Source organism: Adiantum capillus-veneris, chromosome 26 (assembly GCF_014529385.1).
Source record: "Adiantum capillus-veneris isolate H3 chromosome 26, ASM1452938v2, whole genome shotgun sequence".
Taxonomy (NCBI): domain Eukaryota; kingdom Viridiplantae; phylum Streptophyta; class Polypodiopsida; order Polypodiales; family Pteridaceae; genus Adiantum; species Adiantum capillus-veneris.
Genome location: NC_140956.1, coordinates 38956697 through 39028785, shown reverse-complemented (window position 1 = coordinate 39028785; position 72089 = coordinate 38956697). Strand labels below are relative to the sequence as shown.

At 39.8% G+C, this 72089-nt stretch overlaps 2 protein-coding genes and 1 pseudogene across 2 annotated transcripts in view; all 3 read right to left on the bottom strand.

The window, feature by feature from the left end:
• Positions 1-54449: 54449 nt before the first annotated feature.
• LOC147423288 (aspartyl protease family protein 2-like) lies at positions 54450-56553 on the bottom strand (annotated as a pseudogene).
• A 792-nt stretch (positions 56554-57345) lies between these two features.
• On the bottom strand, positions 57346-59129 carry LOC147423287 (aspartyl protease family protein 2-like). Its single transcript, XM_086501710.1, has one exon. It carries the CDS (start codon positions 59028-59030, stop codon positions 57633-57635), a length of 1398 nt encoding a protein of 465 aa, XP_086357836.1. The 5' UTR covers positions 59031-59129; the 3' UTR covers positions 57346-57632.
• A 9882-nt stretch (positions 59130-69011) lies between these two features.
• LOC147423286 (uncharacterized) overlaps positions 69012-72089 on the bottom strand; it is a 7405-nt gene continuing 4327 nt past the window's right edge. Inside the window, exons 7-11 of the mRNA XM_086501469.1 lie at positions 70448-70678; positions 70020-70381; positions 69735-69935; positions 69442-69669; positions 69012-69374 (exon numbers count right to left, since the gene is read on the bottom strand). Coding sequence (XP_086357595.1) covers positions 69012-69374; positions 69442-69669; positions 69735-69935; positions 70020-70381; positions 70448-70678 — 1385 coding nt within the window. The remainder of the gene's footprint in view (positions 69375-69441; positions 69670-69734; positions 69936-70019; positions 70382-70447; positions 70679-72089) is intronic.

The window sequence follows — 72089 nt, the reverse complement described above, 5'->3', positions numbered from 1 at the left end:
TTTGCTTCTTTCTCTTGATGATGTCGATAATTTCTTCATGGAATTCATGCTTGGCTATGCCAAGCACCTCACCCAAGGTAAACTCAACTTTGCTCTCCTCTAGAACTTTCTTCAAGTCTGTAGCAAGCTCAATGTTAGATTGTAATTGTAAACTGATCCTTTTGGCTTGCCTTTTGTTGGCTCCTTTTTCTTTCTTGTTGTAGATTCCTCCATGGTCACATCTAGTGAAGGTGCCTCCTGTGTTGGTGGTACTCACAAAGGTGTTGCATCATTCCTCCCTCCACTTCTTGCATCTATTTTTGAAGGCCCTTCATCACCATTTTCACGCCTATGCTTTTCTTCTACAATGGCTTCATGGATTTGGCAGTTTGTAATGTAGGCATGCACAAACATTGAATCCACTAGATCACTCCACCCTATTTCTAAACATATGCAATCATCTGCTTCATGTAGAATCTCTTTTGTAAACTTTCAGTTTTTAACTAATTCCATGACATTTGGCCAAAGTCGACCATGATGATCACTCACCTCTTCATCACTAAGATGCTCAATTTTTACTCCATAAGTAGCTGCCTCAACTGAAAGTGGCATGGTTAGCTTCCATATCTTCAACTAAGGTTTGCATTCCCCCCTTCCCAAAGTTACTTCTCAAGGGTAGACCTATCTCTCTTAAGTGGATTTTACCATCCTTAAAAAAGAAAACATATTTGGTCAAAGCATCACTAAAACGATCACAATCCCTTCCTACATTGTCTGTACTGTCACACCAAATACATCTATTAACAAATCCTTCTTTGGGCTATTGTCTTTGCCTAGGAAGTGGCCCTGATGGTTGGCCTTTTTCTTCAAGGTTTTCAAGCTTCACTTTCAAGTCACACATTCCCTTCACAAGCTCATCTAGCATGGACTCATCAAACTTAGGAGAAATAAAAGTAGGCTTTACCATTTTGTCATAAATTGAGGTGGAAAGACTTGTAGTGCTTACTACCATCTTGTCCCTTCTTCTTTGTTGAGGAGTGAGACAGCACCTTCAATCTCATTCCAGTCAATCTTTGGTCCTTGCTCAACATCTTTATCTTGAAGAAGAAGCTCCAAATTTTCTTGAAACTCTTTACTTATAGCTTGTAAGAAAATATATAATTATTTGCATCTAATGTGGCCTTTTCTGTCCTGGTGAGTTGTGCATAGCGCCACTAAAATTCCCTGAGTACCTCTATTATTGATAGTCCTTGCTTTGTCTTGACTACCCATTCTAAGAATGTCTTTTGGTCACTCTCTCAGATTCCTCCATGAAATATTCCTCCTTTAAAGATACTTTGAGTTCTTCCTAGTTTCTCCCATGCCCATCTTTAATTGCCCTAACATGTTCCCTAATTTTTGGAGGAACAACTAGCTCAAAGCTTTGAATCATCTCACCTTCTGACACGCGATGCAGCTCCATCTCCTTCACATACTCGTGCAAGTACTTGGTTACATCTTTGCCATTGAAATGATCCATTCTATTGAAGACTGCTTGTATGGCTTTGGTTGTTGAAATCTCTCTTCTTTTGTTGCTGGGTCAAAATGCATACCATGTGGCTCCACATGATCATCCATGGTTACCACGAACTCTCACCCTAGCAGATTTGCATCGGGTTTACCAAAAATATGTCAAGAAGTTTGCAGTTTTGTCAGGAAAGCACCGGGCTTTTGACTGTGAGAGTTTGTGAGAGAACTCCAAAAAATATATGAAAGAGTTATACCATAGATTCCATGAAGTCTAGTGTTTGGAAGGAAGTACAATCAAAGAAGCACCACTCTTTCTCTCTTGCACTCACACACACAAAGAAATAACACAAAAGAGAATATCAAAACAACACAAAGATGAAAACATCAAAGCTATGGTCATATCATTTCATGGGTAATATGAAAGGGTTAATAGATGAGTTGTTGGCATTCAATATTTGCCGACCAAATAGGCTACGAACTGGTCTTTGGAATTGTAATTTTGTGCTTACCATAATATATATGTTTTGTCTAGTGATTGGGATTAATTGTGTGTACAAATCCTCTTGGTTCATAGCAAGATAGCCACACTTATGTCAAAAGAATAGAAATTCACATTATGTGGATTATTCATTTAGGATATTTCTAGTATGTGCAAAATGTAGATGTGAGAGAAGTGAATAAAAGATAATTTTCCCTCCCAAGCCCTATTCTTGCCCGTAGGCAATAAGGATAGAGATATACCTATAGCAAGGAGAACCTAGAATTTGTAGAGACAATGACTTTCTAAGAGTTGGTTAGATAGATTTGGTTAGGGAGGGAGATGAAATTAGAGATATATGCTGGATTAGAGATGAAAAATAAGACAACAAGAAACCAGCAAAATATCAAAGTAAAACACATTTTAATTGACAGACTCTTCGAGAGTTATTCACCATTTTGATGGAGGGAGAAGAGGAGAGAAGACTTCAAGCCTTGATTGATGCACCAAGTTCAAGACCTTCTTTGATTAGAGTTGATCTTCCAAGGATAGCTTACAAGATTGGCTAGTCTTCCTCTAGGATCAAGTGTAGACTTAGGCTTATGTTTATGGCTAAGTAAAATAAGGCATCGATCCTCTCACTCCCTCATAATTTTTCTTCAAGGAATAAGAGGTCCCCTGTTATAGGTGAAGAGAAACCCCAAGGATTACACAAGAAAGAGAAGAGCCAGTGTTGACAAGAACTGGCAAAGTTTGAAATGAGTTGTCCCTACATGACATGGACAGGCTAGGTTCCACTATTTTGATCATATCTCCTCAATCGTGGCTCCAAATAAAGAAATAAAATAGGGATAAAAAATTAAGCTCATGAGCTACAAATCCCATTTTATATACGTTTTCCAATTCAGATTGGAGCCTCGTGTAAAAAATTCACCAAAATAGGGTAGGTTTTTGGCAGCAAAAGTCTTCTTGTGGTCCCCTTAGCTTAGACTTCCACTTGATTCCAATGGACACCTCATGCAATACGAAAGCATGACATTGCTCCTTCACAAAGGTTTGTAAGCATACTCTTAATAATGCATTAAAATGAGTGCATCTTTGAAAATCATGAAAGCTAGTGTCCCACTAGGATTTGATTCTTTCCTAGTAGCTATTAACACTAGGTTGGTAACCTAACATGACATAAAAGTGTCCTTTCAGGGTTTTGAAAAAAACCTCCAAAACCATAGTAGATCCACTCATTTTGTAAAATCCTTTCATGAGGTTATAGTTCAAGGCCTACTACACATGGAAAAAATAAGAAACTTGTAAAATTTCTCATCTTTTGGTCACACCAAGCCTCCAAAGTTGATGGACCAGTACATTTTCATCAAAACAGTCATTTCTTACGTTTTGTTGCATAAAAATAAGATTAGGGATTTTTGTAGGACTTGAGATAAATTCCCTAGTTAACTTCAATGGGTTGGTGATTAGAACATATGATTGCTTCTCAGTCACTATTTTTTGTTTTTCCAAAAGAAATAGGTACAAAAAGTTAAATTTTTACCATTCTGCAAACCTATCATCAAAGTTTCTATAGCCACGCTCAATACAAATAACATATGCATGTTTTCTTAGTTCCCTATTGTCCTTTAGGTTCATAAGGAGCCATGGAGCATGTCAAAAGAATAATACATCTCTTACCAAGGGGAATCTTGGGGACAAAGATGAAGTGCTAAATACAACAAACATGAAAAAATTGGGTTCAACATTATGAGTTGTAGAATCCCATAGAAACTATTCAATATCTAGCCGAATTTGATCCTTATGACTATATATGGTTACTACCTACAAAATGCATGTAGTTGTCACAAGAAACTAACAATATTGAAAAAGCTATACTTGTTATACTAGAATGTTTTGTTTTCTTCTATAATTGAAAAAATCAACCATCGTTATCTACTATGCAAAATAGGGTATTAGGTGCCCCAAAACTCAAGGAATATTAGCTTTATGTTACAATATGCGACATAGAAAATCAAAACTGCATTTGGATATCATGAAAGCCACCAAAAAAATCATAGAAGAGCTAAAATTGGCTAAAAAACAGGATTTGACAATTTTTGTAATTTGGTCATAACTTACAACTTTAACATTTATTTCTCCCTAGAAGCATCAGGACATGTTGAGGACTACTAAAGATAGTTCTCTAGCATTAGAGACCTCACAAACATGAATTCTAGAGTGGTATAGTTGCAAAAAGTTGAAAAAGCCAAAAACAGGACTCATTTTTTCACACAGTTTAGGTTGTGAAATGTTGTCCAAGGACAAGGTTAAAGATGGAATAATATTCCAAAAAAATGTCGAGTTTTTTTTAGCTCATGAGACAACTTTATAGACAGATAGCACCTCAAAATCCATTTTGAAACTCTTGACATAATTCAAGGAAAATGGTCACTTAACAGGACATAAAAGTGTCCCAGGACATAAAAGTGTCCCATTACCAACCTAGTGCTAAAAAGAAAAATAAGAAATATATGAAAAATACATAGAATATATATATATTGAAAGCTACCCTAGATATAGGATCTAGCTAGGATATGAGATGATAATGAGATAGTAGAAATAAAGAACCAATGCTTTTTGTCCCAAGTTAAAGAGACAGAGCTATTGATGCTTTTTTCCATAGTAATTTCCAATGGTAAAGTAAGAATATGTTACCCTTGAGATAAATGATAGGATGAGATAGAAAGCATATTAATTATACTTAGAGATGCATATGTATATTATAGAAAATATACTTATGTATCTAAAAAGTTGCAAGATAAATCTTGTAACATTTGTTCCTGCTATGTACGTATCGTAGCACGACAGTGGAATATCTCCTTTTGCACTTGCCCTTTAGGGGTGCACTATGTAATCATGTTAATGTATAACGTGAGTTCAAAAGGAGGGTTTTTAAAATGCAAAAATTTTAGAAAATTTAATAAAGATACATTATAATAAGGGGTTTTTTTATATTCAATTTTGGAAAAATTTCCTAAAATAAGGGGTCATTTTATTCATTCAGACATGTTAAAAGAGGGGTTTTCTTAAGACCCCACAAATGCATGTTATATAGGGGGGTACTGAATGGTGAACCCCCCGAGCACTTGCCCTCAACCGGCATTTTTGAAATTGAAAACAGCACGATATTAAGCTGACACACATTTTTCTCGGACATTGACACTAAGGGGCTATTATGTAGATTTTCAAAATTTTCTCTATTTTGGGATGGAATATCTCCTTTTGCGCTTGCCCTCAACCAGCATTTTTGGGATAAAAATGACATGATATTAAGGTGAGACACATTTTCCCGGACACTGGCACTCATGGGCTATTATGTAGATTTCCAAAAAATTTACACTATTTTCTCTAATTTGGGATGTATCTACTTACAACCTAAAATTATTGTTCATGTCTTTCAAAGATGCATATATGTGCCTCATGTTCTAAGAGACCTCTAAGCTCTATGCATCTTCGACTTGCAATGATGAGTTTCTTCCCTCCCTCCCTCCCTCTCTCTCTCTCTCTCTCTTTCTCTCTCTCTCTCTCTCTCTCTCTCTCTCTCTCTATCTATCTATCTTTCTATCTCCCTCTCTGTATATATCCATGCTATACTCATCTCATAACTTAGATCTAGGTTATTCTACTTCATCATAATCAACTTATACTTAATCATAATTTGTTAATATATTATTTATAATCTGTTTCTACTTAACACTAGGTTGGTAACCTAACAGGACATAAAAGTGTCCTTTCAGGGTTTTGAAAAAAACCTCCAAAACCATAGTAGATCCACTCATTTTGTAAAATCCTTTCATGAGGTTATAGTTCAAGGCCTACTAAACATGGAAAAAATAAGAAACTTGTAAAGTTTCTCATCTTTTGGTCACACCAAGCCTCCAAAGTTGATGGACCAGTGAATTTTCATCAAAACAGTCATTTCTTGTGTTTTGTTGCATAAAAATAAGACTAGGGATTTTTGTAGGACTTGAGATAAATTCCCTAGTTAACTTCAATGGGTTGGTGATCAGAACATATGATTGCTTCTCACTCACTATTTTTTGTTTTGCCAAAATAAATAGGTACAAAAAAGTTAAATTTTTACCATTCTGCAAACCTATCATCAAAGTTTCTATAGCCATGCTCAATACAAATAATATATGCATGTTTTCTTAGTTCCCTATTGTTCTTTATGTTCATAAGGAGCCATGGAGCATGTCAAAAGAATAATACATCTCTTACCAAGGGGAATCTTGGGGACAAAGATGAAGTGTTAAATACAGCAAACATGAAAAAACTGGGTTGAACATTATGAGTTGTAGAATCCCATAGAAACTATTCAATATCTAGCCAAATTTGATCCTTATGATTAGATATGGTTACTACCTACAAAATGCATGTAGTTGTCACAAGAAACTAACAATATTAAAAAGGCTATACTTGATATACTAGAATGTTTCGTTTTCTTCCATAATTGAAAAAATCAACCATCGTTGTGTACTATGCAAAATAGGGTATTAGGTGCCCCAAAACTCAAGGAATGTTAGATTTATGTTACAATATGCGACATAGAAAATCAAAAATGAATTTGGATATCATGAAATCCACCAAAAAAATCATAGAAGAGCTAAAATTGGCTAAAAAACAGGATTTGACAATTTTTGTAATTTGGTCATAACTTACAACTTTAATATTTATTTCTCCCTAGAAGCATCAGGACATGTTGAGGACTACTAAAGATAGTTCTCTAGCATTATAGACCTCACAAACATGAATTCTAGAGTGGTATAGTTGCAAAAAGTTGAAAAAAGCCAAAAACAGGACCCGTTTTTTCACACAGTTTAGGTTGTGAAATGTTGTGCAAGGACAATGTTAAAGATGGAATTGATATTCCAAAAAAATGTCGAGTTTTTTACAGCTCATGAGACAACTTTCTAGATAGATATCACCTTAAAATTCATTTTGAAACTCTTGACATAATTCAAGGAAAATGGTCACTTCACAGGACATAAAAGTGTCCTATTACCAACCTAGTGTTAACCATCCATTTTGGTACCGGCGGTCATAATATAAATGGTTGATACTTAACCTTAATTTGTTTATAATTTGTGTCTACTGAACCATCCATGTTGGTACAAATGTACATTCTCTGTTGCATCTAAAGGCTTGCAATGACGAGTTTGTCCCTCCCTCTCTTTCTCTCCTCTCTCTATTTATTCATTTTATATGCACTAGAAAATCTCTTTCTCTTTTTAGACCTAGATGTCCCACTTCATCATAGTTCATTTATACTTATACATGTCAAAATTCCATAAATGGCCTTGAGATGGGGACCTATTAAGTTTAGTAAACAATCAAGGAGAGTGAGCTTATATATTTTCTCCTTCATTTTCTCTTCCCTTCCTACTACATCTACACTGAGTTGCTCTTGCTTACTTTGGTTGCCCATCTTTTTCTCTCACCCTCCCTTTCTTGATCACCCAAGAAACAATATTGCACCCATGATCTATAATGTATCTACCTACAACCTAAAATTATTGTTCATGTCTTTCAAAGATTCCCTACGTGACTCATGTTCTAAGCTCTATGCACCTTAATTTATTTAACCATCCATGTTGGTACGAATGTACATTCTCATTATCCCTTGCAATTAATTGATGCATCTATTCTCTTTCAATGATGTATAGCCCTTCTTCTCACTTTGGAAATGTATCTCAAGGAGATCATGACGTTGTCAGGAGTTTTTTGGAGCAAGGGATTGCGCATATGTACATACACATGCATGGTGCATCGAATAAAGGATTGCCCATTTTCCAAAGCCAGGTGGCTACGTGGGGCCCACATGTGTACAGGTAGGACAACATGTACATAGTGCATCGATTTTCACTATTACCAGTACCAGTGTGTTTTTTCTACAATAATGAGGAGTTGGTAGCGCGTAAAACTTCTCGAGGAAGCTATCCGCGGGCCGACGACATGAGGTAAGTAGGTGCGTCAGATGGCATCTAGTGGCGTCAAGCGGTCGAATGGGTCAATATTTGCACGCGGAGAAGTACTGACACAACGTGGGTGTTTTCTTGTGAGAGTTATGTAGAAAGGTCATCATTAGGACCACTTTTTGAGGCCACTTCACGTGGTGGCAGGATGCATTATTGAAAAAAGCTGAGTGCCAGGTGTGCGGATGGATGCAGCAGGGTGACAGCTATGCACTGCGAGGTCAGTTTTTGGCCTGTTCGGGGTCCGTTTGAGGTCAACTAAAAGGCCAAGGGTGCCCAACTAATAAAGCTATGTGTGGGAACTGAAAAAATAGAGAGAAGACTAGAAAAAAAGTGGAGAAGAGAGGAGGAACAACCGCAGGTGTGTTGGAGCCTGTTTTGGCCGTAAACTGCTCATCCAATGTTGGATTTGAGCACTTTGACATTGTAGACAGGGGTTTTGGGCCGTTCCGGACGCGATGGAGATTTCCATTTTTCCAAATTCCTCACTCTTTTTCTGTTGTTTTTCTGTGTAAGTTTCTCCTATGAGCGAAGGTTCTGCTCTAGTTTGTGATTGTATCTCGCTTATTTTACCCATATTGTGTGAGCTATTTGCCCCATTGGTGTTGGCCCAAGCTCTATTGTATCTAAACATAAAAAATTATCCTCTTTTGAGCTGAGTTTTTTGGGTGTGTGTGTGTGTGTGTGTGTGTCTCTGTGTGGAGTGGGCAAGTGGATAGTCTCTCTCTTCTCACTCCATAGGTGTGTTCCCTGTCTCGGCCAGGTGTGTTGTGTAAGCCGAGTGGTGCCCCATAGTGTGTGTGTGTGTGTATCCTTCCAAGAGTGTGTGTCGGGTCATTATAGAGGCGTTCTGTGTGGTTCCATCCCGCTCACATTCTTTTGGCGCCCCCACAGAGGATCTTCTTCGAGTACCTTTCGCGTCGAGCTTCAAGCTTCGAGATTCGGGATTACAGATTGCAGACTACAGGTTATAGGTTACAGGGACAGGTACATGTACAGGTGATTCACACAGGTACAGGTAGCTGGAGTACAGTGATATACTACCAGTGGTGTCACTTGCAGTTGTTGTGGGTATGCATCATTTGGCGCCTGTTTCAGCGCATTGTCTCCTGGATTGTACGTTACTTGTGGAAAATTCCATTGTACGCCTTTGTGGAGCAATATTTGGTTTTATTTGGGAGTAGCAGCCATTTCTGGGACTTGGTCTGGAAGATAGTCATTTTTGAGACTTGACTATACGCGATTTGCATTAGCCTTCGTGTGAGGGTCGATAGCGTGAGGTTTTTATTGAGCTGGGGGATTCTCAAATGTGGAGATCCTTTCGGTGATACAGGTAGCTGGAGAACCTTTTCGTGACCTAGCCATAGGCTATGTAATAGTGAGTCCTATTTGATGCTCGGGTCTATTGTTGACAGTTTATGCATACATATACAGTCTATATTTTGGGTTCCTACTGCTCTACTTCTGGGAAAACTCTGTCAAAATTTTTTCAAGTTATGATGGCTGGTTTCTTGGTCTTTTGAGCCATTTATGCTGTTATGCCGCTGAAATTTTGGCAAAATCAAAGGATAAGTCAGGTGTGCCTTCTTGGGAGCTGCATGGTTGGCTTTAATGGATGATCAAAATGGCCTTCAATTCACTCCATTTCATTTCACTCAAAGAAACCAGATAAAGGTTCATGTGTCCAGGAAGATTTTTTTCCAGCAGCGCATAGTCTTTATGTTTGGGCCAAGAAGATTAAGAGAGATCCTGGAATGTCCTTTGCCTGTTGTAATTCCGATGATTAACTATGAAAACTCATTTGATGTGCACGTGTTTGTCCTTATCTAAAGTTGAGCTCCATTGAAGTTTCTGGGAATTGAGTCAGTAAAAGTTTTGGGTTCTTGCACGAGTGTTCAAAGGGGTTCTGAAAGCATTGTAACTTGGGTAGCCATGGATTTCTCTTATCCGGAGTTTCATGGAAGAAGTGATGAAGATGTGGAAGACTATTTGGAAAGGATGAAGGTTGCATGCATTAGCAACTAGATTCATGACCCTGCGTAGATGTTACGTCTTCTCCAAATTTGTTTGAAGAGTGATGCACGAGTTTGGTCCAAAACATTTGAAGAGGAGTTGCGTGTGGCTGATCCACCTATAAGATTGAGTTGGGACAATCTAAGGCGTGGATTGGAAGTGGAGTTTGTGAAGATAGAAGATCCTGACGAAGTGTGGCAAGAAGTACAAGGTTTGGTGCAAAAGGAAGGTGAGCCAGTAGATGCGTACATACGTAAGTTCTCATTGGCATGGGAGCGGATGTGCAAGGCCTTAGCACCATAGGTACCCCCGCCAGACATGATGAAGAAGGACAGGTTCTTGGCTGGTCTTTGGGATAATATACGTTGGAGAGTGGAGGTAAAGAAGCCTAGGACATATGAAGATGCATTAGAGGTAGCAAGGAACAAAGAGTGGAAGCTCAGAAAAATGAGCCAGTTAGGGGTGGAGTCTTTGCCCATGAGGTCTGAATTTCAGTCTATGTACTCTTTACAAGGTCGCATGCCAGGGGTTCATCATGAACCAGTGGTGGTTCTTGTTACTACTCAGGTTATGCTAGCAGTGGTCACTACATCGATGCAAGATGATGGGCTAAGGCAAGACATGAGGCAAGTGGTAGATTTGATGAAGAATCTCAGCCTAAACATGCTAAGTCAAGTGGGAAATAATCGAGGTCGAGGGAGGTTTGCAAATCAGCCAGGAGGTGAAGAAAGGCCTAGGAATGGTGTTGGACAAAGAAATGGTAGGTTTTGGAGGCAGACGCCCACATGTTACAATTGTGGAGAGTTGGGTCACATTAGCCCGCAATGTGATAAGCCACCAAGGATGGGGGGAGACATGTATCCATTGCCAAGACAGGTGTTAACTAGGTCAAATGATTATGGCATCGAAATTAAGGGAGATGAAGGAACCAGTGGATTAACCCAGGAGGAAAAGGGAAAGACAAAAGTGCTAAGTGTAGTCACCTTGGAGAAGGCATCAAAGCTAGAGGATACATTAGTGATGCCTATTGGGAAGAGGAGCACAAAGGAAAAGGAAGGAAGAAGTGCCCCAGGTCCTAGCAAGAAGAAGGGAAAGAGCCATGAAGGTGAAGATGTCAAGGCCAAGAGGAAAAGGAGTGCTCGTCGAAAGTTTCATGTTTCAGATTTTCCACTAGGGGATGGGCAATTAAGCTATGAGTTGAAGGAGGATCTGACAAGCAGGGAAGCCGATGTTACTTTTGGGCAACTTATAGAGATGGTGCCTAAACTAAAGCGACAGTGGAAGAGGATGGTTAACCCAATGGAGAAAGAGCCAGAGAGAGGTTCAGTAAAGGTGTTGGCAATGGATGAGCTACCAGACATTTGTCCAATAGTAGATCTGTGACATAAAAGAAAAAATTTGGGACAAGGTTATGTGGATGGCGGAGCCCAAATATGTGTCATAACACACTCATGTGTTGAGAAGATGGGTCTCACAGTGGCTGGGGTGTCAGGTTTCCGGATCAGATTGGCAAACCATCAGAAAGTAAAATGTTTGGGTGTTGTAAAGAGCTTAGAAGTGGAAGCATTTGATGCAAAGGCAGTGGTTGATTTTCATGTGATGCCAGCAGGGTTGGGAGCATATCCTATTATACTGGGCAGACCATGGTTACGTGCAATGGGAGTTGTTCAAGATTGGCGACATGGTACGATTAGCCTCTATGGAAAGACAGGTACCAAGAAGCTTTATAATATGGACACAAGGAAACGATTAGAGGAGATTTATGAAGATGAGGATGAGTCTAGTGATAAGACTATTCCACGGTGACAGATGAGGACAGTGATAGCACTACCAGCAGTGATGAGGATACTGATGTTGCATTTCTTTTGATGGACAAAGGAATCCAGGAGTCTGGTTTAGTTGCATTTGCGAATGAAGTTGAAGATGAGAGTGAAGGGCCTTATGAAGTGATTGAAGGGCTGATGCAAACGAAGGTTGAATTGTCAAAGAAGCAGGAATTGATGACACAAATGATCAGTGGAGACCTCTCAGCTATGGAGAAGGAGATATATTTGCACATGCTAGCTAGTTTTCGTGATTTGTTCATTACTTCATATGAAGAGATCAGAGGGTTCAAGGGTGAAGAGATGCATATAGAGCTAAAAGAAGGTGCTAAGCCAGTGAGACAAAGGCTAAGAAGGATGGGTCAAGAGAAAATGGAAGCCTTGCGAGAAGAGGTCGACAAGTTATTGAAGGCACGGTTCATAGTCCCTGTGGAGACCACAGAATGGGTGAGTCCAGTAGTGGTCAGTCCAAAGAAGGATGGAAAGTGGAGGATTTGTGTAGATTTTAAACCCTTAAATGCAGCCACTAAGAAGAACCCATATCCTCTTCCATTCATTGATCAAATGTTGGATTCAGTGGCAGGTTATGAGAGGTACAATGTGTGTGATGGTTTTTCAATCTATTTTCAATTGAATATTGCTCTTAAAGACCGCACAAAGACAACTTTTATTACGCCATGGGGCTGCTATTGCTACACAGTATTGCCGTTTGGGTTGTCAAATGGACCATCTTTCTATCAAGGGAGAGAAAATTGGGTATTGGAACCATTCATTGGTAGTTGTGTTAAAGCTTTCATGGATGACTTCTGTGTCTACGGTAGTAGGGTTGAACACCATGAGAAGTTGCAGATGGTATTGGCTCGATATGATGAATGTGGAGGACAACTAAATCCAAAGAAATGTCATTTAGCACAGCCAAGGGTGAAACTATTGGGCCATATGGTGTCAGAAAATGGCATTGAGGATGATCCAGACAAGGTGAAGTCTATTATTCTTCTCCCATCACCTACGAGTACTAAGCAATTGGCAACCTTTATACACAAAGTGAAGTACATGGCACGGTTTATTCCATTGTCTTCGTAGCTTCTTTATCCATTACAGCAAGTGGAAAAGCATGATCCATTGCAATGGGATGACAAGTGTGAAGAAGTGTTTCAAGAGGTGAAAGAGGTGTTAGGGGGGTTGTCAGCCATGCAGGCTCCTGATTGGGAGAAAGTGTTTTATGTAAATCCATCAGTAGGGGATGATGCCATTGGAGCCATGCTATTGCAAAAGGCGAAGGGCACCATTATATGAGGCCAGTGTATTGTGCAAGCCGAGTGAAGTTGGTTACGGAGAGAAAGTTCTCGGAAGTAGAGCTAGTGATGGCCAGTGTAATATTTGCTTGTCGACGATTTCATCATTACTTGCTACCACGACCTTTTGTTTTCTTGACGAGTTATGCATTTTTGCCACAGTTAATTAATGGTACTAACATGTCAAATGTGGTGAAGAAATGGGTAATTGAGCTGCAAGAGTTTGAGTTCTCTTTTCTAGTGGAAGATAGTACAAGGGCTACCCTAGCTGATTTGTTGACCTACAAGGAGAATCCCCTTATTGTTAAGGAAGAGGTGGTGAGAAAGGTAGTTGCAGAAGTGCCACAGATCAACAATGCACATGTGTTGTTCTTTGATGGTTCATACAGAAAGAGCCATGATGCAGCTTCAGGGGGTATAGCACTTTATGATCCAGAGGGGAAGCTAGTATGCAAGAGAGGGTTCAAATTGGATGCTCATAGTAACAATGAGGCTGAATATGCTACATTGGAAGCCGGCTTACACATTTTTTTGAAGCATGGGGTTAGAAGGTTGAGCATAAAAGGTGATGCCTTGTTAGTGGTGAAGCAAGTGTTGGGTGTGTGGAAGAGCAAGAACACCTCATTGAAGGAAATGTGCTTCAGAATTAAAGACCTGTTAAAAAAGTTCGAAGCATGGAGCATCAGACACATTGAACGTGCTCTAAATGGAGAGCCACATGAAGCAGCTCAAGGCATGATTGGGGAGCTATTTGTGTTGAGGACCACTTTACCTCTTTATCATGGCCGGGAAAGTTTGGCTCAAGAAGAGGAGTTTTTGCTACATTAGGAAAAATATGGACTCTCCTTGGGCCTTTTTGATTAGTGAAGGCTTAAGGGAGAACCAATGAGAAGGCTCTTGGGATATCACCTAGAGGAGGAGGAATGGTAGAGGTGCAACCTAATTGTCTCCCTCTTCAATGCTTGGTTCTTAGAGAGAGGTGGGAGGTAGGCTTAGGGGGGGGGGGTAAATAGGAGGAGAGAGGTGTCATAAAAGAGGAAGGGACTCCCCAAAAAAAAACGCGCATGCTTAAAAATTCAAAAAATTGAAAATTTTTTAAAAGTTCAAAAGTTGACCCATTTGCCTCCAAAACTGACCCAAAACATAAACTAACTTTAAAAAGTCAAATTTTCCCCCCAAAATCCACTTTTCTCTCTCTCCCTCATTACTTTTCTCTCCCATACTCTTCCTCTTCTCCCTCCTCCCATTCTCTCTCTACAGTCAAGGCAGCCATAGCCAAAAGCTTTCCACCACTCTCTTCCTCTCTCTCCATAGCTTCCCCTTCTCTCACACCTCCATCAACCCTCTATAGTCCCACACTCCATAGCCCACAGCTCCACTATCCTCTCTACCTCTCTACCTCTCACTCCTCTCTTTCTCTATCTCCACTGTCAAAGCCACCATAACCACCATAGGCAGCTCACCTCACCCTCCCCTCATCTCCCCATTCTCTCTCCACAGTACTCAACTCTTTCAAATCCCTTCCTAAGCCCAACTTCCCAACCATGTGCACGCATAGACGGCCCAAACCAGAGATAGAGGAGATTGTGTTGCACAACACAAAAGACTCAGAGGGGGTATGGATCCCACAAGTGTTCAAGAAGGGTGCATGGATCTACATGCAACCGTCACGTGCTGGACCTCATCGCGTATGGTGTCGAGGCGTATTGGAATGTCATTGGAAGGGCCGGCTATTGACATTCAAAGAAACAAAGTCCGGAATGGTGGCCATCGTGCAACACGTCTACAGTGCAGCTGAGCTCCTCAAGAGAGCTTTCTACTCAATTTGCATCTCATTGTAAGTTTTCATGGTTTAGCTATCCCATGCATATGTCATGTTTACGTTTATGTGATCATTATGTTTAACTAAGGACATTTGTAAAGATGTTTTTCCATCCAGCTTAGTTGAGGAGCAGCTGCTTGAGTGCCTCTCAGGCACGTTCATGGTTGTGCATGCTCACATTGGGGAGCTTATGTTTCCTAATGTTTCATCGAAAAAACTTACCGAGCAGCGAATATTCATGTAATCCCACAAGTACGTGGTGCCGAAGTCAAGCCAAAGCTATGGTAGGTTAGAAGCCGTGGAGACACCCTCATTGCAGAGTGCAAAATGGCCAACTCCAGACCATTGGGCTTTGCTTTCTTTCAAGCGCAAGGTGCTGCAAGATTTCCAAGGGTCCCTAAAGTTTGGTAAGGCAACCAGATCGGTGGGTCTCAGTTGGCATTGTCCCATTCATTTGTTTGTGCATGCATTCCGCTCTCTACGGATTGTAGAATGTTTGTTTGCAAAGAAGTTGACATAGATGCAATGGACACCATTCTAGGTGTCAATTGGGGCTATTTTGACGGTTTGCATGATGGTGACCGTTATAAGTGCAATGTGTCCCCCACACAGCTTTGCCTTCGGTATTTGAAAGCAAGGTGCACCTTGTATGCACGGTTTAGCTATGAGAGGTGGATGCACAAACGTGGCAAATGGATACCCTTGCAGCTGACAGCCGAAGAGATTCAATCCTTTGAAATTCGTGTCCGCATGCCCAATAACGAGGTGGAGGTGGTTGCAGTGAATCCGCATTGGACTCTTGCCAATCTTCGGGAACACTTTGTCATAATGGGATTCGAGGATGTCGGTAATGCAAGTTTCAAACTAGAACAACGCAAGGTCTGCTTTGTGCTTCCTTAGCTACCTTTTCTTATTTTTTGTGGGTTTTTGTATTTTGATTGCCCATTTTTGGTTGTATAGATTGGAAGGCGGATGGAGGCCACTATGCTTGTTTACAAAGATTGGGCTACAGACGAAATCATCTTGTCTAAGTGAATTGGCTTGTAACTTTAATCGTTTATATATTGGATATTTTATTAAGGATTTTGAAAAGTTTTAAGATGTTGTACTTGATTTTGTACTTGAGTTTTAAGGTGGTGTAAATTTATTTTTTAAATCCATATTTTTTATTTTTTTCGAGATAGAATATGTCTATATAAGGAGAACCACCTCCTCATTTCACCATTTTCATCCCAGCATTGCAGAGAGACCTAGCATACCCAATCACGCAAAGAGAAGACATGGCTGCTACTAGTGCTTTAGATGCATTCCTTACTGAGGTTGGGCATGCAAATCGCCCTGAGATTCAAGCATTTTTCACAACCCAACCTGATTTGGAAACCACCTTGACCCTCCACTCTCAATCTCTTGAGCACATTACTTCATACATTTCCACGTGCATGGGGAGATTCATTGTTAAGTTACCAAACCGACCAGGGCAATGGGTCCCTGAAGGCCTTCTCCACCACATCTACCAAGGGGACATGCCATTTCATCAGCGGCTTGCATGCTTTGCCACCATAGCACAACCCGCCGGACAATATGTGTGGCTTAAAGCTGATGATATGCGAGCAATGTGTAAGGGAAGGATCGAAAACACTTTTTTCTCTGTTCAGGCCATAATGATCTTCCTCCTTCATGAGTGCCCAGCAGGCCCTGACGTAGTGCTACCTCACTTGCAGATCGGCGGGGTATTGGCTGATGTGAAGGACCCCAAGCCCGCGGCCATTGACTCATCCGCAGAGGAGAGGACGCTTGCCTTGACCTACCCTGTAGGGATTCAAGGCCTCTTGGAGGCCTCTCCATCAGTCGGTTCATCCTCGGGACCGGCAGAAGGAACCACCACTCGGGATGCCATCCCTGAGGTAGAGATTACCCGCTTCTCCTCCATTGTGGTGGGTGGGGAGGAGTTTTTGTTTATGCACAATCTGGAGAAATCCTTTGAGCTTCGCATGGATGAGTGTTTCGCCATCCTCGATGCCCATGGAAAGTTTGAGCTTGATACCACCACCTCCCATGATGATGATCTCCTACTGCCCATGGGGAATACTTTGGCGGACACAGTAGCGATCGCACAAGCCGAGGTGGCAGCGGCCGAGCAGGCCAAGGTCTCTGAGGAGGAGTTTGTGGCCGTGCAAGCCATGTGTTTGGCTAAACGTGCAAGAGTGGATTCACCACCACCTGCTGCAACACCTTTTTTGCTTGATCCAAAGGGAAAGTCAAGCGTGGATCTTTACTTGCACCCCGATGCCGATGAAGAGGATCGTAGACAAGAGGTATAGATGCTCACTTACATTTGATTGTTACAAATGATTTTGTTAATGTTATATCATAATTCTGTGCCATATCTCAGAAAACCTATGTTTTATAGGATGTTCTGGAGGTTGACGCCTGGGCGCAACGGTCAGGGGGGAGGAGGATGCCGTTCTGACCTCAAGCGGCACTTGCTCACTACCTCGGCACACTTCCCACTAGTGTCGTGGTGTTTGTCCATGCCGACTACTCTCCCAATGGTCGCTACAACATTTTTGCTCTCCGTTCACTCTCCAAGGCGTTGTGTTTAACAACACTTGCCCAAACGGCCAACCTTGTAGTGCTTGTAAAGAAAGATTTTGCAATATCCACTTTCGGTGTAAACTTTTGCAGGCTCCTTATTGCCCATGTCGGCATGAACCAAGCTGTAGAGGTTAATGACACCCAAGAAATCACAACCACTTTACTTAACAGGGAGCCACCCCAAAAGGCCAAGCGCCAGAAAATTGTAATTAGAAAGATCCTAAATCAAAAGCCGGGTATCATGTAAAGCATTGATTTCTTTAATGAAACTACTTTTTGTTGTCTATGACTCTCTTTCTTGCAAGGTTTTGAATTTCTTATATGTTGGTCTTCCATTGTGTATGAGAAGCACCATAATTTTTGCTATGACTACTAAAGGGTTTGGCAGGCATTAAAATTTAAAAAATGTATACTTTGTTATTTCTAGGCTTCCAAAGTTATGTATGTGCCTAGTAAAGCGCTTGGAAGTGCCTAAACAATGCTGCCACAAGGACGCGCATTAGGGCTTTCCATCAGCAGATGAAGTGTGCAAATGCGCGCCCTTGTGGCAAATGAATTTGGACACATCTAAGAGCATACCCAAGTACAAAACAGAGTTTCAAAGCATTAATAACCAGTTGAAAAAGAGAAACACATGGATACCCAGGTAACCTAAAGCCCATCTTGCCCCGGATACCTAAAGATGTATTAACAAACCACAAAACTGTGGCAATATCTAAATCCTTCTTGGAGAATAGGAGCATATCCAATTACAAAACAGAGTGAGAAGACAATAATACCCAGCTGCAAATTAGGAAGACATGGATACCCAGGTAACCTTAAGCCCATCTTGCCCCAGATACCTAAAGTTGTATTAACAAACCACAAGAGTAAACTTTGTGGCAATATCTAAGCCCTTTCTAGAGTTTAGGACTGACATGGACTAAGGGGGGATGAATTCCAGCAGCATCTATGCTAATTGAAGCATTGAAGCAAAACAAACATACTTATTGCTTGTCAAAATTGTCTGGAAACCACTGGAGAGTGTCAGCAAAGCACTAGGAGAGGCTGCCACAAGGGCACGCATTATATCCATCCATAGGCCTCTGGATGCCCCAAATGCGCGCCCTTGTGGCAGCCAACTTGGGGGCATTCCAAGCCATTTTGAACACTTTGTAGATGTTTTTGCCATGCAATAGTGAGTCACATAGCATGGATAAATCAGGAAGTGCCTGCCCCACTTAGCCAAGGTGCTAAACGTAGGCAATTTTTCACAATAACAAGCTAATGGCTACATACATACAATAGAAGGTAGACAAAACTTGAACCACTGCTACATTGCATGGTGCAGAATTAAAACAATACATTGCGCACTGGGGTATACAATAAAAGACGCTTATATTCAAATTCTTCCCAATACAATGCACAGAGTGGGATATTGAACCAAAAGACGCTTGTATTCAAATTCTTCCCAATCTTGGAGTTCCGTAAATACAAAAAGGTTGATGCCTAATTACAAGCTACTCCTCATGGCGCAAACGGCGAGCAAGCTGCATATCCTTGGGCATAATGGTTACACGCTTTGCATGGATGGCACAGAGGTTAGAATCCTCGAATATGCCAGTTAAATATTTCTCTGCTGCCTCTTGGACTGCCTCTATGACCACGACGCCCATCCGAAACTGAGTGTTGTACAATTGCAAAACCTCCCTGCATAGCCTTGCAAAAGGGGCCCTCCGAATCAAGAGCTCGGTGCTCTTTTGATAGTGTTGAATCTCCGCAAAAGCACGGCTGCGCTTTCGTACCTTCTAAGGTCGACGTGGAGGTGCATTTTTGGTACGAGTCGGGGAAGCTTGCTTCCTCTTCTTGTAGACAATGCTCTTTCTCTTTTTTTTCTGCACAGGCACTTCCAACACCTCATAATCGGATTCCACCCACTCTCCATCTGATTCGTGCTCTTCACTATCGACCGGATGTGATGGTGTAGGTCCACTCCCTTTAGGAAGTGTCTTACCCCCAATAGACATGTGAGCCTGATAAGTTTGTATTTGGACACCAACCCATGGGGCATCTTCATCCGTTTGTGTCTCTTCGGAGCCTTCTGACGACTGCTTTTGGCTGTTTGTTTCTTTGCCCTGGTCGCTCTCATCCTCCCTGTTGCCATCAGAATCGTTGGAGTCCGATGAATAGACAACAAGACGATGCTTTCGTCTCTCTTTTGCTGCTGTAGAGGACTGGCCATGCTGATTTGAAGCTCCAGCTTCTTCTGTGTGGACTTCACCTTGAGCTTGTGAAGTTCCAGCTTCTGTTGCTGTACCTTTGAGTCGTTGGCCATCCGGTCCCTCTGGATATGCAATCCTAGCCGTTTGTTTTGTTCGTGCCATGGTTGCACCTAGTAGGGAAGATGACAAAATGAGCCCCTTCAACCTTTAAATAGGTTTTTTTGAGATTTGGGCCCTTTCACACTATGCGTCCAATTGAGTGAAACTCAAATAAAGCAATTGAATTGAACAACTAAACCAGGATCATGCGGACGGCTAATGCGACGCCCAAACGCTGCCTTTTCGATATTTAGTTACACGCCAAGCTTCGTGGCTGAGGGACGCTCGCGAGCGTTTCCACTTCTCGGATGCTATAGTACGGGAAGCGTTGCGTAACTACTTTGCTAACATCAATTCTCTTGCTTTCTCAATAGTACAAGTTCTCCCAAAGGTGTGCCTAAAAAACCAATTAAACATCTCTTGGAGGTAGTTGGAGTGTGAACTACCACCACCATGCCGAGTATTCTCGAAGTAGACTCCTTTTGCTCGATAGTGGGACTTCTCCATGCCTTGTGTACTCCATATATCAAGCGAACCATAGCGGTCCATGAAGTATGCACCATGCGCATAGAGAATGTGCTAAAACAACCAAAAAGGAGATAAGCGAATAGAAAAGTTACATTTTCAAACATTGCATATGTATTAAGTCCGTTAAAACAAACCATGTAGTGTGTAATCTTGCTTTCAGACCATCCATCCTTAGCGGCCTTTGTGAATTCATAAAGCACCTTCTTGAACTCCTCTCGCTGCTCAACGGTGGTGCTTGAAAGATTCATCAATTGCACAACCTTTTGAAAGGATGACCATACTAGCTTGCATTGGTTAGCAACCTCCACATTGGGATCTTTGTCCGTCGTGCATGAACACAAATCTTTCCACAACTCCCACCGCTTCTCACTTGCTAGATCGACACTTGCGTTGGATACCTGCATTGGAGACTTTGACATCTTCTTGAAAAATCGACGTGCTTTGGCTCCATTCATGGAAACCTTCTGTGCCACCTCATATGTCTTCTCCCTACAAGTCTCTGCTACAATGTTCACCCTTGATCGGTGACATCCAATCTCATTAAGGAGCGTCTCCACCCCCTGCAAGGAGTCTTTTGACCGTTGAAGGGGCTTCATTGTGAAAGCATAATCAATGTGATGCTTTAAGATCCTATCAAATATTCGCATAAACGCATGCAATGTGCAAAAGTGAACATTGTTGAGGGAGAAGGGAATTATGGGGTTCCACCCAGGATCTTTGCTATCCCTATTGGGCACCTGCAGCATATCACATGAAAGAACCGAACTTTGACACTCCCTATTTATATGGTCATCATTATCATCGTCCTGACCTTCCACTTGAGTTGCTCGACTTGTCTTGTGCCCTTTCGTACAGAATGCACAGGGAAGTAAAGAATTTGCACCTTGTTTGCATCCAAGCATGCACTTTATGGTCTTTAGATCACCACCTAAATGCCATTCAACATCAAAATCCCCACATCCTGGAACCATGAGCTTCTCACCGTTTATTTGAGCTCTGTGACCCATGGGATTCTATTGAAAATCCATGCAAGGACTTCATGTGTCTCTTTCGGAACTTCAATTGCACCAAGCCACCTAAAAGAGGGCTTTGTCGCTTCACTCGAACTGTAAGATTGCTTGGCATAAGCTAGGGCTTCATTCATAAGCGTGATGCTCATTCTCTCCAACTTTCTCCCTTTAACAATTACACACTTATCCAACTTCAGCACGAACACAAGCTTGCCTTCAAGAACTGCCAACAACATAAAGCCTCAGAATGCATGTTATGACACATCATAGAGCATGTAGGAAACTCTAAACTAACATGCATCACTCAAATTGTAGAAAACAGCCATGGACTGCTGCAATCGTATCAAGTCCACAAAGATATTGTTGAATTTGGTGTAAACAAACCCTTCGGTCCGCAACACACTGTTAGAAACAACACCGCTTCCCTTCCCGTGGCCCTTCCTTCCTTGTGATTTGCTACGGAGCGGCTGAAGAGGCATCGTGTCTTCAATATACAAGTAGTCCCCTAATCGGTGAACAACATCTTCATTTGACACCTTCTTGGCAATCTTCACTCTGTGAGGAAGTCGGAATAGGTTTTCCGTGACTCCTCGACTTCTTAATGCATCTTTTAACACTTGATGTATTGCTTGATAGACCTTGGTACTAATCCCAACAGCATCACAAATATCCTGAACATCTAGATCAGTGACAATATTAGAAAAATCTCTAAGAACTCTCTTAGTGATTGCGTCTTTCAAGTGTTTTGCCTCTGGAGCATCAAGCATCCCAATAAAATCCTCTTTGTTGAAACAAGAACGAAGTAAAGTAGCCCTAGCTGACGCATTCTCGCCGTCGCACGTTTCTTGGACGAAGTTCCTATTGCCCAAAACAACAATGATTAGCCGTATTAAACTTAAACAACATGAGGGATAGAACATGTTACCTCATAGCTGTCACCCTTTGTTTTCTTGCACCTCCACGTGGTGCAAGAGTCTGAATTTCGGACAACTCTCGTTTCCTCACCCTACCTCCCATGGCAGTAATCTTCATGTGTGAAAGAGTATCCTCAAGCTTTTTAATTACATTTTCCTTGGTTGTGATGGTGCTCTTTGCCTCCTCAAGCGCACTAGTAGCTGTTTGCATCTGAGCTTGAAGATTGTGGAAACTCCCATTGAGCAAATTCCAATGACGCAAGTAGATTTCAGACCGCGCAATCTCGTGTTTGTTGAGTCTCTTGCAGTAGCCCAACAAACCTTGCTCTCCATTTCCAACGTATTGCAACAGTGATGGAATGTTTGTAAAAGACGGATGAACATTGAGAGAAGGATCCTTTGGATACAAGCATCCGTCTGTCCAGAGATCCACATTCTTCTCCCCTTGAGCGCGGCGTTCGTTGGCTGAAGGTAATGTACCCAAGCATGTTTTCTTTGTCGGAACATACTCTTGAGGTAGGCGTAGGAAAAGCCGTGGAGACCTACCGCGTGAAGAGCTTGCTGGGACATTGGTCACGTCGTCAAGAGGCATTGTAGGATGGAGAGATGGAGCTTGAAGGATGGAGAGATAGAGCTTGTAGGATGGAGAGATGGAGCTTGAAGGATGGAGAGATGGGTGCGTAGGTGCAGTAGCAAGTGCAGGTGCAAGGGGGATGGGTGTAGGAGAGGAGCTTAGATTAGGAGAGAGAGTTTTCAATTTTGGGGGGAATTTTTTAAAAGTTTGGAGGGAGTCAAAAAATGTTGAATTTTGAGTAATTTAACTTAAATTTTTCTTTTTATTATGTGTATATGTTGGGGGTACTTTTTAGGGGGAATAGAGTTTTTTTGAAAGTTTTTGAAAAAAGTCATTTTTTTGACCTCTTTGACCCACGGATTTGCTTAGGTGGCATGGGAGAGTTAAGAGGCCACTTACAAGTTGGCCAAAAAGGTAGAGAGAGAAGACCCCCTACCCCCCTACTTTTCAAATGGTTACCCCCCCCCCCTTCCCTACTTTTTAAATGGTTACCCCCCCCCCCCCCCCCCCCCCCCCCCCCCCCTTCCCCCTACCTTTTTAGGGGTAAAAGGTGGAGGAGACCCTACCAAAATAGCCCCATTCAAAGCCTTTGTCCCCCTTAATCTTGGCAGGCTTCCTTTAAATTAGGGATTCTTACAAGGCCCATGGAGAGTCCATTTTTTTCCTAATGAACAGGAATCATTCCAAAGGAGATTCAGAAGTCTAAGAAGTATGGCTTTGTGCGTAGAGCATACAGGTACAAATTGATTGGTGATGTCTTATACATGAAAGGGGTTGATCTCGTGCTGAGACGTGTACCTTGGCGAGAGGAGCTTTATAGAGTGTTGGAAGAGAATCATGAAGGCGCATGTGGTGGCCATTTTGCTCTAAAGATCACCTTGCATAAGATTTTGCAAGAGGGGTATGTATGACCTAGTTTGCACAAGGATGTTCACCATTGGTGTAGGTCTTGCAATAGGTGTCAAGCATTTGGGAAGAGAGTGTTGAAGCCAAAGCTACGAAAAACCATTATGGCGTTTGATGTGTTTGAAAAGTGGGGGATTGATGCAATAGGCCCGTTACCTATCACAAGCAGGGGCAAAAGCTATATTTTGACTGCAGTGGACTATCTCTCTAGATGGGCAGAGGCTATAGCAATAAAATAGATCACTGCAAAGGATGTGTCAAAATTTGTGTATGATGAAATATGTTGCAAGTTTGGGGTGCCACTGGAGCTACTTTCAGTTAAGGGGCCAGGATTTAGAGCTAAACTGCTAGATTTTTTATGTGCAAAGATGAAGATTAGGCACCAGCATACCACTCCTTATTATCCACAGTGTAATGGCTTAAATGAAAGATTCAATGGTGAGTTGGTACAGATTTTTTCGAAAGTGACAGAGCACCAAGGAAAGAATTGGGATTTGGAATTGCCTAGTGCATTATGGGCTTATCGTACTTCGGTGAAGACAGGTACAGGGTTTACTCCATTTCATTTGGTGTATGGAAAGGAAGCACTATTGCCTGTGGAAGTAGTGTTGCCTACGGTCAAGATGTTAGAGAAGCTGCTTGGGACGTATAGTGATGCATTCAAAAAGAGGCTCTTACAGTTACAAGAGGTTCAACTGGATAGGATGAGTGCATTGGAACATTATGGGCAGATGCAAGATAGCGCTTTGGCAAAGATAAATGAAAAGGTCAAAAGTAAGGATATCAAGAAACATGACTTGGTTTTGCGCTACAACAGTAAGCTGGACAACACCTTCCAAAAGAAGTTTCAAATTAAGTGGGAAGGCCCTTTCAAGGTAGTGGAGTGTTTCCCGAATGGTACATATCAGTTGGCTAACCTGGATGGGTTTCTACATAAGTCAAGGGTAAATGGATTGCGTCTTAAATTGTATCATGCCAGGTTGATGATGGTCGAGCAAGATGAGTTGTATGTGGATCAAGGAGTGTTGGTGAAGGATGAGGGGACTTGTGACGCTGCGAGTCTCATATTGCTTTTTGCTGCTGATCATGAATGATCTAGCAGGCTAGGGGATGGGCAAATTATGTCAGGAGTTTTTTGGAGCAAGGGATTGCGCATATGTACATACACATGCATGGTGCATCGAATAAAGGATTGCCCATTTTCCAAAGCCAGGTGGCTACGTGGGGCCCACATGTGTACAGGTAGGACAACATGTACATAGTGCATCGATTTTCACTATTACCAGTACCAGTGTGTTTTTTATACAATAATGAGGAGTTGGTAGCGCTTAAAACTTCTCGAGGAAGCTATCCACGGGCCGACGACATGAGGTAAGCAGGTGCGTCAGATGGCATCTAGTGGCGTCAAGCGGTCGAATGGGTCAATATTTGCACGCGGAGAAGTACTGACACAACGTGGGTGTTTTCTTGTGAGAGTTATGTAGAAAGGTCATCATTAGGACCACTTTTTGAGGCCACTTCACGTGGTGGCAGGATGCATTATTGAAAAAAGCTGAGTGCCAGGTGTGCGGATGGATGCAGCAGGGTGACAGCTATGCACTGCGAGGTCAGTTTTTGGCCTGTTCGGGGTCCGTTTGAGGTCAACTAAAAGGCCAAGGGTGCCCAACTAATAAAGCTATGTGTGGGAACTGAAAAAACAGAGAGAAGACCAGAAAAAAAGTGGAGAAGAGAGGAGGAACAGCCGCAGGTGTGTTTTTTGGGGTTTTTGGAGCCTGTTTTGGCCGTAAACTGCTCATTCGATGTCGGATTTGAGCACTTTGACATTGTAGACTGGGGTTTTGGGCCGTTCCGAACACGATGGCGCTGTCCATTTTTCCAAATTACTCACTCTTTTTTTGCTATTTTTCTGTGTAAGTTTCTCCTATGAGCGAAGTTTCTGCTCTAGTTTGTGATTGTATCTCGCTTATTTTACCCATATTGTGTGAGCTATTTACCCCATTGGTGTTGGCCCAAGATCTATCGTATCTAAACATAAAAAATTATCCTCTTTTGAGCTGAGTTTTTTGGGTGTGTGTGTGTGTGTGTGTGTGTCTCTGTGTGGAGTGGGCAAGTGGATAGTCTCTCTCTTCTCACTCCATAGGTGTGTTCCCTGTCTCGGCCAGGTGTGTTGTGTAAGCCGAGTGGTGCCCCATAGTGTGTGTGTGTGTGTATCCTTCCAAGAGTGTGTGTCGGGTCATTATAGAGGCGTTCTGTGTGGTTCCATCCCGCTCACAACGTCAATGAATATATCATGCCTACACCTCCATAGCACAAAAGCGTGTGAGCCGCAAAGCTGACCACATCAGGGGGGAAATTGAATTGTGAGGGTCCTTCAAAGTGTTTGCAACTCATTCATGGATTTTGTGAATGCACCAAACTATCCAACAAGAGTTCAAACACATCTTACAAAAGGTTTGCAGACAAGTTAAAGTGAAGAAGACCACATCACATTTTGAGAGGAGGTGATTTCAGATTGTAGGCTATCAAGGATGAATGTGCACATTTAGAAATCAAGCAACATGAGCTCTATACGTTCAGGAAAATTTCTAGCATGAAGTTGTGTAGCAGTTGTCTTTGTGCTTTAAAGAACAAGGACCAAGTTGAAGTCCTAAAAGCACATATAGTAGGTTTGGGGTTTGAGATTAGGACGTTTAAAGAGCACAAGGAGAAAGTTGAAGCTTTGAAAGCACATGTAGTAGATTTAGGGCCTGAGATGAAGACCTTAATAATTGCAACTGCTTCAATGCCATTGATAGGAGACTTAGTCGTATTGTCATGCCTAATGCATAGGAATGTGTTACGACATGTAATCCTAGCACGTACTATTTTTTTGACTAATGATGTGGAAAAACTTCAATTTTATCATTGTAGCAATTCTCTCTCTCTCTCTCTCTCTCTCTCTCTCTCTCTCTCTCTCTCCCCCCCCCCCCCCCCCCCCCCCGAACACATGCATAAATAGATCTATGAGAGAGAGAGAGAGAAGGGGAGGGGAGAAGGTTTTACGGGTAAGAGATATAGGACATAAATAGAAAAGAAAACATAAAAAGATATAGGGAGGGATAGAGAGACAAAGGGAGAGGTAGCAAGAGGGGGAGAGGAAAGGGAGATATGGAATGAATAGTAAATACCAAACTTATGTGATAAATGATCAAGGATGAAGAACTTCCTATTTGGAAGGCAAAATGTTTTTGATGACGACCTTTTGGTTGTTGTTAAACCAGTCTACGTAAGTGATTACTCTTTAAAATTTTGTATTTCACACAGATGGGGTCCGGACCACGGGTTTTTTCCCCACGACATGCACATCAAGCTAGATTGTGCAATGTTTCTTGAAAAGCTAGGCAAGAAATGGGTGGATGCATGAATAGGTGGCCCGGTTTTAACCGGTTGAAATTTTCTTTTGGAGGCTTAAAATTTAGGGGGTATGAAACTGGTGTTATGGGCAAGAATTGTTTGAATTAAATATTCGTGTGGAGGATACAAAATCTTAAAAATCATGTGGAGGATTCAAAAACACGTGTGGAGCCCACGTCAGAACGAATGTTGAGTCGAATGTTTTCATGACTGTGACTTCTCTGTATCTTTGTGCCTTTCTCCTTCTGTGCCTTTCTTAGCTCGCTCTACAGCCCCCCTGTGCATGCTGCTTATCCTTCGCTATGGATAGCAACCTAAGAAAGAGCCCAAGGAATGCAGCCCAACAGGTCTCACCCACAAAGACCCGACATTCTCCCACGAAGGTTTGTCACCTCTCTCTGTCTCTCTCTGTTTTGTGTACAACGGACCTGTGTGTAGTAGAGTACTGAGGTGTGGATACATTGAGTAATGAGTATGGATTTATTCCTTCCAGAGACAGAAGTTACAGCCTCCTCCCAAAATCAGCCGCTTTGTTCACCCCAACGATGTGGAGGTGCCATTAAAGGCATTCTACACGACAAAGGAGGATTTTCACAGGGAATATGGGTTAAGTCTTGAGGGGAAAGATATTGGGAAGTTGACAGATGCAGATGTGCCCATATCTGACTGGATGAAAGTTTTCACGTGTCTTCCAGTGAAGGAGAAAAAAGTGCCGATAAAAACAGCAAGGACGGATCACTACAAGGCACTCTACTAGCTCTACAAGCAGGTGTACCAATCCAAACCACCAAACTATCTGTTGGGAGTCAAGTTTTCACGTGGATATGTTTATTTCGTATGCACAGGTTTGGTAAAGTGGGCTGAGTTTGCATCTGAGGTGGTGAAGAATGTGACCAATGAAGGTACTGAGAAATGACAGAGAGAGAGAGAGAGAGAGAGAGAGAGAGAGAGAGAGAGAGAGAGAGAGAGAGAGAGAGAGGAACTTGTATAATACCGGTATCATACCAGTCACTCCTCAGTATCATACTGGTATTATACTGAGAAATGACTGGTATGATGTTTAGAAATGAGAGAGAGAGAGAGAGGGAATGTATGATATGGGTATGATACTGGGAAATGACTGGTATGATACTGTATCATACCGGTATGATACTGGGAATTGATTGGTATGATACCGGTATGATACTGAGAAATGACTGGTATGATACAGAAATGATACTGAGAAGTGACAAAGAGAGAGAGAGAGAGAGAGAGAGAGAGAGAGAGAGAGAGAGAGGGAGAGGGAGATAGTTCAGTTTACAGTAATAGGAAGATATACACAAAATTATACATTATGCATTTCTTAAGATGGTTACAGCTCAAAAGGCATACTATTGTAGATAGACTCACTGACATCAAGTGATATTGTATATAGTTTTGAGTTGCTGGGATGGGGTATCATGGGGATTTTGATTGCCCGAACAAGATGTGAATATATGAACACCTTTGGCTTTTTGTCCAAAAGCTTGTAGGTCTGCTCATTTATCATACGATGGTAAAACCCTTTGATAGCATAGGATCCTCACCCAATGATATTGCCCCAGTCATCTTCAGCATCTGAATGAAACTCTTGAATAGCTGCAGTGCATTTCACTATATAGAAATCCACTTTTTCTTCATTGTCATTTGGTGCGGGAACATCAAAATTATCACCAAAAATAAGAGCTTGACTGAGGGTGTCATAGTGTCCTTCATATGCTGCATCCTCATTTATTTCATCGTCATTGTCTTCCCCTTCTTCTGTAGGATCCAAAATAAGGTATGTCCAGAAAGGAACGTGTGACTTGCTCACACATCTCCTCCACTTTTCCTGTTTACATGCACTACAGAAACAAGACAGTGAACGTGTTCTCAAAGCAGTTGTATCATGCTCTTAATATGCAGAAACAGAGTGCATTGAGCGGGTATTTTTTACAGCCTTCACATCCCAATTTTTTCCCCTTTCGACATCTCCCAATTCAATCACCCAAAAAATCCTGCTTACATAACAGGCCTGGGATGCATAGGTGGTTGTAGCACCATCTGACAAGGTCCGTCTCAATAATGCCACAACATTTGTAGCACAGTCTATCTTTGGGCAGTTTAGCTGCAATTGGTATTGAGTTAAAGACCTTTTTATCGCTGCTCCTGCACCGTCGTGTTCTCCCTTACCATGTCCGGATCCAAAAAAGTTCCAAGACATTTTCCATCCCGTAAAAACACTGTATCTGCAATTTATTCAATGGATAGAAGAAGATTAATATACTCTTGGCACGATAAAATTACCAAATAAAACACATATTATAATATTACTGATGTCAGACAAGCATTTTATTACAACTTTAATGCCACTTTGATAGGTCTCTATATTAAAACCACCTTCAGATAATTTTTGTTAGAACATGGTATACGTGGCAAGGAAATAGAATGGTCTTCTTGCTTTGATTTGTGAAGTTGCTCCATCAGACCATACCCAATGACGTTTTATATTTAGACCAAATTGCTTTAGCCATTCCGCATGTTTCAGAAAACAGTGTTGAACAAAATGTGTCATGTTGCTTGTCATCTGAAATGAAGAAGTGAATTGTCTTCTGGATGTCACCTGCATAATATAAAAATCAGAAATTATTGAAGGCTTAATACAAAAGAAATAATACTGATCTAGGGTGATGTCGTTACCTGCAATTCGGAAATATGTTATGTGCACAAAAATAGTTACTTGATTTGAATACCAATGCATGGACTGAATCTCATTTTGTTCTTTGAAACTATAATTTTCAACAAAGTAAAAAACTAACACAACAACATCTTCTGGAAAGCTTTGTATACATTCCTTATATTGTTCTGCTTGCCATCTATACACAAAATTATGCATTATGTATTTCTTAAGATGGTCTTTGAACATGACTGAGAGATCCTGGCATGATATTTCCTTATGCGACAAGACTTTCCTTTTCTTCTTCAGACCGTCACGTGCAGTTCCTACTTCTAGGTCCTCAAAAATCTTCACCACAATCTTTTTATCAATAAATGCCGCCTCTGCAGCACAAAAGTCTAACTTATCCAGGCCACACCTTTTACATTGACCACTCAAGCAGGCAAGGGCATGGAAGGTGGACGTATCTGATTTAGGACACAATATAGAGTCCAATAAGGCTGTTACACTCTTGATAGGGTTTTTTGGTGCCTTGCATCCACCATTGTCTTTGCATATGTTGCATTGACAATGGCAAGCTTTTCCATGCAGACCGAATACAGAACTTCGCATGTGATTTATGGCATCCTTTAGGAAGGACATTTGAACGTGTGAAATGCAGCAGTAAGTATATCGGTCTCTCAATTTCCCAACAAAATATGGCTTCATGTACTCAAACGCCCGCTGCCTTATTACAATTTCAGGGTATTGTTCTTTGAAGTTGAGAAAGAGCTCCACCTACAATGAAAGACATATATGGTTAAAGAACATAGAAGAAAACTGCAGGTTTTGAGAAAAACTGTTACATTACTATAAAGCAGTATTTTTATTTCAAACCACTATGTGTTTTCACTTAATTCGTTAGGTAAACCAGTATATATGAACACATGTCCTTGGTACGTACCAGTGGTATATAAGTGTCAACCAGTGCAAATGTTCTTACTGCTGATGTAAACCAGTCTTTTCATTTATAACCGGTATGTTATTTACCTAACCAGTACAAGTGAGCACTTAACCACGATGTATACCAGTGATAAATAAGTGTTAAAAAGAATGAACACATGCCCTTGGTACGTACCAGTGGTATATAAGTGTCAACCAGTTCAAATGTTCTTATTGTTGATGTAAACCAGTTTTTTCATTTAAAACCGGTATGTTATTTACCTAACCAGTACATGTGAGCACTTACCCATGATGTGTACCAGTGAAAAATAAGGGTTAAAAAAATGAACACATGTCCTTGGTATGTACCAGTGGTATATAAGTGTCAACCAGTTCAAATGTTCTGACTGCTGATGTAAACCAGTCTTTTCATTTAAAACCGGTATGTTATTTACCTAACCAATACATGTGAGCACTTAACCACGATGTATACCAGTGAGAAATAAGTGTTAAATAAAATGAACACATGTCATTCGTACGTACCAGTGGTATATAAGTGTCAACCAGTGCAAATGCTCTTACTGCTGATGTAACCCAGTCTTTTCATTTAAAACCGGTATGTTATTTACCTAACCAGTACATGTGAGCACTTACCCATGATGTGTACCAGTGAAAAATAAGGGTTAAAAAAATGAACACATGTCCTTGGTACGTTCCAGTGGTATATAAGTGTCAACCAGTGCAAATGTTCTTACTGCTGATGTAAACCATTCTTTTCATTTAAAAACGGTATGTTATTTACCTAACCAGTACAAGTGAGCACTTAACCACGATGTATACCAGTGAGAAATTAGTGTTAAAAGAAATTAACACATGTCCTTGGTACATACCAGTGGTATATAAGTGTCAACTTGTTCAAATATTCTTACTGCTGATGTAAACCAATCTTTTCAGTTAAAACCGCTATGTTATTTACTAATCAGTACATGTAAGCACTTAACCACGATGTATACCAGTGAGAAAAATGTGTTTAAAAAAATGAACACATGTCCTTGGTACGTTCCAATGGTATATAAGTGTCAACCAGTTCAAATGTTCTGACTGCTAATGTAAACCAGTCTTTTCATTTAAAACCGTTATGTTATTTACCTAACCAGTACATGTGAGGACTGAATCACGATGTATACCAGTGAGAAATAAGTGTACAAAAAAATTTACTGGATATGTAAACCACTATTTTCCTTTCAAACAGATATGTTTTTTACCTATCTGACATGACAAACAGTACATGTGAACACTTGACGAGTACATGTGAACACTTAACCACTATGTATACCAGTGAGAAATAGGTGTTAAAAGATTTTTACTGGTTATGTAAACCAGTTTTTTACCTAACCAGTTTATACATATTATACTATGCGTCTGCAAACGTATGTTTCAACAAACATACGTGTATGATAAAAACTATGTTTCCATTTATATTCTCCTTCACATTGAATATTTATATACTCTTAGTCTAGGACCAAATACAGATTCCCCTTATTTCCATTTATAACTTCCTTCATATCCGATTTCATATCTACTCTTATCAACCCATTTATAGAGAATATAGGTCATGAATGCAAATATTAGAAAACAAAAATGGATATAGTGAAGCAAGTTATTACCTGAGATTGTTCAAGAAGATGCACAGGATGTTTGACATATGAATTTCTTCCAATACGCTTTCTGCACACATCCTTCTTATTGGGTGAAACATGAGTGTTAGACATCCAAAAAGAGAAGATCAACTCTTTCTCATCAGGTGTTATGAAGCCACGATCCATGGGTTGTCGAGCACACAAAGAGATTGGCAAATTGCCATCACCTGCTACCCTCAACCGATTCTTTGCAGCTATGAAGTTCCTCTTGTGCAAATTTAGCAACTTAGATCCAGCTGAAACATTCACTTTTGAGGTAGATGTACACTCAAAATTCATAAGCATTGTGGTGATGAACCTTTTAAGAAAGAGCTCTTGTCCGCTCTTGGGTAATTTGATTGCATCTATTGTGTTGCGTATGGCTTCAACGAAGGTTGTTTGTGCCCTGGGCATTTCAAGGTCTCCAAGAGAAGGATGATTGACAAACTTGCACAAAATATATGAGCGTGATGCAACATCGAGGGCCTTTGTACGCCGATTGAAGAGCATAACAAGGTCATTGCAAAGTCTTTGACGCTTTGCATCATCAGCACCATTTTGATCATTATCTTCCTCACGTGCTACTTGCTCAAGCTTGTTCTTAGCACGCTGCTCCCTCTTTCTCCTAGCATGATATTCCTTGACCGCATCAACATCATACCTAGCACACAGTTCACAGTGAGGCTGAGAGCAGTCACATACAATGTGAGATTCTTGCTCCATGCTAGAGAGGGAGAGATTGAGCGAGGTGATAGGCCTACAGAAAGCAAGAGCAGTATATGACAGCAATAGATGTGTGATAGGCCTACAATAAAACAACAATCTGTGCTCCTACACAGAGAGTTAGAGAGAGACAGGAAAACGAGAGAGCGGGAAGACAAAGAGCTGGCTGACGTACATAGTTAAGAGCTACAGATCCGTCTTCTATATTTGAAAAAGAGATGTGGAAATAGTAATGGTGTAAAGAGCTGGCTGACGTGCATAGTTAAGAGGTACAGAGTCGTCTTCTATATTTAACAAAAAGATGTGGAAATTCCATATTTAATTAAAAATATGTTCAAAAGAATATATCGAATTGAACTAATAGAGATGGTTTTATGTACTGGCTATAAAACCTCTGTCCGGGACAAGGTTTTTGGTCCACCTATTCATGCATCCACCCAAATAGCACGGGCCAGGTTTCAGCAATCTTTGGAGCGGATCCCATTGGGTATTTTAGGAGATTGTGTGAATATCATGCATTTAATCCATGAAGATCAACAAATGGATGCAACGGCTATGCATATTGAAAACTATACTACAAATGCTCAAAGCACTAGACCTTTAGAAGTACCTTCCATTATTGGAAGTGCCAAAATTTTTGAGGGTCAACAACGTCATTGCATTGTTTTTGAAAAATGAGGATTCTCTAAACTTGAGCATTGTTGTCTATTTATTCGTTACATTTATCCAAATGCAACAATCTTGAAGCATGACTCTATGCTTGCACTTTACAATGGAAAATTCTTAGTCCATAATTTGGGTGGCTTAAATTTCATGTGCTCCTTTTGTGGTGCATGTGCTTGGAAGTTTGAATGTATGTCTATATGCACATTTGTAGTAGGCAAGCATTGTTGCTTATCAAGAAAAGTCAAAGTGCTTCCTTTGATTGATCCACCAATGGATCTCAAAGAATTGATGCAAGGGGATACTACCAAGAGAAAAAACTCTCTTAAACACATCAGAGCATATAATAATATATTGGCTTTTGCTTCTTTGGGTGCTCATGTTTATGAGAAACTTACGCAAGGGAGAGGTGTATACACATTAAAAATACATGGTGCCATCTACCATAATATTGGGCCCATGACACATAGCAAAAGAGTGGATCAAATCCCTAGCTTTGCACAATTGTAATTTTTTAATATAGAGAATGAGCTCAATGATAGATTGCATCATGTGCCAGATTTAGATAGAGATTCCTTGCATTCTTTGCAAACTATGATGCATCATGTTAACCCATATGCAAATGCCTTTTGGTCTATTTCTACAACAATCCAGAATGAAGTAATCCCAAACATGAAGATGGTTATAACTAAAAAGCATACAAATGATTGGCAATATCTAGCCCCACATGGATCTGAGGTTGCCGCAATTATGCCAGGGCAAGGAGATGAGAGCAACAACGGCCATCATGATATTGTATTGCAGTATCATGATGGGGGTCTTAAAAAGATCTCCAACCTACATAGATCATACATGCCTTTACTATATCTTATATTGTTTCCTAATGGAGAGGATGGATGGAATATTTCATGAAGTAGCTAAGAATCAAGCATGATTGTGTAACTTGGACTCTCTGCTTCAATCATATGGAAAACGACTTCGTGACTACTATGGGCTCCCCAAAGTAGACTGTTATGTATTATCTAAATCTGGGAGTGGTTTGATATCAAAAAAGAGGATGTTTAGTGCAAATGAGAAAATGAATTTATCCATTCATATGGAAGCATCTTTGAAATGTGGGCAAAGAGCTGCGATAATGAAATCATGCAAGCAATTGACTCGGCAAATGGGATAATTTTTTTCTTAGATGAACCCGATGGGAGTGGAAAGACTTATCTCCATAATGCACTACTTTGTCGTGTACGTTGTCAACAAAATGTGGCTTTAGCGTGTGCATTCTTAGTAATTGCATCTTTACTTCTTAGCAATGGACGTACAACACATTCAAGATTTAAAATACCATAAGAAGTGCATTGAAAATCAACATGCAACATCAAAGTAAATAGTCAACTTGCAGATCTTTTGAGATTATCATCATTGATCATCTGGGATGAGGCTCCCATGGTCCATTGCTATGCTTTTGATGCTACAAACGGATGCATGGCTGCCCTGCAAATCATCCAAGATAACAGAATATAACACATAAATCGGCAAATCCCCATACCTGACGAATCCCATAGCACTGAATCGAAGCCCTACGCGAACAAAGAGAGAGATTGAGAGCGCGAGAGGATAAAAGAGCGCATGCAGGCGCACCTCCTATACCGGAGTGCTACGCCGGCACGGCGAGAGAGAAGAGGGAAGAGGAGAGAAGAACAACACAAACACTGGGTACAATCTCCCCCCGTGCAAGAGTGACCATTTCCCTCTTGCACGTATTTAATTTATAGATTCTTGAATGGTCAAAGTGAGTACAAACTGGCCGGCCGGTCATAATTAGCCAAAGCTCATAAAAGAGCACTTGAATAATAAAATGTACATGATATACAAATACATTCGCATAGGCCAAGCTGGGTCTAGTCTTTTCCACCTGTCAGCTGTAATAAATCATAAAATATCATTTCTATAACATACCTCTCCGTTGGAAAGCAACTGTCCTCAGTTGCGAATATAGAAATGTGCAAACAATACTTGTCAAAAACAATGATTAGTATGTTGTGTCAAAAACATCACATAATAAAAGAAAAATTTATGAAACTAAACAACATTAGCTTATGCCTGCCGTCATCCACATACTACCGATTCTATTGTCCCATACCACTAGAATAAGCAGTATATGTCATACCGTGATGAATCAGGATATCATTGGTCACACTCATCATCAATCTCATAATGTCAAGTCTCATCACATAAACACTGTCGTAATAATCACCAGATACCAAATCCCAATCCAATTCCAATTCCACAATGTAAGTCCAAATACAAATCACTTTCATTATGTACCCGGGTAACAAAATCATACCAGTTACAGTGGTGGCCAGCCACTGCAGTGTGATTTTGTGATTGGTGTTGCCTCATCCGACGAGTCTACACCAATAAAATGTGCTGCCTAAATAGGCTAATATGCACTAATGATGCCTAAATCGGCGTATCTGCATTTGATATTGCTTAAAAATCATGAATTTGATATTTATCAATGTGCTGCCTAAATCGGCGGATCTGCACCAAGATGAGTATCTACACTGCCTAAATCGGCGAATCTGTGTGTCCGTGACCAATGGACTAGGCTAGGCATAGAAAAAAAGTGAAAAAATAAATTACCTGTTTGATATGAAATTGAAATAGATTGGAATGTGGAAGCATGTTCCAAATCTTAGCAATCGTCGCACGCCAATTGAGCTCATGTAAGTAGTGGTATGACAAGTCATCTCAGTAAAGAGTCCAATCAAAGAAAGTAGAAGCCATGACATGAGAAACAATGGATTTTGCAACATAATGTAAACAAGTAAAGGAGCATTTGAAAAAAAATTCTTGCCTGTTGTAGATATCTATAGGGGTATGAGAATAGCTGTAAAAATATTTACTTAAAAGAAATCAAATATAATATTAATTTATCAAACCACTATTAAACTAGAGGACTCGCGCATAAGGAGATGTGGTGAAGGGTGGGGAAATTTTGGAAGTGCCAAGATAAGAGAAGAGATGGATAAGCACTTGTGGTGAATTAGTTAATCTTAGTTTTAGGTCTAAAGATACATAGAGAAATTTTACTTATCAAGGATGATTGTAATGATGTTTCAAGAGGGGTATTATCACAATGCATTAAGCAATGTCATACATGGGGCTTGATATGAGAACATTGTATGTAGATTTATCTGCAAACTTTTCTAAAAAACCAAAGCACTAAAAACAACCTTGTGTTAAATTCAACAATAATCTGATCATACACTGAATTTACTTGGCCAAAATCCGGAATATCTGGAGTCGATTGATTGTAAAACTGATAATTCGGGAGAGAATTTGTACAAAATGGGAACAATCATAGTGATAGACATACAGGGGACATGCCATGTTAACAGTGAGAAGTCGACATGAATGTGTGATATATCTGCTTACCATTGGCATGAAGAGTAGAAATATAGTGCACAAGGAGTGTGTGTAATTTAAAATTTAGGTAGACTCGTTTGAAAAGAATGCTAAATAAATATAGAACACAATTATGAACATTTTAATAGCAATAGCAAGAACTTATCGAGTGTATGAATAGCTGCAGGGCAACTTGTGCTCAAACAGTTCTGAAGCACTTAATTTTGGTTGAAATTTTTCATCAAAAAATTACTTTCAACTTAGTGACCACGTTCGACTAGAACACTCGGGATAAGCTGCAATTCTGAGGGTGGTTAGTGTATGACACTAGCGTCCAAATTATATATGAGCCCTGCTTGTTGCATTGTTCAAATACCAGGTAGATGTGTGTTCTCTAATGTCTTTTTAAAAAATATTTAATAAATTTATATATATTTAATGCAATTAGTGGATTATTATACATTGCATAATTGTGACTCGAATTGTGAAAATATAACATGATTGACTTCACTTATCAGAACAGTAGAGGGGATGGCGGGGGGTTGTGAAATGAAATTTTATAGTAACTGTCTGTAAAATACTAAAATTACCTATGAAAATAAAGTGAGAAAATCCTTGTGGATCTAATCCAATACCTGGGTACAAAAAATAAAATGAATGACAATGAAAAACTAAAACTAAAAAGTTTGAAATCATCACAAGAAAATGCAACATCGTCATCGTGAATGCCCGACAGAAGATGTTGTCCGAAAAGCTATTGCATCGGTCGCTGAAGAGCTTCGTCTATGTCCATTGCTATAAGGAGAGGGAAGACAGAGACAGAAATTAAAGGAATTGTTACATTATTCGTGTTTCAAAGGCCTATGGGGCGAAATTGATACAATCCTTATGGATCTACTACAATGTATGGGTACAAAATGAAATGAAGTAAAGCGAAAGATTAAATTAAAAGACTAGAGCTAAAAGATTGAAATCGTCAGACTGAAACTCATGATTACCGTCGTCGTCCCGTGGATACCATAGCAGCCATTGTGTGTCAAAGTATGGCAATGGCCACGGAAGAGCTTCCGCAACGTCTGCCATCGGTTGCACTATCGTCACTTCCTGTTGTTGACACCGCCAACAACCTGCAAGCGCCACCGTCGAGTGCTCTAACACCCTATCCTCCATCACTTCTCGCTGCTATCCATTGTTTGATGCTACCGTTGCTATTGTTGGCACAGCCCTCCCAGGTCGTTTGTTGTCGACGCCTACTAGAAAACCCTCATACTCGTGGCAACTAGTTGGTTGCGCGAGTATGTGCCTATGAAAAAATGTAATAACTTGGATCAGAATAGGTTTATTATTTGATTTGAGGGTTGGATTTCTATAGGAACACCTCTCCCAACGAGTCTTAGCCTACACTGTCTGCGAGAGAGCAGGATTTAGGAATGTATTTTGCAGCTGTTGCGATCAGCATCTTCGTAGGCGTTTTATGGGTTGTTCTGTGCTATTTGGGAAGGCGGAGGAAAGAGTACGTTGTGGGCTTTTTCCACCCTTATACAAATGATGGTGAGAGAACGAGAAAGGTCAAGTACTGCAGGTGCTGTCGAGGCTTGAGATGCTGTGGAACCTGTGGTGCGACAGCTTGTGCAGCTTACCACTTGGCTTGAAACTCAAGACGAATTTCTGTGATGCCGCAATGAAGGTGATTAGCGTGGGTGTAAGGCAGGTATGGAAACGAGGGGGGTTGAGTGCATGGTGGCCGGCTCATGGAATATGAGAGCTGCAGCCGTACGTGATCAGCAGCCGAGGTGCATGCAAAGTTGAATGTAAGGAGGGTGAGGACTAGAGTTGGCTGTGTGGACAAAGTCGGCCGCAGGTTATGCATGGGTATGAGCAACATCAGTTGCATGCCAAAGCAAAGGGGAGGAGCTATGAAATGTTAGATGTGCAGTTGGGGGCCGCACTTTTCATTCTAGCGGCTCGGGTGGTAGGCGAATAACCAGAACTCAATTGCATGGATTGTGTTGTGGATGTCAGTGATGGACGCCAATCAAAACAAGGGGGGGGGCTAGTGATGGTTGATGACGAGAAGGAGGGGTAGTTGAACTACAGTCAGCGCGAGAGAAAGAGAAGGAGAGAGTGCACTTTCGCCTGCGCAACCAGAGGTGCAGGTTGAGCGATGCCTGCCAGGAAGAATCTTGTCTTTTTTTTTTTTGCATGCACGTCACTTGGGTGCATGTAGATGAAGGCGAGGGAGCCAACATGCAAAAAAGTGCAGTTGACGGTTGTAGCGACAGAGAGAGAGTGTCAATTGGATGGTAGGGCCCTCGATCTACAGGAGGGTTATCGAGTAGTCTAGCAGTAGAAGGTGCAGTCACTTTGCATGTGTGTGGGGACTGTAGAGAGAGATGATCTACGGTCGTTGTAGGGGGGGGAGAGATAAACAGAGAAGAAGATCTCGTGCCGTCGATCATTGCCGTTGCTGTTGATGTTGCTGCTGGCCGTGATGGCGAGGATGGGAGCAACGCAGTCGCCAGGCTTGTCACATGGGAGGCCGGCCGGGTCTCGATTTGCTCCACTGTACTGCCTTGTACAGCTAGCGCCATAGTTATTTGTTTTTTTTTTTCCTGTCTCTTTTAATAAAATTGGTGGTTGATTTGGGTGAGTTCCCACCATCTGAAAGATCCCTCCAGTGTATTCGACCCTGGGCGAGCTGATTAGTGCAAACCAAGTTTGTTATATCTTGTGTGTTTGTGTTAGATATTCAATTCTTGCTCCAAGTCAAACTAGCCTTGTCGAGTAACTACTCGAGGGCTCTCGATGTTGTTTTTCTCAAAATAAAAGAAAATCTTCGTTTTACGCTTCTAGTTCTCTTTCTTCCTAAGACTTCAAGCTTCACGGAGTTAAAACTTCTCATCCTTCTTCCTAAAGCCTTTCGAGCATCATTCCCCTTGCCTACTTCTTCTACTCCGATTCATCTAATGTTTCTTCCCACACACTCTTGCATATATCTACATATGAGATCCAATCAAGTAACTTCCATAATCGGATATGCATTGTGATCCCAAATTTTTGCAAAGATATACATCATTAAGAAGAGATTAAACAAGATATAAAACAAAATAGAAGTATAAAATTGTACTTATCTGTGTTACATAAACGTGAAGAGCTTTGTTGCTCAAAAACGAATCTTGCACCAGGTGTTTTTTGCTCGCTACCAAGAGTGCAACCTTAGCTCTGATACCACTGCTACAAACGGATGCATGGCTGCCTTGCAAATCATCCAAGATAACAGAATATAACACATAAATCGGCAAATCCCCATACCTGACGAATCGCATAGCACTGAATCGAAGCCCTACGCAAACAAAGAGAGAGATTGAGAGCGCGAGAGGATAAAAGTATAGAATTGTACTTATCTGTGTTACATAAACGTGAAGAGCTTTGTTGCTCAAAAACGAATCTTGCACCAGGTGTTTTTTGCTCGCTACCAAGAGTGCAACCTTAGCTCTGATACCACTGCTACAAACGGATGCATGGCTGCCCTGCAAATCATCCAAGATAACAGAATATAACACATAAATCGTCAAATCCCCATACCTGATGAATCCCATAGCACTGAATCGAAGCCCTACGCAAACAAAGAGAGAGATTGAGAGCGCGAGAGGATAAAAGAGCGCATGCAGGCGCACCTCCTATACCGGAGTGCTACGCTGGCACGGCGAGAGAGAAGAGGGAAGAGGAGAGAAGAACAACACAAACACTGGGTACAATCTCCCCCCGTGCAAGAGTGACCATTTCCCTCTTGCACGTATTTAATTTATAGATTCTTGAATGGTCAAAGTGAGTACAAACTGGCCGGCCGGTCATAATTAGCCAAAGCTCATAAAAGAGCACTTGAATAATAAAATGTACATGATATACAAATACATTCGCATAGGCCAAGTTGGGTCTAGTCTTTTCCACCTGTCAACTGTAATAAATCATAAAATATCATTTCTATAACATTTGAGGCCTTGGATAGGACATTGAGAGATGTTATGAAAAGTGATGCATTGTTTGAGGGAAAGGTGTTTCTCCTTGGGGGTGATTTCAGACAAATTTTTCCAATTGTGTCAAAAGGAAGTCGTGCAAATATTGTGGATGCCTCTTTTTGTTGATCTTATATATCATTAGGAAGAGGATGGGGTGTAGGAGGGCCTCTTTATTTTCCATGAGCTTATGGAGGTGATTAACATTTTGACAAATAGGTGTACGCCATGTGTGCAAGAATGGAGGGTGTGTAAGAGATGTGTAAGAGTGGTCAAAGGATGCACTTTTTTCCCAAAAAAGGAGGTGGAAGGTTTTATGATTTTTGGCCTTCCATAACTCCCACATATGAGCTTCGATTTGAGCGGAGATCATAGATCTGCAATCTATGCGTTGAGCTCTTTCCATAGATATGCTACATGATATGGTTTTACTCGCTAGATGTTAAATTCCATTTTGGGGGGAAACTTTGAATTCAAATAAACTAGCTATTTTGCCTATTTGAATTCAAAAGTTGTCTTTTGATTACTTTCTAAATACTAAAGGTTTGACTTCCTTAAACTACAAAATTAAGAGGCCCTCCTAGATCCCATTCTCTTCCTAATGTGGAAACACGTGAAGACTTTTAAGCTAATAAACAATATGCGTGTACTTCATTTTTCCAGTGAATTGGTTGAGAAAGACTTTGCAAAATGGGTACTAGAGATTGGCAATGGAAATGTTTGTCATGGAGATTTAGTTGATACTGTAGCATTTCCAAGTAGTATGATGCTCAAAGGTAACATTGTTGAAGTCCTGATTCACTGTATGTATAGTGACTTACAAAATGGCCAAAGGAATGCAAGCTTCTTTAGGGACAGAGGTATTCTTGCACCATGCAATAAGTATGTTGCTATAATCAATGATTTGTCTATGCATAAAATGAGAGGACTTGACAAACAATACTTGAGTGCAAATTCTCTTTCTCCATAAGATTATAATGGTGGGTTATATCTAGTAGATCATTTAAACTCATTGGATCTTGATGGTGGTTTCCCACCACACTGCTTGCACCTGAAAGAAAATTCTCCAATTATGCTCCTTTGCAATGTGGATCCAAGAAGTGGTTTATGCAATGGGACAAGATTGATATATAAGCATTTTTATCACAAGTTCATTGAGGCAGAAGTAATCACAGGTTCTCATGTTGGAGACAACGTATTCATACCAAGGATTGACTTTATCATAGAAGGTTCTCAAGGATTACCTTTTGAAATGAAGCGCAGAGAGTGTCCTCAGGAGACTTGCATTCCAAATGACCATCAACAAGTCACAAGGCCAAACAATTGGAGTCCTAGTATACCTTGCTACATCTATGTTTACTCATGGTCATCTCTATGTAGCAATGTCCCGCATGCGTTCTTCTACTCCCATAAAGATTTTGATGGATGGTAGCCAAATAGTAGAAAAACTTCCCAAATCATAAGTGAGTACCGAAATCCAGTGTAGGTCATCTTGCCAGAGTCAAAAAAGACCTCCAAGATAAGATAGAGTCCTTACCTGCATCCATCCAAACAAGAAAACAATTCAGTTATCCTTGGATGTGTTTTACAGGTATCAATGGACCATACCATTTGTTATCCATGTCCATCTTACAAACTTTTTTTAACCTTTACAACTAAGTCCATAGTATTTTTTATAAAAATATATATATACATCCCCTTTTTTTCAAAAAAATGTATCATTTTGACTAGAAGGCCATCACCCCTTCCAATCCAAGTGTCTGAAACAACCCCCTTTTTAATTTTATTAGTTATGAAAGTACCATTTTAAGAAGGAATATCATTCACGGTTTTAATAAGTATCAAGTATTAAAACTTGTTTTAAGGTTAGCTACCTATCTTTGTGAATGGACCGTACTTTATCCCTCCAATTGTGACATCATTTACCATGTATTTCTCCATGTAATCCAAAAAAAGGAGCACTACTGAAAACGAGGAATTACTTCTATCCCAGAAGTCTTTTAAGAGAAAGATATACCATGTTTAAAGTGTCAATATCCAAAGTTATAATAAGAGCAACATCTACCCGAGTCAATGACAAACACTGTAATGTAAAACCTTATCTTGCCTATGTAGAGACCACAAAGTGGCCATAGTGTGCAACAGGGCACAACACCTTAAAGGCCCGTGTCTATTTGTTAAAAACTAGAATAGTGCGTAGTAAGAAACGAGAAATACCACCATCCATATGTGTAACCACCCAATCATAACTAGTGCACAATAAACACCTCAAACCCATGTAAGTACCCATGGCAACCCCATGCTTGGGGCCAAGCAAGGCAACTTATAGATGGTACTCTAACAACATGGAAAAAACAACTATCTCAAGTAAAAAAATCCACAGCTTTTTTGATGCTCAATGAACCCCCAAGGCAGACTTGGTCACTGTCAGCTGAATGATAGCCAAGCACAGTAAAGCGGAAAAAAGAACCCTTTTCAAAAGCCAATTTAAACGTAAAGCAGCCCCTCTCTTCATCTCACTTTTCCATTCTTATCATTTAGTGAACAACCATGGTTTCAACCAGATATAGAGCCATAACTGATATAAAAAAGCACCAGTTAGCCAGCAGCCTGCAAACAAATTAGTGTGCATGTATGTTTGTACCAATAACCAGGGTAAAAAACCATAACTAAACAAGTGGTCCAACCTCAAAAGAAGAAAGGTTTGCACTATGATAAAGAAGAAAGTTCTTAACCCATATCAGTCGACAGTACGCTGTATCAAAGAAAACACCCAATATAGCTCTAACAAAAAAAAGTGCAATACAGATCGTAACCGCCCATTGGGGTTATCGCAGCACAGATCAAAAACCTCATGTAATATGCAACCAGAAAACACATTTAACATTAACAGTGCTTGCGACATTACCATAGCCACCATCTCATGGCATGATAAACCATGTGTGCTTTTCATCAAAGAGTATCATAACTCGATATTAGAGCAAGAGCAACATGCTTTTTTTTTTGGAAAAAAACATCCCCAACAGTAGTTATTTCAAAAAACCTACAACAACAAAAACATATGGCCAAGGAAGCAGACCTATGTGCTAGAAGTAGTGAGCTCCATGCTTCAATGTCAACACACCACGCAAATTGTTCAAGGCAAGGAAACAACAAAACAAAGCTAAGTGAGGGCCAGAGAAGTGCCCTCACCTCTATATATAGAGGAAGAAGGGAGGCGGTCCGCTAGATCGTAGTCATGAGTAGAATCTCCATGAGTGTACCGGCTCCATTACACGATAGTGAGGCCGCCTATGGTTGCAGAGAGAGAGCCCCTGTGTCTGCACGGCAAGTAATGGTAGTAGGGTAGTAAACCACTAAGTAAAAACCTACTTGCAAGCAATAGATATGGGCCTAGTCCCATGGTGAGGATGTGAGAAAGGCGAGAAACTATATCTAAGTACCACTGTGTGTGTGTGTGTGTGTGTGTGTGTGTGTGTGTGTGTGTGTGTGTGTGTGTGTACCCGCCCTAACCCAGGTGCCATACACAATGGGTCGGTAGTAGGCCCATTGTGTATGGGCCTACTACCTTATCAAAGAAATGAGATTATCTTGGTTAAAGTGCAACCCAAGCCAATTATGTTGGGTGAGAGATTGTGTAATTATGTTAAGGCAATACTTTTTGATAGTAAATCAACATCCTCCGAGGCAAGGAAATAATTAGAGGATGAATAGAAAATTAAGTGTAGTAGGAGCCTTGTGAGGCCTATTGCTATTCCTTTTTATGAACTCCACAAGTGGTAGTTTCAGGAAATCTCTTTTCCAAACAAACCTTAGGTCATATCCACCGACAAATGGAACATGAAGAGAGATAGAAAGGTTAAGGAATTGACTCATGTGCAAAAAGCCCCGCTGGGTGTAATGATTCCATGTAAAGATGTAGGTTCAATTTTAAGGCAATGAGGATAAATTAGACAACTTTCTTTGAGGAAGGCTTTATTGTTGACACTTAATAAGTCATCCATATATCTATAGGTATGTCTGAACTGTGGAAGATTATTTTTGCAAGATTCCATATGGCTCTGAGAAACCATTCTTATTCGAAGAAAGCAATATAGATATTACACATAAGTGGAGAGCATGAGAACCCCATGGGGATGCCTAGGCATTAGTTGAAGCATAGACCCCCGGAAACTATAGTACAGTTAATAAGCAGCCATGAGATGTAGAAGCAAAGCTTTTCTTCATTGAAGTGTAAGGAGTGTATGGAGTCAGTTTTTTTAATCCACCTGGGTTTTTTGGAAAGAGAGATGTAAAAAAGTTTCTTCTTTCTAGCATTGGAGAAAGCCATTTTAATCACCTTGGCAAGGATGGTCTTAAGGCCAAGATCCCCATCAAGGGGAATGTTTTTGTAGCATTGTGTAATGTCCGCAGTAAATATGTGAAAGATTTGTTGTGGAATGTTAAGCGAGACTTCTGTAGAGTTTTTCCTAAGCCAAAAGGGTTGTACTGTATATGAAGGAAGTCATGGAAGATTTTCTGTTTAGTGGCACAAATAAGCTCAAACTCGGCTAGTATAAGGTCAAGGCAAAGCGTAATATCCTTGGTGATATCAGTAAAGATACCATTGGAAGCATCAGATATCCATCTGAACTTATTCTTATGAATCTTATAGGTGGGAAATAATACTGGTAGCTTAGTGTTCTGTACAAAGTAGCCTAGATTCCCTAAGCATTTTTAGATGTTATCGGTAACTGTTTGTAGTGAAGAGTTAATACTACAAAATTCCTTTCCAGATACTCGATCGCGGGTAGCCTTCCAAGCAAGGTATTTGCAAATAAGAGTGGGGTAGTTAGAGCTTTTGGCCTTCAATCAGGCCTTCAATCATACAACAATATTAGCCTCAACCTAACCTTTTTATTGTCTCATTGGCCTTCAGTATTATGGATAGAGGACATGATTCACACAATTTTGATTGGTCTTGGAGAGAGGTGGGTAGTTTAGGTGGTTTTTGGTAACCCTTGGGATCCATCTACTGCTCACACCACGGGGCAAGGCACGCCCAATGACCTGCAACTAGAGAGCTTCTTGCAAATATTAGAAGATTACATGCATGCTTCACATGGTATTTTTGATTGCTATACCCCACAACAATTGGCACAATATGGTATTACACCTAATAGTTTACCACTCTCAACTATAATGGTGACTTCAATTTCACAAAAAATCAGTCTAATTGCTCCGTCTTCTACTTTGGCCTTACCCTCATCAAAACTATCACCACTAATATGGTACCAGACACCTCGTCAATATACATAGGCCACACCAGACACATCTATATGATCCACTCCTAAGGGATCTAGCCATCCTAGTCCACGAACATCACTGATATTACGATGGATGATGATCGAGTGGTGGGGGTGATTCTTGGTTTGGAGACTGCTTTGGTGGTGGGGGTGAAGGTAGTTGCACCGACTTACCTAACTCTGGATCTGATTTAATACAGGAAATTCTAGGTGCGGATGTCAATGGATTGTATTACAGGTTCCATCGTGGTTGTGCGGTGGATATGAGCAACGAGCGGGGTAAAACGTTTCATACACATCTCAAATCCCTCATCCACTCCACATACCAAAATTACTTCATTGACCCGGCATAACAAGATCCAGACCTTCTATGTTATGTGGGAAAGATTATGCATCATTGGTTCTCAAATCCTGCCATAAGGCATTTTTCAATGAGTGGGTGAAAGTTTTTATGAAGACTTTTCTTTGCAACAATGGGTCGGGATACAAAATATTACAATGGATCAAGGAGCAAAACCTCATCTTCAAAAGAGGGAAGAGAAATATGCATGAGCAAGAGTGGACTTTTGCAATGAACAAAGATAGAAGAGGGGTGGATCATGTGCAACAAAAGACAGCAAGAGCATCTCAACAACCAACACATTAGGGTTTTGGTGGAAAGAAAATTTGAAAGGAACAAGTGGTAAGTGATAAGTGTGAACATGCACCATTTGTATGCACATATATGTCTTCTTATATCTAGTGAAAAATCTTATGTCTTCTTATATGTGCAAGAAAATCTCACTGAAATTCATCCATCCCATGCAATATTGCAAACCACTCAGAGGGACAAACATGGAGATGGATGCTGGAGAATAATTACATCACACAACGTTAGTACAAAGCGGTAGTGTCTACTCTTGGTTGAGGAACAAACATGGAGATGGATGCTCGAGAATAATTACATCACACAACGTGAGTACAAAGCGGTCGTGGCTACTTTGACCTTGGCTCAAGTATTTTACTTTTTTCTCTCTTTGTAAGCTTTTTTTTCTAAACGTTTGATTAAGTTAATAATTAAGACTGTGTTTTATATTGTAGACTTACACTATGGACGAGGAAGAAGAAGAAGGCCACAATGGTGATAATGAGCAATGATTAGGCAATAGTGTAACACAGATTTTTTAGATGGTCAAACCTTTTGGTCTCCATTTGGTTTACTTTTAGTATATATATATATATATATATATATATCCATGCATACATATATAAATAGAGAAAGAGAGATGCACATGGGTATGAACAAACACACGGATACCCTTAGATAGATAGATAGGCATGCATACACATATGCATATATAAATATATGTATGTAGGTGTACAATATATTTTATGCATATCTATGTGTGTGTGTGTGTGTCTATCTATATATATATATATATATATATATATATATATATATATATATATATATATATATATAGAGAGAGAGAGAGAGAGAGAGAGAGATTGCAAAATTCTATATCTTGGAGCTCAAAGTGAAGCTTAAGAAATAAGTATTTAATTCGGATAAGCATCACTTTGGATGCATATTCTTTCCAGTAGCTAGTAGTGTGAATATAATGTATATAAGTATAGTCAGAATGTCATTACCACCAACTCTTGGTTGCATCATGATGGTGAACAGGGTTTACTTCCCTTGGAGGTTTGTCAGTATCAACAACATCAAACAAGTAACATCATAAGCAAAATCAAGGAAATTGTGCTTTAGTTTTGGTCAGTTGAGACCCATGTCTCCCTAAACAAAAAAGATGTAATTCAAAAGAGAATAGACAAGAGTGCCTATATTGTGTATCTACTAGATTTGCCTCAGGTATGATATCTCACTGAAGCACATGCTTTTCTATGTCAACCACTACTTTTATTTGGGGTGCTAATGCTCAAGTGTGTTTGAATTCTTCACAAAGGTTGGCAGTGATTAGAAGTGCTTGCCAGACTTGGAAGTGCTTGATAGTGTTCCAAGATGCTTAATTGGTCTTTAAAGTGCTTACAAGTTTCATAAACAAGGTGCTTGGATGTATAGGCAAGTACTTGTAACTGACGCAATTGAAGTGCTCCATAGTGCTTAGTAGTGCCTAGAAGTGCTTATCAACTTATGGTGTTTCTTAGAAGTGCTTGCTAATTCTATAAATGAGGTACTTGGATGTACTAGGAAGCACTTCAAAATGTTGTGATTGAAGTGCTTTATAGTGCTTGGCACTGCTTCAAAGTGCTTGTTGGCAATGCTTCATAGTGCTTGAAAGCACCTCATAGTGCTTTGCAGTGCGCTTAAAGCTAGTTGGTAGTGCTTCAAAGGGCTTATAAGTGCTAGGTAGTGATCCATAGAGCTTGAAAGAACCTCATAGTGGTTGGAAATGCCTCATAAAAATTGGCAGTCCGTAGAAGTTCTATAAGTGCTTGTTGGGATTGCTTGGAAGTGTTAACTATGCATCAAAATACTTAATAGTACATGGAAATGCTTGAAAGTGATCATGTATTCAAAGTGCTTGGGAGTGATTTACAGTGCTTGGTATTTCTTCAAAGTGTTTGGTAGAGCCTCGTATTTCGTGGCAATGCGTGTATTCTTAGGTTTCTTTGGGTCTTTATATTCATAGAGTTTTGAAAAAAAATTGAGTTCTCCTAAAAGAAACCATTCTTTTGGAAAGTCCTTTCTTGAGTGTGTAGCTAAGAGACCAATACTTAAGAGAAAAATGATTGACCTTCCAAATTCCTCATCACTTGGTCATGGGAAGCCTACAAATTTGATTAACCCTTGCAGTATGCTACAAACATAATTTTTTTTGAGGTCAAACACATACTTCAAACACTAGGAAGTTTTCTAAGCCATGAGATCATTTTTCCCAAAACCTTCAATGGGTTGTTGATCACACTACATGATTGTTTTAGCCCCATCTTTTTTTTTTGGAAACTATTTACCTATCACCAAACTTTATATAGCCAAGCTCATTATTGCCACTAAATGTGTGTATTCTTAGGTTGATTTGGGTCTTTATATTCATAGGTAGCCATTGATTATGTGAAAAGCATAAAAGAGATTCTACCTATGAGAATGTTGGGCACAATAAACAAGTAGTAAGAAAACACAAATTTAACGAAAAATATTCCACTTCATGGCCTTTACAATCCTTTTGAAAAGCCCCAATATATAAAGGTAAATTTAGAAGGTATCATGATTAGGTCTTCCCAATCTCAAAAAAATAAAGAGTGAGTAAAAAGTCTTTCAAAACATATTAAGTACGTGAGTGAAGGGTAAGTTTAAGAAATGAAAAGACACATGAAGGTGGAAAGTCAAAAGACATGTAAAGGTGGAAAGTAGAAAGACCCTTTATGTCCATATAAAAAGGTGGTGTACTTCACATTGGTATATTTGTGTTTCTCTTCTCCTTTATTTTCTCTTTAACGTTTTCTTCTCTTTAAAGTGTCGTCTCTCTCCCTCTCTCTCTCTCTCTCTCTCTCTCTCTCTCTATGATGTATCTCTCTCTCAATGATGTATCTGTCCCTTTTTACGTCAAAGTGATATTGTTGCAAATCTACGTGCTTCATCATTGCCCGTTGTTGTGTCATATAGACTAGCACATCGTTTTTGTTGTTGTTGAGAGAATTTTTGAATTAGGAATACCTTTTAATTTTTTTGAAGCCATTAGGAATATTTGAATTAAGAATACCTTTTAATTTTTGATATATTGATATCAAGTACAAAGCTAATATGGTTTTTCTATCAAGTTAGCAATTTCAAAGAGGTAAGAGTTTCCAACTCAAAATGACTCAAATTCGGGTTGAACCAAAAAACTTGACCATGGTTTTATTGTTATATATATGGGATATTAGGTTTCCCAAAACTCAAGGAAGAAGAGGCCCTATGTTATGAAATTTACCTACACTATCAAGATTTCCTTTGGATTCTTTAAAATCACAACAAATATAATGAAAGGGCATATTTTACACAAAAAACAACATCGATAAATTTTCAAAAATAGGCCATAACTTTCAATGTGAACCTTTTCTTCTCTTTAAAAGAATAAAAACATGTTGAGAACTACTATAAGTAGTCATGTAGGAATCTAAACCTCACATACATGAGTTTTATGATGATATAGCTTCAAAAAAATGAAAATGGCAAAAAATAACACACAAATTTTTTCTTTTAGCACACTTGAGGTTGAAAACCATTTGCAACAATAAGGCTAATGCTGAAATTGATGGCCAAAAGAAATACCAATTTTTTTCAGCTTGTAAGAAAACTTTTTGGATATAGAGCACTCAAAAACTCATTTGGTAACTTTCAAAATAATTCAAGGAAATCGGCCACTTAAGAGGACATAAAAATGTCTCAGGACAAGTGTCGCATTACTAGTCTAGTGCTAAAGAATGAAAGCATAGAAAGTTATACTTTTTTGGAAGCTCAGATATCTTGAGTCGAATGAACGAGTGTTCCTCAAGACTTGCAAACTAGAAAAGAAGATCACATCAATGACTTACAGAAAATTGTGCCAAATATTAGAAGTAACACAAATAAGTTATCTGCATTATTATGTAAGGCTCATAGCTCTAGCATAAGTGAGACTAGAGCAACTCCAAACAAGTTAAATGCCTTAATAAAGTGTCGTCTTGAGAAGCCTAGCGCTTCTAAGTAAGATGTAAACATAGTTGAATGTCATTTATCAATCTATAATGTATACCCCTATTGAGTTTTGTTTTTTTATTGGAGAGCATTTTGCTTCTTAGTTGATCAACAACTGGAGTTCGTGCAAGCTAAAATGTTTAGTGAAATATTTAGTGTGAAGACCACCCAAAGGTTGTCCAAACCAACTATTATCACATTTTGCTGGCATGGACATGGTTCTGCAAATACAATTGCTCAAGTGTTGCAAAACTCCGGTGTTCTTGGGTAGGTCATCAAAAATATTTTTGATAACAAACATTTTTTAGCTTGTTTAATAGACATCCTCACATGTTTGTTGGTCTATTCAAATGCTCCTTTCATTGTAGAGTGTGCTTCCTCGGATATTACCATATTTCATTTCATTGGAACCGAGATACAGATAAGTTTCATGCTACTATTGGGTTGATGGGTTTTGTGCGGCCTATAAATGCTACCCCCACTTATGTAGGTAGCCATGAACATTTTTGCATAAAAATCTTCAACTTAAATCAATACACCTGAACAAGTCCGTCATGACTTGCAAGAATTTGGTCCTTGGACTTTTAGAAGGCCTAATGTAATTTCTAGGAGGCTCCATTTTTTAGAAAAATAGATCATTGCAGTGTTTTATCTATGTTGGTGTATATACACACACTATGTTTCTAATGGTTATTGATGGTTTTATAACAAAAACTTGATGTGTAAACAACACCCCACCCACCCACCCAACCCCCCCGCCCCCCACCCAACCCCCCCGCCCCCCCCCCCCCCCCCCCCCCCCCCCCCAAACCAAAAAAAAAAAAAAAAAACATTTTTCATTGTAAACATTTTGGATCGTTGCAACATTGTAAACAAAGTCTAAGATTCTTTGTTGCAACAATTCAAAATGATTGGATTGTTTCAAAGAATCTTAGACTTTGTTTACAATGTTTACAACTTTCTTACTTAGACTGTTTTTTATTTTCCATGTGTTTCACTCTCTTCCATCTCCCTTTGCATCTCTTTTGTTCCCTCACATCCAACACTAACTCTCATGGGGTACATAGTTGGTTAGTCTCCTTCTTGAGTTCCCACTCATTAAGTTGGTCCTGTTGAAGCATGAGTTTGATAGCCATAGGGTCCACCACTTTTTAAAAAAACATTGTACAGCGTAATTGCAACAAGGATTCTACTTTATAAAAGTATGTTAGGTGTTTTCATTCATCTACACTACTAGAAAGAGCATTTAATACATCTTGGCGGATGAAATTAAATAAAAATGAAATAAGGTACAAAAAAGTCGAGTTTTTTCCATTCTAGCGACCTATCACCAAACTTCATATAGCCGAGCTCATTATTGCCACTAAATATGTGTATTCTTAGGTTTCTTTGGGTCTTTATATTGCTACTAGATGTGTGTATTCTTAGATTTCTTTGGGTCTTTATATTCATAGGTAGCCATTGATTATGTGAAAAGCTTCTACCTTTGAGAATGTTGGGCACAATAAACAAGTAGTAAGACAACACAAATGAAAAATATGGGTTCCACATCATGGCCTATACAATCCCTTAGAAAACCCCCAATATAAAGGTAATTTAGAAGGTATGATTATATCTTCATAGCAAGTACAAAGCTTATACGGTTTTTCTAACAAGTTAGCAATGTCAAAGAGGTCAGAGTTTCCAACTCAAAATGACTCAAATTAAGGTTGAACCAAAAAAATTGACCATGATTGTATTATTTTATATATATATATATATATATGGGATATTAGGTGCCCCAAAACTCAAAGAAAAGCAGGTATGTTTTGAAATCCACCTACACAATCAAGATATCCTTTGGATTCCTTTAAAATCACAACAAAAATAATGAAAGGGCATATTTTGCCCAAAAAACAACATCGATAAATTATAAAAAATAGGCCATAAGTTTCAATGTGAACCTTTTCTTCTCCTTAAAAGCATAAAAACATGCTGAGAACTACTAAAAGTAGTCATGTAGTACTCTAAACCTCACATACATGAATTTTAGGATGATATAGTTGCAAAAAATGAAAATGGCAAAAAAACACACACATTTTTTTGGCTCGGTTGAGGTTGAAAACCATTAGCAACAATAAGGCTAATGGTGAAATTGATGGCCCAAAAAATTACCTGTTTTTTTTAGCTTATAATCAACTTTTTGGATATAGAGCACTCAAATTTTATTTGGTAACTCTCAAAAAAATTCAAGGAAATCGGCCACTTAAGAGGACATAAAAATGTCTCAGGATATAAAAGTGTCACATTACCAATCTAGTGCTACTTGCAAAGTAGAAAAGATCATATCAATGCCTTACAGAAAATTGTGCCAGATATTAGACGTAGCACAAATAAGTTAATAAGTTATCTGCATTATGTAAGGCTCATAGCTCTAACATAAGTGATACTAGAGAAACTCCAAACCTAGCACTGCTAAGTAAGATGTAAACAATATAGTTGAACGTTATTTATAAATCTATAATGTATACCTCTATTGAATTTTAAAAAAAAACTTTTGCTAGAATGAATAGGAGATGAATTATTGGAGAGCATTTTGCTTCGTAGTTGATCAAGCACTACAGTTTGTGCAAGCTAAAATGTTTAGTAAGATATTTAGTGTGAAGACCACCCAAAGCTTGTCCAAACCGAATATTATCCATTTCGTTGGCATGGACATGCTTTTGCAAATACAATTGTTCAAGTGTTGCAAAATTCCGGTGTTCTTCGGTAGATAATCAAACCTATTCTTGATAAGAAACATTTTTTTGCTTGCTTAACTTGTGCTAATGGTTGCAATTTTATTTGTTACAAGAAATGTTGCAGACATCCTCACATGTTTGTTGGTCTATACAAATCCTCCTTTCATTGTAGAGTGTGGAGTACAAATTTCCTCGGATATTACCATATTTCATTTCATTGAAACCAAGATACTGATAGGTTTCATGCTACTATTGGGTTTATGGGTTTTGTGTGGCCTATAAATGCCACCCCCACTTATGTAAGTAGCCATGAACATTTTTGCATCAGAATATTAACTCAAATCAATACACCTGAACAAGTTCGTCATGACTTGCAAGAATTTGGGTAGGAAACAAAAAAATATTGTGTGCTATTAGTGAAAGAGGTTTGTTAAATATCCTGAACGACATTCCTTATCAGGGAATACTTAGGACTTATGGCTTGCCTAAGCCTCCTCTCTTAAGCAGATCAACCTTTTTTTAAACCCAATACCTGTTATGCATGCCAATTGATTTCAAATATTGATAAGCAAGATGATACAAATTGTGCTTATTGTTCAACTAGTAACCATAGCTCATTAGATGTATAAAGCTTCTTCATTCCTCGATTTGCAAGCTATATAATAAATTAGAGGTGGTAGAAGATGGACGGTCTCTTACTACAAAGTTAGCCTTTGCAATGCCGATTTTGAAAGTGTTCAAATTGTACTCCACCCAATAGTTCTGTTGTTGGTGATTACCTATTATGTTCAAAGGTGATCCAGACAAGGCCTCTGCAAAAGCTAAGCACATGAAAGCATGCTTATTATCATTCCCATTTGGGTAGAGTAAACTCTCAGGCCCAAGCTCAAGCTTCATCCCTCTTGTAAAATGCATTATTATCAAGGGCACTTTTGGTAGATTTGTCGAATCCAAAGGCACCCTATAACACACATCTAATGCAAAATATTTCATTGAAAAGGGGTACTGCAAATGTGTCGTCTGCTTCCTCATCTCCTCTACCAAGTTTGATAACAAATGTCCCACGAGATGTGATAGTGCTGTTCCTGAATCAAAAATTGTCCCCACAACGTTTGTGCCCTCTTGTTTCAAGATGGACTTTATAAATTTCCCCCCCACTGAGATCCCTTCTAGCTTTACAAAATAGTACAAATGAGCTAGTGGTCCATATGGAGGTACAAGGGGCGTGTAGTTGAGCTTGGAGGAAAGGGTGTAGTCACCGAAGACAATGGTTCCTAGCAAGTTTAGGTTTTTGAAGCGGTTGGGTAGGCAGTATGCAAACTTATTTGCAAGCTTGGAACTCCCACCCAAGACTTGTGATGGGAAGGAGAAAGACCCTGCATTGGCGCACCCAAACACGATAGCTTTCAACACTTCTTTGCTCTAGTGGAAAGAGTCTATAGAAATGTAACCCGCATCCATAGACCCATCTCCATAATGCAATGAAAATGAGCAATCCTAGACGAGACATTTCCCCCACATTCATTACGTTGTATTCCAAGGATTTGTATACAAAGGAGTGAGTTCCATTTCGTAACTCTCAAAATAATTCAAGGAAATCAGCGACTTAAGTGGACATAAAAATGTCTGAAGACATAAAAGTGTCGCATTATTGGTCTAGTGTTAAAGAATGAAACCATAGAAAATTATACCTTTTTGGAAGATCGGATATATTCAGGGTCTATCGAACACAAGATAAAATATTGAGTGCTCCTCAAGATAGGCAGAGTTCATAGCTAAATGCCTAGAGCAACTCCAAACAAGTTAAATGCCTTGATAAAGTGTCATTTTGAGATGCCTTGCGCTTCTAAGTAAGATGTAAACATAGCTGAATGTTATTTATCAATCTATAATCTATACCTCTATTGATTTTTGTTCTTTATTGGAGAGCATTTTGCTTCGTAGTTGATCAACCACTGGAGTTACTGCAAGCTAAAATGTTTAGTAGAATATTTAGTGTGAAGACCACCCAAAGCTTGTCCAAACCAAATATTATCCATTTCGCTGGCATGGACATGCTTCTGCAAATACAATTGTTCCAAGTATTACAAAACTCCGGTGTTCTTGGGTAGGTCATCAAAACTATTCTTGATAATAATAAATATTATTTTGCTTGTTTAACTTGTGCTAATGGTTGCAATTTCATTTGTTACAAGGAATGTTGCAAACATCCTCACATGTTTGTTGGTCTATTTAAATTTTCCTTCAACTGTAGAGTGGGAGTACAAACTTCCTCGGATATTACCATATTTCATTTCATTGGAACCAACATACAAATAAGTTTCGTGCTACTATTGGGTTTATGGGTTTGTGTGGTCTATAAATGCACATGAACATTTTTGCATCAGAATCTTAACTCAAATCAATACACCTGAACAAGTCCGTCATGACTTGCAAGAATTTGGGCCTTGGACTTTTAGAAGGCCTAATGTAATTTCTAGGAGGCTCTATTTTTGAGAAAAATAGATCATTGCAGTGTTTTATCTATTTTGTTGTATATTGACACGCTATGTTTCTAATGGTTATTGATGGGGTAGGGAATGGACACTTAGTGCCCATTCCTCATAATACCTGCGACCCCTTGGCGACCGGCGGAGGCCGGGAGCCATGGGGGAGTAGGTATTATGAGAGAATGGACACTTAGTGTCCATTCCCGACCGTCAAGGGTCGCTGGGAGGCGGGCCAATTAGCTGATCTGATGCTGACGAAGGTTGTAGAGTTGCACACAGGTTCTCAATTGCTGTTAGGCTTGCGCAGGGTACAGTTCAGAGGACACCTGCAGCGTAGAGAAGATTACACATGCTGACGGGGCTTACTATCATTCGCGACCAGCTGATGATTAATTATGGCTGCTGACGGGGCTCGCAATCATTGGCAATGATTGAGAGGCTGTTGCTGGATTATTACGCCTGCTGACCTGTCGTCAATCTGTCGGCTGCAACAATGATTCCGCTCCAACAATCTGTCGGCTGCAACAATCTCTCTCTCTCTCTCTCTCTCTCTCTCTCTCTCTCTCTCTCCACATTTTTCATTGCAAACAGTTTGGATTGTTCCAAAGCATCTTAGACTTTGTTTACAATGTTTACAACTTTCTTCCCCAGACTTTGTTTGATTTTCCATGTGTTTCACTCTCTTCCATCTCCCTCATGTACATAGTTGGTTAGTCTCCTTCTTGAGTTCCCACTCAATAAGTTGTTCCTGTTGAAGCATGATTCTGATAGCCATTAGGTACATCACTTTAAAAAAATCCAATGTACAACGTAATTGCACCAAGGATTTTACTTTATAAAAGTATGCTAGGTGTTTTCATTCATCTACACTACTAGAAAGGGCCATTCAATACATCTTGGAGGATCAATCACAAGTAAGTCAAAAAAGAAAGAGGAAAATATTGTCTGCTATTAGTGAAAGAGGTTTATTAAATATCTTGAACAACATTCCATATTAGGGAATCCTTAGGACTTAAGGCTTTCCTAAGCCTCCTCTCTTAACCAAATCAACCTTATTTTCTAAACCCAATACTAGTTATGCAGGCTGATTGAGTTCACATATTGATAAGCAAGATGATACAAATTGTGCTTATAGTTCAACTAGTAATTATAGCTCATTAGATGTATAAAGCTTCTTCATTCCTCGATTTGCAAGCTATATAATAAACTAGAGGTGGTAGAAGATGGGTGGTCTCTTACTACTTTTTTCCACAGGCGGCCTTTGCAATGCCAATTTTGAAAGCGTTCAAATTGTACTCCACCCAATAGTTCTGTTGTTGGTGATTACCTATTATGTTCAAAGGTGATCCAGACAAGGCCTCTGCAAAAGCTAAGCACATGAAAGCATGCTTATTATCATTCCCATTTGGGTAGAGTAAACTCTCAGGCCCAAGCTCAAGCTTCATCCCTCCTGCAAAATGCATTATTACCAAGGGCACTTTTGGTAGTTCTGTCAAATCCAAAGGCACCTTATAACACACATCTGATGCAAAATCTTTCATTGAAAAGGGGTGCAAATGTGCCGTCTGGTTCCTCATCTCCTCTACCAAGTTTGATAACAAAGGTTCCACGAGATGTGATAGTGCTGTTCCTGAATCAAAAATTGTCCCCACAACGTTTGTGCCCTCTTGTTTCAAGATGGACTTTATAAATTTCCCCCCCACTGAGATCCCTTCTAGCTTTACAAAATAGTACAAATGAGCTAGTGGTCCATATGGAGGTACAAGGGGCGTGTAGCTGAGCTTGGAGGGATGGGTGTAGTCACCGAAGACAATGGTTCCTAGCGAGTTTAGGTTTTTGAAGCGGTCGGGTAGGCAGTATGCAAACTTATTTGCAAGCTTGGAACTCCCACCCAAGACTTGTGATGGGAAGGAGAAAGGCCCTGCATTGAGCCCCATTACACCGGATGACGGGTCGCCAACGGTGTCAATGTCAACCACGGCGCACCCAAACACGATAGCTTTCAACACTTCTTTGCTCAAGTGGAAAGAGTCTACAGAAATGTAACCCGCATCCATAGACCCATCTCCATATTGCAATGTAAATGAGCAATTCCCAGACGAGACATTTCCCCCACATGCATTACGAGTGAATCCAAGGCTTTGTATACAAAGAGGCGAGTTGCATGACACCTGGGTGTATGATGATGACTTACTGAATTCAAACAAGGGGGCCTCTGTTTTGTTGCACTTTAGGCAAGGTTTGCATTTAGTGAACGTGAGCTCACTACCGGTGTCAAGTAAAAATGTGAGTTGTTGAGGGGGGTTCCCCACGGAAGTTAAGAGATAGAAGTCCCCCACAATGACATTCAGGTAAGAAAAGCTGCCCTTCAGGAGATGAGGAGCGTGTCTTTTACCTCTTGTCCTATTCCTCATGCTTTCTCTTGCCTTCATGGCTCTCCCTGCAGCTACAATATCCTTGAGGGCCATCTCTTGCGGCAGATCACTTGGGTCTGCCTCTGGGGCCCGTATGAGAGAAGTGCGTGCATCTCGGTTTGTAAGGGGGAAGCTCAAGTAAGTTGGGGTTGAAATGGAGAAGGGCAGGAAAGTAAAGAAAGGGAGGAGGGAGAGGAGCAAGCAGGCCAGACGAGCTGCCATGGCCTGCTCGTCTGAGAGAGAGAGAGAGAGCGAGGGAGGGAGGCTTAAAAGGGTTGTCGCGACTCGCAAGCTTGCTAGTTTGGAATGGTGATGCTTTAATGCAGAAGGCGCTCGTGCAAGGCCAAATTTTATAGTGGTCAGCCCGTCAGCTCAGCTACACACAGTTTCGGAGTCCGGACATGATGGATGAGACTGTTCAGTGTTGAGAGAGTGCCCTCGCACTCATTGCAGTACGATCGATCAAGACAGGTCGGTAAGTCTGTTATCTCTCTCTCTCTAGACTAAAATGTCTAGATTCTCTCACCACACATCCAAAGGAGGAAAATTCACAAATTTTGCTATATTCCTAAGGAACTTACAATATTTTCTAGGGAAAATTACCAAAATACCCCTCTAATTTGTGGAAATTCCAAAATACCCCTCAAATTTCACAAATTCCCAAAATGCCCTTGTATCTATTTTGGTTGCATTATTCAAGATTTTCTAATCTTTATTCCTTTTTGACAAGTGAGATCCGTGTTTGAATGCTTAGAATGTAATTTGTCACAAATCACCTCCCGTAAAAAGGCAATTATGTCTAAAAGTACTGAAACAATTAATTTCCAAACCCTACATAACCAGCTCAAGATTTAGCATCTTGTATTGATAGACAATTAGTCTTCTTACGAGAAGCTACAATTTTTTTAATCTTTGGAGATATTTAATCTCACAACCAAGGGTATTTTGGAAATTTGAAGGGCATTTTGGGAAATTATGACAAGATAATGGGGGCATTTTGGGAATTTTTGAAATTTGAGGGGTATTTTGGGAATTTTCACAAATTAGAGGGGTATTTTGATAATTTTCCCTATTTTCTACTAGTTTGAGGCAGGAAATTTCCCTTTCCCCTCACTCTCAACCGGCATTTTGGAATTTCTAACAAGGAGGAATGTAAGCTAAGATTAATAAAAACCCGCAAAATGATTTTTCCCGAACATTGTCGAACAACCCCCACAACCCCCCCCCCCCCCCCCCCCCCCCCCCCCCCCCCCCCAAACCCCAACACACACATGCAGCTAGTTGTATGTAGCAGCTAGAAAGAGAAGTGGACAAGAGAGTTGCTGTGCTTGCACATTACTATATGATGAGGACGGTAGGGTATGCTATATGCCAATTTCCAAATATAGCACCCATACATGATATCTCAATTCGAGTGCGCGCACACACACACACACATCTCAATTAGGCGCACAAATACAAAAAAAAATTCTAAAAGGAAACATGATGAGCATTGGGGAGCTCACAAGGGCTTGCCTCATGCTACAGGAGTGTACACATGAGAGAGAGAGAGAGAGAGAGAGAGAGAGTGGCTTTTAGGATCAAAAGATGAGAGAGAGAACTACTTTCTAAGCAAAAGCAGAGAGTGAAGTAGAACTTTGCGGGAGCAAAGGAAGATAGAGAACAATACCCAAGGAAGAGAGAGAACTCACCTGTCTTTGAGGACCAAGAAGGACTCTTACAAAGCAACAAACAACCATGCACATCATCCCCTCTTTGATGCCTTGGCCCTACTTCACATTGCAAGCTTTGCCATAGAATCAAGCAATATATGGAGGGGTCATTATAATTGATGAAAAAATCGGCTCACTTTTCAAAAAGATTTGAAGCTCTTACGTAATACTTATGTAATATTGACGTATGTGTTTCTGCTACAAATTCTAATTCTTCTCGCTTCTACACACATTACAATTTCTCACCACATAGAGCAACAGTGTTAGCAATACCTTTAGAATCTAGTTTTAGCTCCGATTATGAAACATGCGCGGGTGGGCACATTTTTTAGGAAAGAAAGGAAGACAAAGAAGAAAACCCAAGGAAGAGAGAGAATGACCTACCTCTCAGGACCAAAAAGGACTCTTACAAAGCAATAGTCAACCACAACAACCAGGCATAACATCCCCTCTTTGATGCATTGGCCTTACTTCACATTGCAAGCTTTGCCTTAGAATCAAGCAATATATGGAGGCGTCATTATAGTTGATGAAATAACCGGCTCAACTTTCCAAATGATTTGAAGCTCTTACATAATCTTTATGTATGTGTTTCTGCTACAAATTCAAATTCTTCTCGCTTCTACACACATCCTAATTACTCACCACATGGAAGGGTAGTGTTAGCAAAACCTTTAAAATTTGCTTTAAACATAAGCAACCATGCATTTCTTTCGATTATAAGACATTCTTGAGTAGCAAAATGTACCCACCCCCAATTTAGAGAATCAATTTGGAATATACATATACTTAAAATCTTCTCTCTCTCTCTCTCTCTCTCTCTCTCTCTCTCACACACACACACACACACACACACACACGAAGGTAAGTTTTGGAAGTGTGGATTTTGCTTGCCATTCACTACTTTACAAACACATGTCATGCACACAAACGTGTGCGCAACATGCACGTGCATAGTTTTTGTGAGCCAACTCTTTGGTTCTCTCTCTCTCTCTCTCTCTCTCTCTCTCTCTCACACACACACACACACACACACACACACACACACACACACACACATGCGCAATCATGCAACTTGGAATGAGTTTTGCATACACATGCACTCTTTTTGGCATTTAACCTCTCTCAAAACCCCAACCACAGTATATGCCCCAATAAGCATTATTTTTGCTAAAGCAAAGGACGTGTGTGGAAAGGGTTCCATACTTCTTGCCCCACCACACAATTGGTAGGGCATGCCCCATGTGGCATTTGACCCCTCACCCACCAATCAAAAACTCCATTTCACAACTAGCAACAACTCTACATCCAGGAGAACTCCCCTTTACAATGGGCCTACTTCACATTGAAGCTTTGCCTTTGAGTGAGAAATACGGAGGGCCATTATAATTGCTGATGGGAAATCGGTTCACATCTTTGCAAGCCTTAGTGTAATATACATGTGCGTGCTTCTCCAAAGAATTCTATAAACATAAAAAAAATGCTTACAAGTTAGTTTGATTATTCACCAACACCGTGCATTTTGCCGGGGTACCTGGACCATTCTTTTGCCTTGAGATACATACCATCAAGGGCGCTTAGTAAAGGTTGAACCCACCACCTTGGTGATTCAAGTCCACAACCCTCTTCCAACTAAGCGCCCTTGATTATGTACACGGTCTTAGCCCATAAATCAAAAGTCACAAGGGCTGATAGTATTGGAAAAACATATAGTGGTAGTGCTAGAAAAGGACCCTTACCTAGCATGCTTTCATCTAGAAATGTCCACCTGAATGGTTGATTACGTAAATCTAGACAACACACAGTCACACACCACTTTCCCTCACATACAATATTGATATTGATATAGTAAGTTATTGATTTTGATATTTTCTTGATATATATACACGTGTATATAAATAGTTATACACGTGTATACATATCAAGTAAATATGCACATAAATAGTTATACACAGCATATACGTATAGATAACACAAACATGCATGTGTGAATACGAATTTATGTATGCATGCATGCATGAATGTAGGACACACATATGCATATACATGTGTGTATGTGTGCATATCTATGTGTGTGTAGATATGTACCCAGCTAATAATTGTATATCTAGATATGTACTATATAGATCCACACACATTATATTCGCACTACTGCTAGCTATTGGAAATTGGAATTTGCGTCAAAGTGTGATGCTTATCCAAAATAACACACATATCTCAAGCTTCACTTTGAGCTCCAAGATACAATTTTTTATTTTCTCTCTCTCTCTCTCTCTCTCTCTCTCTCTATATATATATATATATATATATTTGTCTAGAGGATGGGTTCTATCTATTAGATAGCCTTGTTGACAAGTACATATCCAAGAATGGCAATTCCCACTTGGATTGGCTCCAGAACATCCATGCTCATGAAACATTACCTCGTCCTTAGTAGAGATTGGAAAAAAAATTCTTAAGATGTGTTCATTCTTGTGCACTAAGTGTTCACCTTTACATGATGCCTTGAGAAATCAGATTTCACATCCATGAACCACATGATGCAATTTGGTAAGTAGAACTCCCTCATAAATAGAAACATTTTACAGGATCAACCATTCCAAAACGATGGCCCGGGGGGGGGGGGGGGGGGGGGGACAGATTCTGTGTAGAGACAGTGACGTGCAAAAACATTCCGAGCAACAAAAACGATGGCGGGCCAAATTTTGTGCCATGAAAGAGACCTTGCGATTATGAACGTTGACATGCGTGCCAATGATTGGCATTAAATAAACAAGTGATAAAATCACAGGGCCTGCCAATAGATGAGACAAATTAAGAACATGGAAGGGAAACACAAAAGCGCAAGGACAGAAGTCACATTGATTGAGAAAGTGATTAGGTATTACATTACAGAATGTCGGCCTCAATGAAGGGCTGAAGAGTAGCAAAATTTTGTCATTTGAGGATGAAAGTAGGCATAGAATATGGAAACATGGCTTGTTTTTGTGGAAAGGATGAGGGAAGGGAGAGATGACGGGAAAAAGGGAGGGAGGGAGGTATAAGAATCATTTAGGAATGATTAGATGTGTAGATGAATGATCGGACCAGAAGCAAAACCGTGTGCCTGTGATGAATGATGCATGGGGGATTTTTAATCCAAACATGATCGAGCTTTGAGTTGTACACAATGGTCACATCATGAATTTGTCGTGTGTAGCCATGTGCTTGGAGCTTCTCCTCCAAGTAATGATATTGATTGTTTGTGGGTTCATTGTCTACATTAAAGTCTCCCATGATGACACTCATTCGTGTAGAATGGGATTGTTGCAGCAAGGTATAGAGTTGTGTGACCAACGCGGTTGGAGATGTGTTTGGTGATTTGTAGATGCATATGATTTCCCAATCAAGGTGTTCATGAATGGTTAATATAACTTGAATGATTTCTATTCCTGGAGCTAGGAATGTTTTTGCAAAGTGGAGCTTGATGCTAGGCTTGTAGTAGATTGAAACACCTATTTTGCTGTGGTGATGGACATGATGAAAGTTTGGTGCAAGATCGTTGGAAGGATTTTTTTGCTTTGTTTCTTGGAGGCATAGAATGTCAGAACTTGTAAAATTCAAATCCTCTTTGATATGTTTGAGATATTTGTGACTAGAAACGATGTTCAATGATTGAATGATATGATGTGTGTGTTTATATGCGAATGAAAATTTTGTCAAATATTCCCATTTGGCATCATTGTTGAGGCGGTCAAGCTCATCAAGCACTTTTTTGTCGACTTTGATTTGAGCTGGATGAATTGGAGTGAGAATGTGGAGGTTTGATGGATCTTTGATGCGGAAAAGAGCTCTGTAAACCAATCCATGTGATTTTATTGATGTTGGATCAAAGGCTACTATGGTCATTGTCAAGCCTTGTGACCTATGGATAGTTTGTGCATTTGCTGCTTGTATTGGAAATTGAGTTCGAGAGACATTGTTCAATGAATTTTTACCGACTTGAAATTCTTTTGTTGTTTGAAAAATTGGTGTCCATTGAGGGCTAATGGGAATCGTATTAAGATGTTGGTTCACTTGTCATTGTTGGTAGCCTATTGAGGAATCAAAAAACTCTATCGATGCAATAGGGCAGTTAGCTTTATTGTCGACAAGCTTCAGAATTCCATCTGCGCCATTCACAAGACAGTCGGAAATATCAATATTTCCACCGCAAAGCTCGACAATCATTCCTACTTTGAGCTCCAAGGTTGAGGACAATCCTGCTGTGTTTTGTGGGTTGTTTGGAACAACTAGGTTTTTTGAGCAAGTTTTATGGTGCTTGTCTCTCGCATGGATTACGTATGCATGAGTAGGCAGTTCCTCAAAGACAAGTCGATTATGTGAGTCTTTCAAGTTGTTAGTGAAGTATAAATGGGGTGTTGTCAATTTGTTAAAGACGTTGTTGGTATGGTTGGTATTCAAGAGCAACAAATCCTCGGCTGTGTGTTTTGCTTTGCGTATTCTATTGAGAATGGCAATGAAGTCATTATCTGATTGACGCATTGTTTTTGTGAGCTCATGGCATTTTATATGGGTAAGCCAGAATGAAGGCGAGAGTAGTTGCGTAGAATCTTGTGGCTCGCTAAATATCCAACGATCTCGAACTGGGCTTGCCTGACACAGGTCACCGCAGAAGATGACATCTAGACCACCGAATGGCTCTATGTGATTGTGCTTAATTGATCGCAGCCTTGTGTCTATGATACGCAAGAGTCTATTCCCAATCAAAGATGCCTCATCAAACACAACAAGCTTGAGGTTTCTATACAGTTGCGAGAGTTCGGCAAAGCTCTCAGAAGAAAGAGAAACATTTGGTTGGAAGACAAGGGGCAAACGGAATGCTGAGTGAATTGTTGTTCCTCCAAGGTTGAAAGCTGCTTTTCCTGTGTGAAAGTTTTGCCCGTGCCTGCACCACCAGTCAAAAAGAGATGGATTGGTTGAGTTGGTTGCAAGCGTTCTCTAATCATAATGTCGTCGAAAAGGGAACGTTGCTCGATGTTCAACTTGGACACAAGTGAGTGATACTCCTTGTTCCACAATGCCAATTTTCAAAATGTTCGTAAGGATCTTGTAGTGGGCTTGCTTGGTTGAATATCAAGTGCCAACTCATATTTGTATGACTCACTAGGCTTAGATCTTGAGGATGAGGGCAATGAATGTGTGTTTGAGGTTGCTGCATGAAGTTCTAGCTTACAATATTTTTGACGATTGTCATGTATAATTGCATAGTTTGTGGTAAATTTGTCTTTCCAACAATCAACACTTGTCTCAAAGGTTTTCTCATCGCCCGTAAATGGAAGGAACAATAAGCAAAGTTCATGGAAATGTCTCTCTGCATCCTTCTCTAGAACGAAGTTAGCATATCGTATGACTCGAGGGTTCTTAGACTTGTGGGTAGAGCCATGCACGCACTGGTAGTTGCTTGCATAATAAGCCAAACATATGTGTGCAAGGTTGTCTGGACGATGGGTGTACTTGGTGACAATATCGTCAAAGAAAATGTTAGAATCATCAGGATTCAAAGTATTCAATGTAGCTCTTCTTTTCAACAACAATGTGCGTTGGCTTTCGAAATCTGCATTGATGAACATGAATTGTCTACTCGCACTATGTAAAGGCAATGAAAGAGAGATATATGTGGCTTGCTGTGATGTCATCTCTTGTGTATCGATCAAAGCACCGCCAATTTTTTTCAACCGGTCCAACGTTGACACACTTGTCTTCTTGCAATCTTGCAATATGTGCTTGATTGTTTTGCTTGTGGTCGAATGGTTTTTAGTCATGTATGATGTGCAATATGCAGCAGCGCCATGGCCATTGAATATAAATTGAATGTCAATGTTTGCATCCCATAGACTACACAACTCTTTGTTGAAATTGTTTGTGTAAATGTATTTTGGATGTCTTTTCAAGAGAAGTGTTGGCTCTGTGATGCTCACTGAAAGGGATTTTATATACACTTCTTCAGTGATTCCCAAAGAGGTTAACCATTCATCGTATGACACTTTTGAATCATGTCCAAGAGCAAGCAATTGATCGTCAATGGACTTTTTGTAGGCTAACAATGCTTTTTCTCCGTTTGCGCCACTGTGACTGGATATAGAATTATAGTTTGTAGGGAGGGTGGACGTGGGAAACCAAACCGGCAAAAGCTTTTACGTTTTTTGCATGTTTTACGATGGTAGTGAGCTTGCACGCTTCTAAGAGACTCTTCCAACAGATTCTTGTCAATAGCAATATGTGTGTCGATAAAATGTATTGTATCATTATCCGGCGCTACACCAAAGAGAGGTGCATGTTCTACCCAAAGCAATCCATGATCATGCTGACTTCCTCTATTTTGAAACTCGGTCACAAAAAAATAATCCCTCAACTCACCAAGGATGGCATTGTTGCGTGTCAACTCTTTTTTCATTGCTTGATCAGAACGTACAAGTGCACGGATGAATGAGGCCTTGGTTGGGTAATCTGTTTCTTTAATATGAGGATTCAATGCACACAAACATTTTTTCAAAGGATTCCATCTTTGCTCAGCACATGAAAATGTTACAAAGAAAGTCGGCTGACCCAACTGACGAATCATTGCAAACACATTTCGCTTAAGCTTCACCTTGTAATCGATGGAAGTGCGCAATGATTGGAAGTCGTGGTACCCTAGGTCGGATGAAAGTAGTTGCTCTATGTCAGTGCTAGCTTGAACATCTTTTGCTTGTAATTGCTTGCCACAAAGTTTTCCCTTGCGTAAGCGTACCCATATAGATCCAAGCACTTTCGCAATAATAATTTTCATTGTTTTGAAGAACAAATTTTCAATGTTGCTTGCAAATCGTCTATCTACATTTTTAAGCTCCCATTGTGCTACTTTTTGGTATTTTTTCTTCGCCAACACGTGATACTTTCTTCTTTCACCAAAAAACAATGTTGGGAATGACAACTCCTCACAAGATTCATCATCAAAAATGCTCAGAGGGCTGAATCCCTCACAAGGCGCTACACTTGCAACTTGTGAATTATGGTCCACAACTTGTTGAGCTGAGTAGATACCGTGCACCAAAGTGTCCGTAGAATCATCCTCGTCTTCAACATCTTCTTGGTGTGGACTGCGACACACATCTGCATGGATTGTGAAACTAGATGACCAAGACATATCCATAGAAACACCATGCTCAATGTACAAGGGAGTACTCAATAGGTCAACCAAAGCTTGAAGCACATAGTTTGGCCGCACAATGCCACTCAAGTAGGCATGATCATAATCAAGCTTTCACTTTATCTCAACTAGAATTGAAGCTTGATCACTAGAGAAGCGTGGCAACACTCTTTGTACTCGTGACAAATCTGCCATTACATTCACAATGCTTCCGCGCAAACCGTATTGACCTTCGAAGTTTAGTTCACGAAATCGAGCGAACGGTATGCACAATGATACAAGACGACTCTCTATTGAATTCAATCTTCCTACACTAGATATTTTGACATTAAAAGTCATCTCTCTTCTCATGCAAAATAGTGGCTCCTCTTGTTTCTTCAATGCGGCCTTACATGGGTGACACACTCGAAGCACCTTATCGTCAACCACCGCAATTGATTTTAATTTTTTAAGAAGCAATAACTCCTCCTTAGACATGCCATGCAAACTTTGACGAAACATAAGCAAACCACATGAAGCACAATCAAAAGAAGGGGTATCCTTGATGATCTTCATATATTGAGAAGTTCTACCAGATGAAGATGAAACTATAGAGATTCTTAGATGTTTTCGAGATGACTTGGACATATTGTAAATTTTGGTTGTGACTTGCTTAAGCATAAAGGTGTTGGGATATAGACTCAGGAACATAGATGCAATTTGCTGAGCACCAACATTATGGTTGTCGACAAGAGTAGATAGAGACACACTAGCCTCTTTAGTCCATACACATCGTTTACGTTTAGGACTGTCAAAACCAGCAGGAAACCATAAAAATTCACCATGCATACTCAACACGACCAATGATGGCAAAGTGGATGAAGATGGACAATCATGCGCAACAAAGGACCGAGCTTCACGCATAGCTTCACCTTGGTAAAAGTAAACTTTACATGCACCAGAAAACATTCTGCACATTATACCAACCAAGTGTACACTTAACATCATTGAGGATTGGCGACTAGACAAAAGAGATATTATAAATTCTCTTTGAACAAAAGAGGGCGATAGAAGACTTATGGTCCAAGGCTGCACCCAAATTTTCAAAATGTCTTCATTTCTTAATACTATTTGCTCTACAATAACATCAACAACTTTGGACTCAAGAGATTGCAACGAGAGACTCAAGTTAAAAACTTGAAGTAAGCTTAACAAAACATCTTTGTTGCTCGGAAAGTTACATATAAATATGGGATCAAGGTACAACCTTTTACTTTCTGCCCACAAAATGAGATCACTTGCCATTTTACAAAAAGTTCAACTAAAGAAAGAGAAACAGAACTAAGCACCTTTGAAAACAGTAACCTGACCCAACTTGTCAATAGTGAACCAACCAGCCTTCTTAAAGTTCAAGAGTGAAGATTTTAAATCCACAAAGCTTTGCTCAAAGAGATGCAAAAATGGACGAGAGAATGCTAGAACTGAGTCGACTACAACACCTTGTAAAATTACACCAACAGCCTCTCCATCTTGAGGATATAATTTGGCAGGTAACACTGGTTGCTTATTGATTGTAGACTGTCTTCCACATGAGTAGAAAAATGGGTTGCTAGCTTGGCGGCTTACATTGAGACCTTTGCAGGTGCCACAAGAGAACTCCACATCCAAGCTGTTCACACTCACAATCTCCAAAGTTTCAAACACCTACCAATTTCACATTTATCAATGAGGATTATAACGATTTTTAATTGTTATGCAATAAAAAATTTACCTTCTTCCCAAAGCCTAAATTCGAGACTTGTTTATGAAGGTATTCTTGGAAGACATCAGCCAATGAAGGAGGCAATGGACATAAGATTGTAGCATCCACAACACTTAGAGTGTTCGACAGGTGCTTGAAAACATTGATGTTACGAGCAACACAAGTGTAGAATCCCTTTTCTTTGACCTCATTTACCATAAGTTGATAATCGAGGCGCCGGGTTGGGACAAACAAAAGCTGGCATAGAAAAAATCTTTAAAAAAGGGCACGAACTATAAATTGCAGAGATGGGAGACACTTACACTAGCTCGATCGCTTGTTGATGGCCCATCAGCAATAGTCAATCGAAAACTAGGAGTACCATCACTTCTAGTTGCATTCTCTATTTTGACAACAATGAAGGCAACAGTAGCCACTGACTCATTAGCATTAGAACTTTGGGCCAACAGCTCTTTGATCTTCTGTTCTGGATAAAGGTAGAGGCAGCAGTCAAAAGGCTCTGCCTTAACAACCAAAGTAGTTGCATCAGCGTACAAAGCCCACAAGCAAGTACCACCGTCTTTTGCAACTGCTCTTTTTACACATGCCCCCTCAATGCGCACATAATCATGGACAACAAAGTCCTCAATAAAGTCTGAGAGATATATCTCAGTCACAACAAAAGTAACAGTATGGCGAGATTCTCTGTCGAGGAGATCTGCACGTAGGTATCTACCAAAGTTAGATTTGGGTATTTTATAAGTACAATACTTACAAAGCACTTTGCCTTCAAATGCAAATCTAAAATTTGCAGTCTCTGACAGCTCGGAGATAGCTAGATTTCTTAGGGCAGGGGTTATGGCTAGCTGTGAAGAGAAAGATTCAACATTAAGCTCATCTTTCTCTTCACGTATATTTTTTATCAAAGGGGACGAGAATGAGGTATCTGCCAAGCACCTAGTCGCCTTACCTGAGGAAAAACCATTGGTGTGAACAATATACTCTAATGATCAAGAGAGAAAACAGTAAACATTACCTCTCACTGCAAGCAAGGCCTTTTTTATAGCTGAAGAAGAGGCTTTATTCAACTTTCCTCTGGGGCTAAGTTTTTTGTTGTGCGGGGAAGATTCAGAGATTTGATTAGGATTTTGAGGCAAAGGTGAAAATTCAGCAGTAGTGGTACACTTGGTACTCTCAAGAAGCTCTACTTCCAACGAAGGTGCTTCTACACGCTCAGGCTCAGACAATACCTCATCAAAACTAAGATCTACAAACATATGCTCAAGTCAATGCTCAATATCATATGCTCAAGATAATCACAGCTCAAAATCTTGTTAACGTACTCACCCTTCATGGGAGTATCCATAGTATGAGGTATCTTAACTAGAATTGCAAGCACCTATGAGCAAGAAGAGCTTAGGCCTCAAGAAAGCATATGTAAAGTGTCCAAGGAATAGTTTTATATATAGGAGCTGCATGAAAGGCAGAGGAAAGTAGTGCATATGTTTCTATAATGAGTGCCACAGCCTCACGTTCAGCATAGAAGCCAAGACAAGAGAGATTGTAGTAAAATGATGCAATATCTTTTCATAAATGAGAAGATATTATTTTACACTTTCAAAGAAAGAGCACGTCTTTTGAGGCAACTTTATTACCCGACTTGATTTCAAGCAGCTTTATTACCCGACTTGGTGGCATTGAGAGTAAGTTGTTATTATTTTATTCTTTTTAGAAAAGTAAGTTTATATTTCACACTAAATTTGGAAAAAAAGACATAGTCAACAAATATAAACCATGAGTTGTATTTATCATGGCATACACGCTTAGTGTAAAAGATTTAAAATTGTCAATTTGAATAAAATAAATTTAGAAATATTAATTATAATATTAAAAGCTGAACTTCATTAAAAGCTGAGTTTCATTCAAAAGAACATGTTAAATTCGACCTTAAAAATAGAACATGTTTCTCAAAAGTAAGATAAACCTATCTAATTTATAATATTAAAATTAAAATTGTGTACAATAATATTTTCTTAGTTTCGATCAATATTTTATAGGAAACTATAATACCATAGCATCTGTTTCACTCAAAGATTATATACTAAGTTTTAAAAAAACAATTTGCAAATAATAGACTTCCTAAGAATTGCCGAACAAAATTACTTACAAGGGCAATTAAATTCATCCTTGACAGTTGTCTTTCCCTATCCCATAAGCTCAGAACAAAATACCCAACAAGAAGGATATATATCCATAGTTGGGTATATAGTAATCTTCACAGCTTATCCAAAATACCCGATTAATTGACAACAAGCCAAATAAAAGGCTCTATTCCTCTGCCTGAAGAGCATAATAAACTTACTTTACTTTAATACGCAGGAATTTGACTCATGCTACTTACAAAGCTAACCGTAATAACAAAACAAGGGTTCGTAAAATGGCTACTAATCTCACATCACGATGAAAATAATTAAAGATGCTATCCGAAACTCAAAAAGGGATATTCATACTGTTCCAAGATGTGCCTTGCGAATATGAGGAGCTCAAAGTAGCAAACATTTTTGAAGTACTTAAATCTTTATTAATCTTGAAAGAAATAACTCTTGTATATTAGTCTTATCAGTAAACAATTACAACTGCATACACAGACCAGCCTTGAGTTTCTTTAACATCCACAA

Coding starts and splice junctions, on each gene's coding strand:
- LOC147423287 (XM_086501710.1), bottom strand. CDS start 59,030: ATGGCAGCTCGTCTGGCCTGCTTGCTCCTCTCCCTCCTCCCTTTCTTT.